This window comes from Amblyomma maculatum, chromosome 5 (genome assembly GCF_055883805.1).
Source record: "Amblyomma maculatum isolate TAMU_Amacu chromosome 5, ASM5588380v1, whole genome shotgun sequence".
In the NCBI taxonomy this organism is placed as follows: domain Eukaryota; kingdom Metazoa; phylum Arthropoda; class Arachnida; order Ixodida; family Ixodidae; genus Amblyomma; species Amblyomma maculatum.
This window is the reverse complement of record NC_139348.1, coordinates 105,155,881-105,216,828: the sequence shown is the minus strand read 5'-3', so window position 1 is coordinate 105,216,828 and position 60,948 is coordinate 105,155,881. Positions and strand designations below refer to the sequence as shown.

Sequence of the window (60,948 nt, the reverse complement as noted above, 5' to 3'; positions counted from 1 at the left end):
TATGATTAACTTTGACCCTTGACCTTGAAAGGTGATTGAATTTTATTAACGTCAGAGGCCGCGTGATAGGTGCGTGATGACGTCATTTAACACGTGACATTAGTTGAACCAAGCAAAACAGAGCTAGCGCTTATGAAACTTGGTTTAACTGCGTTTACCCAGTAATAATTTTTTCATCCAACCCGTTTTCCATCCTTACCACGAGGAAGCTAGTATCTCCACCGGGTGATAAAAATTAAGGAAACGTGGAAAATATACCACAGCAATCGATCTGCAATACAATTGAGAACTCAGAACCTTCGTATTGCAAGACAATCTAACCACAGGACCGAAAAGCGTTTGTCTAGTACAGCACATCCAGAAAAAACCAAAGGGGCGTGCCAAGCGTTGCGTTCACATATCACAGTAAAACTTCGATGCTTACAAATTACGAAGCAGGCTCAGCCGATCGCGAGGCTGTGGTTGAGCTCTGAAAACGTCCCGCACAAATTTCACAGTGTCAGAGACATTTCCGCGTAGAGCAATTTTCGTCAGCGTGAGCGACTTAAATTCATGTCCTCCAAAAGCTGTCGAGGCTTAGTGCCATCATTATGTCGTATGACATCCCACTATCATTTCTGACCGTTGATAGCGAATGCCATGAGGCGCAACTTACTGGTAAATCTTTTTGAAGGTTCTCTGAAGGACAATCCAATGTAAAATAGCGTCTCGACATTCTATAAAACGTGTTTAGTTGTTTCAGGCTAGTTTAAAAGAAGGCAGTTGGCTGACCCGGGGAACGAAGATATGTTTCTCATGGAGTCGTGTTTTACCTGAAAGGTTGTTGGTGCAGAGTTTAAAGGAAAATGAGTTTATGGAAGGTTTTAGTGGCCTTATCTTAAACCTTTTAAAGACATCTTGTCCTGAGTCATGGCTATGCGCCATCTGGTGCAGTGGAACCGGCAGTAAGATATGAAGTTATGTCCCCGTGTATTTTCGTTCGTTTCATACTACTGCTTACATATTCCGTCTTTATCTAGTCGCTTCATGGCTACACTGCATGTATTTTAGTGGCAGCGAGTGGCATGCAGATAATGCAAGTTTTCGAAAAATAGGTATCTGTTCCAAAGCGGCTTCGCAGTCCACGTTAGAGCTTCGCGAAGACTGGTTTGTAGTTCCAGGACTGTACCGAATTCCCAATCAGGGCAGGACTGGTGTTCTACTATTCTTTGACAATATATACCCTCCCCCCCCCCCCCACACACACACACACAAAAAAAAAAGAGAAAAGGAAGAGCTCTTTTTGTCTTTTTGTTTGTCTCACAGGGGGAACAATAATCAACGATAAATCCCCGCAAGTATTTTGCTGTCATTACTGTATGCTGTTGCACAACAGGGCTCACGAGCGCATGGCTGTCTATAATTTCGTGTACTTTCCCAACTACACCGAGCCCATGGTTTTCAGCAAATGATGTGTGCGTCAAGACAATGAAGTGGAAGGCACCGGAGGATCCAATGAGCTGAATTTTAACATAGGCTGCGTTTAGGGAGTTCATCCTGTATAAGAAACAATCACTCGAAGACGTTTGCCTGACAAGAATTACGGCAGGGCTTCAGCGTAAATGTTCCGATGTTCCGGCGCATCCATATTGTTCAGGACTTCCGGAGGTGAAACTCACGCTTAACAGCCTTTCTCTTCTTTGATGCTGGCGTGCGCAGCTGGTACAAATCATTCGTGCGGTACCCGGACAGCTACTGCTACACCCTGGACTACAGCCGGATCACCAACGATACTCACCCACTGAGGAGGTGCCGCTACCCTTGGGACTATGGTGAGTGAAGAGGGGATGACGAGATCAACGCGAAGCGACTATAGTACACAGGCGAGTCGAGAATCCGTATGAACTTTCATATGCGCGTGCACACCAGAGTTGTTTGAAAGAGGCCTTTTAAGGGGAAAGCCTTTACAGGCTCGTGAGTGTCCGTCCGTTCAGAAGTGGCACATTTGTTCGCGAGATTCCGCTGGATTTTGTTTAGAGTGAGAACTTTAGTTAGTGGTAGATATTGATCGATAACGATAGTTGCAGTTAGTGATAGTGACGGTTAGTGATGATAGTAACAATGATCGTGACAGTGACAGTTGATGATAATAGTAATAGTGACGTGATCACCTGGTGACGTCATCGGAATAACTGGACGTGACGTCATGATCGGATGTGACGCCATTTTTATTAGAACCCAAAGTGATGGACAGAGTGGAATATGCTTCTTGAGATGCAGGGCAAAAACAGCAGGACAGAAGTAAAGAAACGCGCAGAGCAAGTTTCATGTTGCGTATTTTCTTCGTTCCGCTCTGTTGTTTTTGCGCTATTTCTTAAGAATAAGCGGTTGTGAAGAATACATTAAAACAGTTTTAAAATTCCAGTATATATTCCGGGCTGCTGTTAATCGGCGTGACTGTTTGTTAACTTGCCCTTGCTAAATTCTTATGAAAAATCATGAAGTTTTATGCACGTATTTTCTGCAACTCCTTCACGCTTGCTTGCGTCACCGCAGAGATGAACTCGGTGATTGGCTGGGATCTGGCGAACGTGTTGGAGGTGGATCCGTTTGGCGCTGACGCATCCGTACACGAGCATGACACCAACTCGGCCGAGCAGGCACACTCGCTCTTCTTTGAGCCACAGTCGCGCTACATCATCCTCGTCGAACAGGTATGCCGTAATTATTATCCTTCAGTTATAGCCCCATCAGTCTGTCGCCGCACCACCTGAATCATACCCGCAGTCTGTGGTGGTTGTGAATGAAGATGGCTGCTCTTTATTTTTGCCTATTAGACATATCGATAGTGCCGACCATAGCACGATCAACGAAGCAGTGGAAAGCCCACGTTTTTCTGCTTTTTTTGTAGGCACAAAGCACTCGCTGCACACATCTTAACCAACCGTGTACGTACGTTGGTTGGTTGGTTGGTTTGTGGGGTTTAACGTCCCAAAGCGACTCAGGCTATGAGAGACGCCGTAGTGGAGGACTCCGGAAATTTCGACCACCTGGGGTTCTTTAACGTGCACTGACATCGTACGAGGGCATCCCATCTATGTATGCTTTACAGTCTTTGCGTCGACCGAACCAGCTTATATGGCCTTCAATGTCAACTGCCACTTTTCATTTTCTAAATTTGGCAGCAAAACACAGAAGTATGGTGCAACAATGTCGGGAGACACTTTTTTATTGTACGCTTTTCAGAACATTGGTGTAGGTGGGCTGCCTTAAATCAGGGCTATTTATCCCTACCAATCAGCAAATTTCGATCGAAAATAGTGGCGCCGCCAGTGATAAGGAAATCTGTCTTGTACACGTCACAAAAATTGAATAATGGGTTATAATTACGATCCCTAGCGAAAAAAGCCATGAGTCACGATAACCTCAAGCAGATTTCTCATAATAAATTCATACTAAACTCATATAAATCTCATATAATCTCATGCAGATATCATTCAACGTATGAGAAATATATGAGATTGTATGAGATTTGTATGAGTTTAGTATGAGAAATCTATATGAGGTTATTGTGACTCATACGGTTTTTGCGCTAGGAATACTTTATCAGAAATGTAATTGATCACAGTGTTCAATTACAGGTTCATATATTTTCTGCCTTGACAACAACTCGCTCGAACTGCAATAAAACAGTTTAAAAGGGAGCAGCGCAAACACAGGAAAGGGAGGAAGGAACAAAACAGCCGCTGACTTATAACTGAAGTTTATTCGAAAGTGCACACACGTTATGTAGTCTCGAGGCAAGCTGTCATCTGAGGTAACGTCAAGAGCGGTGTAAAAGGCCGGCGATAAAAGCTATAAAAGTGTTAACGATGCTTGTGGAAAGAAGGACATGAAAAACAAACAAAGAAAGGAAGATGCAGGTGAAGAAAGGATAATGGACATCCGGTTAGGTAATAAAAAGAACGTGCCTAACACTCTTTCTGAAAAGGTTAAAAAATGTTCCAATAAAGATAGCATTAAGTTTTCAGATAGGCAGTCTCTCTATGTAATAGGTTGATGTATAGACTGCTGGCACACGTCTCGCCATGGTTTTTAATCAGGTAAGCTTAATGTATCTCCCGTGCGCGCTTTACGTTATACCTTGCAAAAATATTTGTCTTTTCGAGGCCTCGTACACAAGAGCATTTTTTACTGTGAATGAGCAGGTTGGTGCATGTGCCGGTCTTGAGAGACTTCGAGTGTTCCATTAGACGCTAGGTGATGCGTCTTCCTGTTTGTCCAATGTAGGACGCACCAAACGACAGCGGTACTTCATATACAACGATGGTCACACAGGATTTGAAATATGGTGTTTGGTGCTTAACCTTACATGAGATTTTCGGGAGATCTTGGCTGACTCTTTTGCAGAGGTCTTCTAGTTTACTAGGCTCCAAGAAAGCTATGCGCATTGTGTGTTTTCCCGCATCTTCTTGGGTCAGTACCTTGCGTCGTGTACTGCATGTAACAGTGCATGCAATCTTCATTCGTCTCTTTGTCCTGTGTTTGCGCTGTTTCCTTTTAAGAAATTAATTGAGTTTAGTTATGGGGTTTAATGTCCCAAAGCGACTCAGGCTATTAGAGACGCCGTAGTGGAGGACATTGGAAATATCGGCTGACTAGGGTTCTTTAACGTGCCCTGACATCGCACAGCACACGGGCGCTTCGCTTTTTGCCTCCTTCGAAAAGCGGCCGCCGTGGCCAGCATTAGATACAGCATTTTTAAGGATTCTTTAGGCAACTAGCCCACAGTGACATCTCGTGCAATAAAATAATGCGGCTTCTTTAAAATCTTTTTGCACGCAGGTAATTTTCAAAGGGAGTTGTTGCTTAAAGTTGTCAGTAAATTTGCAACGGAACGTTTCCTTGTGATTTCATTCAGCCGCAACACAGAACACTCTCTACATGTAAGCTCTAGGGAAAGGGGGGAGGGGGCGACGTAGTTTATAAATGCTTCGATACCAGTTTATACGTCGTCTATGAAGCGCCGCGCTTCGTTGCTGGCGCAGTGGAAAGGCGCTTGCAATGTGGAACAATGGAAGCCGTTTTGATTATCGACACAACCCTGCTGGAGCTTTCGACGTCATCCTTTGCAAGAAGCCCATTCATCTTTAACTCGAAGAATTTCCACAGGTGCAGCAGAACCTATAGTAAGAACGAAGACTTCGAAGTGCCACTATCCAGCCTTGCGCACCATCATCAGGCTGAACAATTTAGCGTAATCACATCGCCGCAGATATCGGCAACGCCACAGCCTTGTAGACTTTTCTGCAAAGAAGTAAGTGATTGCCGCTAATGAATTACGGTAAAAACTGATTGCATGAGATATTACTGTTTGTAAAAAGCAATCAATTGATTACAAATTTACATAAAAATGTTTTAATCGTAGACTTTTCTGCAAAAAAGGAATTGATTGCCTCTAATGAATTATAGTAAAAACTGATTGCATGAGATATTACTGTTTGTAAAAAAGCAATCAATTGATTAATAATTTCTATAAAAATGTAATTAATCGCAAATAATCGATTACGAGCAACTATGACGGAGAGTCAACTATCTGTGGTGCGCGGCAAGCTCCTTTCTACACTGCACGAAAGGGGATAAGTAACCCCACACTTTTCAGGAGTTGTCAGAAGTCTCGTAGCCGGTTTGAACAAGGATTTCTGCTTTAGTGCAAAATGAGCTGCATGCAGCTATTACGCACATATATTAACTACACCTATTATAGTCCTGTGAAGCTTCGGACTAAGCCCCTCCCTGCGTGTAGCCAGTATTTCCTTTCATTTCATTTAATCACAATAAGACCCCGCAAGCTGCCTCTAAAGTAATAAGGGGTGGGGCAAAAACAAAATAAATTTTCTCCTCAAACTTGATACGTGGCAAAACTAGGTGGAACGTCAAGGACACAGGGTGGCAGCGATTTGGTGGGGGAGGTCGTTCCAGTCGACTGCTGTTCTAGGAAAGAATGACGTTGAAAAGTTTGGAAAAGGCAGGTGCGCAGATGTAGGTTTCTGATGGAGTGCAGAATAGTAAAACTTGTCATAAAGACATGCTTAAATGTGTCAAAAGCGCCCATTGCTAATTTTTATAAATCATTCATAGCCCGCTTGAGTCCACGCCCTGCTGGCACACTTGCTTGAGTATATTTCATAAATGCTGACAATGATACGTCTCTATTCTTTTCACGCCTCGCTCAAGAGTACATTACGGAGCCTGATATCCAAAGGGGTCCATGTGCACTAAGCAGTTAGCTCTACACTGTCATTCTAATTCTGCTTTCCCTCTGGTAAATAGAGTTGAGATGGGTGGTAAATGAATTTGTGGCAAAACCTGCAAAGACAGTGCAAAGACATTTACCAGCCTTCTTTCGTCCCGCTGTGGTAGCACAGTGGTTAAAATGCTCGACTGCTGTGCTCAAGGATGCGGGGTTGAATCCCGGCCACGGCGGCCACTTTTCGATGGAGGGGAAAAGCCAGGAGCCCATGTGCTGTGCGGTGCGAGTGTACGTTAATCCTAGGGGGTTGGAATTTTTAGGAGCTGTCCGCTACGGCGTGTCTCATAACCTGAGTCGCTTTCGGACGTTAAACCCCATAAACCAAACTAAACCAGCCCTCTTTCTCTTTCTTCTGTAGCGAGGTTTGCAACTAATCCTATCCATCAAGGTGAATAGTTCACAGTTAAAGCAGACTCGAATGGAGCTCCTGACAGACAAAGTGGAAGGTACGAGTTGCGGTTTTAGTTAAGGTTTTCATAATTGTAATATTCACTATCACCATCATCATCGTACCAACAGCATCTAGCCCCGCTGCGGTGGTGCACTGGTTAGGGCTCTCGTCTACTGTGTCCAAGGATGCGGCATCGAATCCCGGCCTCGGCGGCCGCTTTTCGATGGGGGCGAAAAGCAAGGCACGCGTGTGCTCTGTACGATGTCTATGCACGTTAAAGAACCCCGGGTGGTCGAAATTTCCGGAGTCCCCCACTACGGCGTCTCCCATAGCCTGAGTCGGTTTGCGACGTTAACTCTCAAAAACCTAACCAAATCAAACCAACAGCAACTTCAGCAGGACAAAGTCAACTTCCCAATCATCATTGTTCTGCTACAGCTGCAGCCATCTTAACCCCTGAAGATTCATAATATAACCCAGCCAGATCTGTGGCCCCTTCACACTTTCCTTCCAGTGAAATCTACTCCGTTACTTTAAGAAACCTTCGGTCTTCTGATATCAGTCTTCGTAAAAAGCACCGATCAGGAGGTTCAGAGCTTAGCAAAATTGTCTGACGTTTGCGTGTCCACTGTGTGCTGCTTTCAGACTAAAAAAAAAAAAAAAACAAAACAGCGGAACAAATTAGATCACTAGTACTAGATTACAGTAGCTGGGCGCCTTAACCACCGACCCTGTCCCTGGGACCCTCTCCATGAGAAAACATTTATTGCATGGGAACCCTTTCGAGGAACAGTAACAAACAGCTCATGCCTCAAATCACTATGCTGTGTAGTGCAAGGCCACTAAAATCCATTCATTCCATACCATAACTGATGTCAAAATTCATGCAGGCACACAAAAACATCGAGATGCGGTAGCCAATAAGGTGGTTCTCCTAGGGCAGCATACACTCCCAGCAGTTAAGCTCACTACTCTCAGAATAAAGTCTTCGTTGCTCATAGTGGTTGAGCATGACGGTCTATTCTTCGGCTTTTGCATAAACTAAATAGCCCCAACAACATAAGCAAATCATAAGGCACATCGCTGGTCTTCCGAACGGGCAAAAATGAATACTATATGGCGTAATTTCGACGTCTTTGCTTTGCGCCTGCTGCACTGTCCCAGAAAAAAACAGCACCCCGGTACTTAAAAAAACAATGATCAATGGTCTCTGGCGTGTTGCACAGGCAACGGCAATTCACCGGCCATGGCCCTAACATCTGCTTGGCTCAGTGAAGCGATGCCTTAACAGGGAGCGTCGAGGTGCGCAGGTTAAAAATTACGAGGGACTTCAGCGACTAAAGTAGTGAAAGGCGAAAGCCTGAGAAGTCTCATCTTGTCAAGCGTTCCTGCCATCTACAATCTCACACATGAACGCGCGCCAAGGAACGCCACGCGAAAGGAGTGATGGCGTACCATCCAAACGCTCACTTGTCGGAGAAAGCGTGTCAGATACTGTGCCTTTCCTCCAGATGTCTCATCTTGTCTAGCGTTCCTGCCATCTGCAATCCCACACTTGAACGCGCGCCAAAGAACGCCACGTGACAGCCGCCGCAAAAGCGGCTGATTATTTTCCTGAGCATTTTTCAGGCATTTTATATTAGGAAAGACCTACATGACCGCACTGTGTCGGCCTCATGTGCTCAAGGAAGCGCTAGCAGTGTCTTATTGTCTGCCTCAGCAAACGACGCTGGCCTTGCCCAAGCCGTACCAGACCAAGTGCGTAAACTACGAGCTGATGAAGAGGTCCGACAAGTACTACGGCATGATGACACAGAACGTAAGATGGCTGTATTTCTATCATTAGAAACCAGAGCCCAGCTTTGGTGTTTGTTACGCGCTAGGCCAGTACACTCTTTATTAAAACATATTGGTTCTTTTTTGCTCACTGAACTGCGCACAGCTTTGCTTTCAAAGAATGAGAATGGTGCAGTTTTCCTAACACTCGATGTATTTTAAAACGCTGTCTATGCAAGGCAAGCATCCCTGCACGGCCGATGGTTCAACCTTGATGAAATATCATTTTAACATTGCGAATTTTTTTCGCCTCTGCTTTTTTCTGTTATAAGCCAGATGCGGTCGCTCAATTGCCAAGCATGAAGTATGATTGTGAACTGAACTTATTTAAAGCCACACAGTGTAACGTAGCATGGTATAATTACCAACAGTCGTCATTAAAATTTGCATTTTTTATAGCAAAATAGAAATGTTTTGGATCGTGTTCTCATACGTGGGTGATTTAAAATGACACGTGCCCAACTGTATACTTTGACACAATCACTTGATGACATGATGCTCTCTCAGAGTGACTTGTTTTAGACGGGTGCCATTGCACTGTTGAATACCCCAGACCTTTACATACCAAATATTAAAAGAAAATTAAAAATACCTCTTTACACCCGTTGTACTGATCTTGCCCATTAATTATGGGCTGCCTCATGGGCAGCCTTCACTTCTTTCGGCTGCTTTCCTTAGATAATGTACAGGAAGAAACAAAAGGAACTGATGACTGCTTTGAAATCAGGTTCCATGGCTTCTTTTGAGGAAAAAGTGTCAAACTACTTGCATTTATTTTAACTGGGTGTTTTGTTATTGTTGTTCTAGTTGATAAAATGTCATTCGGCAGGAACAACTCATACCAATTAGTAATTATTTATTCGACTCATTGAGAGCGTAATTCATTTCCAGTGTCTGAACCGAGGCGTGCTTTCTTGTATAGTAATTTATGTCTGTTTGTCGAATACTGCACCGAATACTGCACCGAATGCTTCTATTAGGCTCAATTAGCATGGTTACACAGACAGGCCGTGCTGTTTAAGCTTTGGTGCTCTGCGCAGCTCTGTTACGAACAGTGTCGCATGAGGCTGTGGATGAAGAAATGTGGCTGCATCTCGAGTCGTTACGCCTATCGGGACCTCGAGGGATCCCCCATATGCGACCCGACCAAGACCAGTACGTATTCATGGCGGTGCACTTTTTTCCCTTGCATCTCGTCATCACCAGTTTTACTGCTCACGCGCGTGACAAGAACGGGACAACCCTGCCGATGGCTGGAGGTCTCGAACGACATAACAAACCTCACCATCAAAATGAACGGCGCCATGCTGTTTTGGTTCTTCGACACCGTAGCATAAAATGGTGCTTCATTAGAAGGCTAAGATGTATACATTCGATACCGAATATATCGAATTACAGCTTATATCGAACTCTCAGAATATCCCCTCGGAAAGCCCAAGCGAAAACATAGGAGTGGTGTCTGCCTTTATCACACTTCCGTTCCCTGGAACATAACATATCAAACTGAACGCCATGCCCCTGCAAGAGGCATGCGTTTCTCCCAGTTTCGCCACCGTGAAAACTTTTCGCGCACGGATCCTGGTCGGCTGCGCTGCCTTGGGCACCTGCTGACAGCGCTACCTCTGTAAAACCACTTGACGAGATGAATGTCACGTGCGACTAAAAGAGCTCGTCGGGCTGCGGGGTTGGTTTCGACGCAACATTGTTGTTATGCGGTGAAGCCAGTCTAGATGACCGAAGCCTTCCGGTAGCTTCAGCGCAGCTTCCTTCGCTACTGAAGGAAACGAATAAATCAACTCTACCATATTTTCACTATAGCATAAAATTTACAGTGTACGAGCAACAATATTAGGCTCTTGTGGTCAGGGGAGATTTTTCCCAACCCGTAATCGGCAGCAACTTTGATGTCAACCCCAACCACAACAAAACTTGTGACGCGCGGCGTATCACCTGAGGTACTAGCAGCGCGAGCCCCGACGCTCTGATCTGCCCCGATACCAAATATCTGACGGGCACGCCTTTGGAGCGGTTTATGTAATGGCGCCCTAGTGCGTCCCTCTTTTAGACGCCTGGCGCGAGGAGTCTCTCGGCTCGCTGGTGCGTGCACGTGCGCGTTGCGGTGGTGCGCTGCACGTCGCTGCTGTAACCGAACCGCGCCGCTAGCAAAGATACATCGTATTCATGCTTCTGGGTTACAGCAGAGCTGGTCTGATGACACCTTTTATATATCCAATTATCGATATACTGAATTATTTCGCGACCCTGTTCGAGTTCGATATATTCGGGATATAGTTTTAACTCGGAGGTTAATTCATTATCAAGCCAAAGTGCTTCTTTCATGAACAAAGAAGGCGTAAAAAGGGATTATCGAGCTCAAGTCGTGCCTTACTTAAACGCTGCAAGCATTCACTCGAGAAATATTTTTGTGGCCAGATGAACTGTCTCTTACAGCAGCACAACTCTGAAACTTGTTGACGACCAACTCCCATTGGTTACATTAGTCATTTTCATTCGGCATAAATGTTTTCTTCAGATTAAAAAGGCTAAGCTGCATTAGACTAGCTCGTGAAATATATTTGCGCCTGTTAGGGAGGTTAAATGTACTATACCCAGCAGATCCCTTGCAAGCAAACTACAAACCGGCCTTTGGGCTTTAAAACAGTTACACCCATCGCACCGGTGCAGCTGTGAACAGACGTCACTTTCAACATGAATCGTCACAATTTTGGTAACTGCTGTAACCAGTCAGTCAATTCAAAGTAGTTGAAAAGTACAGAACTGAAGATAGAACTTGCAAAGGAGCCTAGACATTGATCGTGGTTGCAAAATGGCTCTCAGCTGTACATCAGAAGGATTGTTGTAGAGATAAGTGTGAATAAACTAATCCAAAGTCCGAATACCATGCAAGAGTTTATACAAATCACTGTCAGATAGCCAGCACTGAGTTTAGATGCCGCCATTATCACTGGTGCTGTTCTTCGCAAACTCCGGGTGGTTGTTTCAGCTCTTCAGTGTCAAAGGCACTGCACTAAACTTTGTCGGCAGCCTTATGGCGCTGATTTAAAAGGTTTCGTTCTGCTTTGTTCTGTAGGACAATGTGCCGAAGTGGATGTGTCACAAAAGTTCACGAAGAAGTGCTTGAAAAAGTGTCGTCAGCCTTGCAAGTGAGTTCATTCTATGGACAGCCACGTGGAAAAGTTAGCGAATGAAGCCTATCTAAAAAAAATACTAACGTTCCTGAATTCGGCGTCGGCAAGCCTTGAAAAAATTTCCTGGTGGCGCTTTCTTGGACTGTTTTCAGGGAAATAACGTACGAGGTGCAAATCACTGCTCAGGGTCAGAAGGAAAACGTGGAAGACGAGGATGGAGAGGAAGCGGTGAGTGGAGAAACGCACTTTTAGACTTGCCAGCAGACTCTTCACAGTTAACTATAACTAAAAACATGTATGCGGAGGTTCAACATCAGCAAAAGTTCCTTTATTGTCACTAGGTCCATAGGGTATTTCGGCATGCTAATAGAATATTTGCGACCTTGTATATGAATATATCCCCGACCGTGCACTCCAGTGGAAAATAGATGTCCTTTATGCCGTTGGAACACTAAGAACAAAGTATGTTTTATTAGCCCTAACGTCAGAGTTTCGTGTTGCGCTACTCGTCGGCTAATATACTATCGATCTACTTCAAGATCGGCTACTGTATGAGTTCTCGTATGCTAATGGGAATGTCTCATTACTCGTAGCTACAAGTCGCAGTGTCCTTGGTTTAGGCTGTTCCGTGATTGTTTCAAGCGGCGAGAGCTTTATGTGCTTCATTAGTAGCAAAACGCGGCGTGGTCCGGCGTGTTGAAGTATGGTCACAGAAAGTAAGGACGAGGTGAAAAGGAGACCTAAAATATTTGTATTGATGCCAATTTTTTCGGGAACCTTCTGTATCCAAATGAAAACAATTGAGCTGGAAATAAAAATTCGGGCAAGGTTGAAATCAAACACAGGGCCTTCTAATTTAAGAATAAGCACATTATTCATAGGCCGCGAAAGTTCCTGTGTCCTAAGCAAATAAGATGGACATAGCGAATGCGCAATGCAGCAGGTATGGTTACTGATAGTGACGTCCCTAACTGGTAATCTCCCTTAATCCGTCTCAGCATGAAGGAGCACTGAACAAGGGTAAATGGGACGCCTCAGTTCGCAGGTCGAGCCGACGTTTCGAGAAGTGGACTTGTCTTCGTCTGGACGAAGACAAGTCCATGAAGACAAGTCCACTTGTCGAAACGTTGGCTCGACCTGCGAACTGAGGCGCACCCTATTTACCCTTGTTCAGTGCTCCTTAATACCGTGTAAACTATCTTATTCCTCTCGTTCTACCTTAATTCATCTCAGGCTTTCGCGAGTAGTGCGCGTAAGCAGTATTAAGTACCCTCACTAACCTTTTCTAGTTGTCAGGCAGATCGACAGCAATATCCAAGGTTCAGCAACCTCTATAATTAATCTATGGGTGCGCTACGAAACTGAGTAAAAGTTTAAAGACAACTGAGAAAATTCTACACACACACACTTGCCTTCATAAAAGTGAAGAGAATAGCGTTACGCTTTTTAACGATGGCGCATCGCCACTGTTCGCTCTTTGGGTAGAGGGGGGGGGGGGCACCGTAGTGGAGGGCTCCAGCTAATTTCGATCACCTGGGGTAAACCCGGTACACGGGCAACTTATTAGGTAGAGTTGACCAGGTATACACAGCGGCATGAGGACATTCATCAGCTAATTCCAGTACTAAATTTTTGTCTTTTCACTACATATACATTTATTGAAGACTTGTCTAAAATATGGTTAACATGCTTTCAGGACTACGAAGATACGACCCCCAAGCGCCCGGAAAGGTAGGTGATGTTCAATATGATGTTATGAGCCGTGAAAAAGCCGCCGTATTGTTCGCTTGGTTGCTGTGCGCACTTGGCGCAAACACTAGGAATCAAGTTGTGCGATATCTGTACGCCTAGTGGCGACAATGCGAAGAGAACGAGTGTCTTAACAACTGCGAGTCTTTGATTGAAGTGCGTATAATGCATATGGTTGCTATACGTTACGAAGAATATCTTCTAACCCTACTTCAGTGTCAGCTTTGACGTCACAGAATATGGGGCTAGAAAGAAAATGGCGGAAATTCGAATGCCTTAGGAAAAGACTGATTAAAAGTATAACCCTTGATGGCATCTATTCGCTATCATCACAAGTTGAAGGCACCAAAAACGTGCTGAAGTTCCCAACTTTATTGCTTAGTTAGGCATCATGGAACTCTGAAGAATCAAGTTGCGTTTAAAGATCCATTAGGAGAGGACCTTTGCTCTAAACTTACTCAAGTGCTTCCCATTTCTTACTCACAGTCAGTTGTTCACCATCAACCTGCTGTTTGCCAGTGAGAAACACACCATCCTTCAACATCTCAAGAAGTTTACGGTGAGCACTGGCGCCACGTGCGGTCACACTTGCTTGTGTACTGGCACACGTTATACCTTAATGCGACTTATAAATCAAGTGTTTACCTGACCGCTTAACCGCGAATTTCCTCTTTGTGCGAATGCGGCTAACTTACAACACACTTATCACTCTGCCACCTACCGTGCAAGCTATTTATTACTGGATTGATTTTTCGGCATTGTCTGGCGATAGGATGCTAAGCATGTGTTTGGCTTCAATGTCATGAACAGCTCCTTCGCGACTGTTACATGGCTTAATTGATTTATGGAACTTAGTGTCCCAAACATAAAGTTTCTTACTTTTACCTAGAGGGAAAGCTGTGCTGCCGTCTATGGGAGTTTACATGGAGTTTCCAGACGGCCAGCTCAGCCATCATGGGCGCTTCAAGCATCATGGGCCGGAGAGCTACCGAGTGCAGAAATACAACTTTTGGCCAAAGCTAATGCAAAGATAAACGTTGTTCTACCGTAAATAATGTCCTAAGATTGAATATTGTGACTATAAATTGCAAAAAGAGAGAGAAACAGCATGTTGGTGTGATATTTATCTAATATAAGCGATGGCTCTTTCTCCTATTGGCTTAGTTTTGAGCTGCACAAATACCAATATTTCGCACTTAATAGACAAACTTTGAAATAAAAAAAGCGTTATGAAAATATTTATGGTTGTGTTATTACTTAAGGAAGTTTTTAGTGGTATTTCGGGAAACAGAAACCATTTATTGGCGCCGTATGCTTTTGCGCCTTCGCTACTATGGCTTTCGCGGCCTATGTACGCACCTTCAGATGATGATGATGACGAAAAAGAAACATCGCAGTAACGCCACTCCACGTACCCGAGAAAAACCGAGAGTCCCGCAACAAGTAGCACACCGGCCCATGATTCTTAGCGCGCCCATGGTAGCTGAAGTGCAGCGCCCTCAGCTTTCCCTCTAGTTAGTGTAAGGAACTCTATGGTCCCAAAGCGAGGAAAGACCATGAGGGGCGCTTTAGTGGAAGGGTATGGTTAATTTCGATCACATGGGTTTTCTTACAGTGCATCGCACAGTACATGACCGCTATTTCTGTCTGTAGGTTGATCGGTCAGTCTTGCAGGCCTTTAATCTCCTGTTGTTTCTTTACAGTTCATCGAGGTGTTCGGTTACCTCGGCGGCTACGTGGGTATATGGCTGGGCATGTCCTTCTTTTCTCTCCTCGACTCACTCATCCTCTACATCCAGGACAGGCAGCTCAAGAAGCTTGAGGAAAACCGAGTCCGGCCCATAGAGTAAGGAAATTTCTTGTTCCCGCATAGTGTAAAATAGATGTTCTTGACCAGTAAGCCCTACAGTCAACTTCGGTATATGTTTGTTATTAGACACGTCACTTTGAAAGCTTCTTGGCTTCCGATGCTGAAGTATTGTCACGAGAAGCAGGCTCATGGTATGCCTAAAATACTTCCGGTGTCCTTTTTTTGCCTGTATGGCCTCCGAAGTGATTTGCGGCTCAACGCCTCGAGTAACTTCACAATCAACGTGATTTGTCAGAATAAACATTAAACGACAGACACAAAGAAAGATAAACCTTTTATAGTACAGCTAGAGGCAAGTGATGGACAGCAACTCGACAAGTAACTGATAACTTCGTTAAAAACGGCATTCATTGTGTTAATGACATCATGTGGCAGCAAGAAAAATACTTATAATGACGGTACATTTTGAGAAAAGACCTGAGCTTTAGAGGTTTCAGCAACTGTGGTGGACTCTGGCGGACAGACGCCCAGGATTCCTGGATGAATCATTTCCAAGCGGATGTTCGGCGTTGGTAAACTGTGCAAGGAAGTTGCATACTTCACACGAACAAAGAAAAATGCAAAAAACAAAGAAAAAAGTACAGCATGCAGCATTTATATATCGTGCCATATAGATAGCAAAACGCCACAGCTGCTTCTTCCACGGCCCTCAATTTCTCCTAAGCAATAGGCACCTAACAGATATGACTTGACTTTATGAACTCCTCCGAGCGCGAAACCAATGCCTCCTGCATTTAGGATAGTTTTTGCAGCGCGTAGCCGGACAAGGACAATGACGTAGGAACAGGTAAGATGCACAGGTCTTACGTCTTTGTCCTTGTCCGGCTACGCGCTGCAGAAACTATGGAAAACCAACTAGCCTGACAGCTTGTCCTCTGCATTTAAGAGCCGTCCATATCTCTAACTTTTAATTCAGGCCCGTTTAACGGAGGGAAGAAAATCTTGCTCATCTGCTAGAGGTGTTCGTCGCTGTGTGGCTAGTGATCTGGTGTGATTTCAACTTTTATTGCGTATGTGTAGGCAGGTACCAAATATATAGGAGATGGGAGAGCGTACATTTGCCGAAACTTACAGGCTTTGAATTCAGGCAGGCGTCGGACAGATATAAATCAGCACGATCGGTATAAGTAGGTGCTTTGCTCACAGGCAAATGGGGCTTACAATTTCGAGAAACTCTGCTTTTCGAGAGAGACGCTTTTTATATTAGAGCCCTGTGGATATGTATTAAATGCTACGCTTTCTTTCTCCTCCAGGGTTGCCAGCCTAGACGACGCCTCTACGAAGAGAGCATACTACTGAAAATTAGATGCGGCACTCTTTCGTCCGGGAGACCATATCTTCTCTGGAAGTCATCGGAGATTCACGTGACAGTTATCAGAGGCTTTGTTTGTAGAGCGGAGACGTACTAGCTAGATGTATACTGGTTTACTGGGCCACTCTTACGCATGCGAAGTGTCCACACTGTGCCCCATCCATGACACCGCAAGTCCGGTAAACCAGTATACGTGTACTTTATCACGCCTCCGGTATTCTAAATTTCTCTACTGAGATAATTTGTAGTAAGGGACGGGGCAAGGTGCGGTCACTGGGCTTGCGTGGGAGGCGCGCGGTAAGCTGGTATATATCCACGTTAGTACGTCTCTGGAGTGCTAAATCTCTCCATTATTAAAAGGCACCTTTAGCGCACCGTGTACCGTATTATCGTTATCGTTACCGAAGTACATGGAGCCAGCCCACCGGCAGCGCGTCAGCGTAATGGTCCCGATGCGGTAGGAATGCGCTTAGCTGGCAGACACCTGGGACCACCTCGAGCCCTCACAGTGAGCTTCCACGCGTGGGGACCACTCAGCGCGCGCGCACAAGCGGCGGACGGCTTCACGGCCTCCCACTAACGCTAACCGTAATACGTACAAGGTAGGGTCAAAGTGTCTGGTAAATAGCGCTTTCTGGAGATTTTCCCTTTAGTATCCAACATTCCTCGCCATTCGAGATTATCTACTTGCATAGTACATGAGCAAGCTACGTTGGTGAGATGGAGGACAACGATTATTTTTAACACTTTACTGCCTGTTCGTGCGCCCATCGCGGCTTCACCTTTGTTGCGGCTTGGTCTTCATATATATATATATATATATATATATATATATATATATATATATATATATATATATATATATATATATATATATATATATATAATAGAGCGAAGGGTACGCTTCATTTAAAGAAACATTTTATTAGACTCGACGTTTCGATGATCGGAGAGATCGGTCTCCGATCGAAACGTCGAGTCTAATAAAATGTTTCTTTAAATGAAGCGTACCCTTCGCTCTATTATTTTTTAAGCGGCCAAGTACGTTAAATGTTCTCGCATCCTATATATATATATATATATATATATATATATATATATATGTGAAGGAAAGAAGCCAACTGTCGGCGAGGCCAAGGAAAGCATTCGGGATTGTACTTTGTCTTTTTTAAATTTTTACTTTGGTAATCGAATAAACTAGTACAGTAATCTCTTTAGGGGAAAGATAAATAAACACAAAGTAGAAGGAGAAACAACGTGCCGATGTTGGGAACTGAACCCACGACCTCCGAATATCGCGTCCGGTGCTATTACAACAGTTATACAACAGTTACAACAGTATAAACAAGTATACAACAGTTGCATCTTACCTGTACTCACCTATAGGGCTGAAACGTGGAGGCTAACAAATAGAGTTCTACGTAAGTTGAGGACAACCCAGAGGGCTATGGAATGAAAAATGGTAGGGGTAACATTAAGAGATAGGAAGCGTGTAAAGTGGGTCAGAGAAATAACTCAAGTTACCGACATTCTAATGGAAATTAAGAAGAAGAAATGGGCATGGGCAGAACATGTAGTGCGAAGAGAGGAACAAACTGGATTCTAAGGGAAGGAAAGCGTAGCAGGGGGCGGCAGAAAGTTAGGTGGGCGGATGAGGTTAAGAAGTTCGCAGGGGTCAAGTGGATGCAGCTAGCACAGAACCGGGTTAATTGGAGAAATATGGGAGAGGCCTTCGCCCTGCAGTGGGTATAGTCAGGCTGATGATGAAACCTATTTGAAGTGGACACTGATGTTGTTGTGGCTGTAGGAAGAAGGAAAAGAAAATGCAGGGGCCTGCTAACGGCTCTGCAGCTGAGCCACTTCCGTTGCCTCGCGCGGACAGAAGAGAGAACTGATTGATTTTATAGGGAGGGATAGGCGCAGTAACTGTCTCACTTGTTTTCTTTGGACACCTCAACCGCGCCGTAAGAGAAGGGAGGTAGGTGGGAGTGAAAGTGGAAAGAGAGAAAGAGGAGCCGTAGTGGAGAACTACGGAGTAATTTCGACCTGGGGATCTTGAACGTGCGCTGACATCGCACAGCACACGGACGCGTCTTCGTTTCGCCTCCATCGAAACGCAGCCGCCGTGGTCGGGTTCGAAGCCGGGTGCTCCGGCACAGTAGTCGGGCGTCTTACCACTGCACCACTCCGGCGGGGCACACGGACGCCTCTTCGTTTCGCCTCCATCACAGAAGAGAGAAAGTAAAGGTGGAAGAGAAAGAAGAGGGAGAGAAAGACGCGTGCCGCAACAGCCGTCGTCTACTACCTAAGAGGTGGCGGGTGCAATGACAGCCTACAACAGATAAAAATTCGATGGCAGGCTAGCCTCCGCCGCAAGCAGCTGTGACCTATCTATCCCAGCCCCATCATGGCCAGGACCAGCCACCATCCGTCAACGAAGTAGACACTGAACCGCGCCGTAGGAGGAAAGAAGGTAGAATGAAAGTGGAAAGAGAGAAAGAAGAGCCGTAGTGGAGGGCTATGGAGTAATTTCTCCCCCTTGTGGATCTTTAACTTGCACTGATATCGCACAGCACAGGACACCCTTTGATTTCAAATTCAAAATCTGCAACAGCAGGAGCAGTCCAAATCTGTCACACCCACTAAATTCAATATCATGCCCGGTACGCAGAACGCTAAACAGGATAGCATGATCATGATTATTGAAATGGCAAGCCGTCCGATTGTTAAACGGAATGTACACGAAGATCTCTCCGAGGGCAAGCCAGTAGCCGAAAGAGGGACCCGAATTGAGGGGGCACTTGAATCGATGGCCGCCCGACTAAATAAATCACCTCCCAACTCCAGACGCTTGTGGGGGCAGTGCAAAAGAAAGCAGAGGAGTCTCAAGTGCTCTGAAACGAGCTGCTCGCCATCAACGTATGACAGCAGAACATCGAGCAGACCCTTGCTAGCAAAACATGGCTCGCAAGGCTAAGTAAGAGACATGGCAGAGGAACTGTCGCGGATTCCGAAGGAAATTGCCGGTGCTGCAGCAGTTTCTCACTACGGTAGAACATGTGCCTCTCGCATTAGCACTTCAGGAAACCGGATGCCCGGTTAAACTGATGGGATACCAAGTATTCCACAGCAATACGGGGGAGAGGGCGGCGGTGACAACTTTAGTTAAAAGAAGTATGGCAGCAGTGGAACACGACCTCGGATCGCGAGAGATAGAAAATGCTTTTGTGGAGATTATCTTGGGAACCAGTCCTAGAGCCAGTAACTTGAAAATAAATTTATATAATAATAATAATGACAACAATATTAACATTATATATAAAAAAATTAGAGCACAGCAGAGTCTGCAGTGCAGTAATGCCAAAATACGGATGTAGCTGTTGGTTGCTTCTGGTTGCTTCTAGTTGCTTAATTCACTTCTTGTTTACCCATTTTAGTCTTTGGTACTTTCAAATTGCGCGCCCATCCCTTCCTAAGCCCTTTTTCGGCTCTACTTCCGGTTGCGTGATGTCACATCCTCTACGTCACATTATTTCTCTTTGTTTATTCATTTTAGTCTTCGATGCTTTCAAACTGCGCGCCACTCTCTTCCTATGCCCTTTTCCGGCTCTACTACCGGTTGCGTGACGTCCCATCTTTGACGTGACCCTAATTGACTGCCTTAGTTAACTACTTTAGTCTTTCGCTGACACCCTTTCAGTCTTTACTGTTTCATTTTTTGCATTTAATTCATTACCTAATTACCTTATTGACCTAAATATTACTTCGGACACAAGATTACGTCACCCTCTATCGATCGACACCGCTAATTAGCCTCTACCACTTCTCAATCACTCACAACTGCTGCGGACACGAGTTTGCGGACGCGGTCTGCGGACAGAAATCTGTGAACAAAGCAAATAACGCTTTCGCGTTAATAAAAAACTATTGTAAATATTGAGGTGGACCTCAATATTTATAGCTCATCGAGGCAAAGTAAGGCCAGATTCAGGACCCTGCTCCGAAAAGCAGAGCAAGTCAGAGGGAAACATCCATTAGTAATTATGGGAGATTTCAATGCAAGGCACCCTGCATGGGGATATGGGCTCCTGTAAATTCACAATATTGTTCAACAAGAGTCGGGGCTTGTTTAATGGCCTCTCTGTCTGAGCAAAAGACGGCAGTATCATCTGGGCAATCTAGTATTTTAACCTGTGCCACTTGTAGCCTAGATTCTGTGATGCGATCCTTATAAGCGCTTGACAAGCAGAGTGGCTCAAGGTGAGCAGCAAATAAGAAGAGCGAAAGTGGGCAGCCCTACCTCACAGAAGAGCAAATGCTAAGACTATCAGCAACTTCACCATTGACAATAATACGTGTTGTGAAAATTGGTATACACCATTCTAACTGCTAATATTGCCCGTCCAGCGTTCGAGTGCTCTAAAAAGCGAAAGAGGACCTCATGCGAGACCCGATCGAAACCTTTTGCTAGATCGAGCTGCTTGATAGCCACGTGGTCATCAATTGCGTCACAGCATTCAAGCACACTTTTTTGCCAAGTGCACGTTAGTTGCAATACTCCGTTTTTTGGTGCCACAACTCTGATACATTCCTAACAATGTTGTTACAACTCTCCGAAGTCTCTTTGCTAATACCTTCATAAATATTTTATAATCTACGTTGGCAAGATTTATTGGGCGATAGGAACCCGCCAAGAAGCGTTTATTTGGGTCATCAGTTTTGGGTATAAACACAACATGCGCCACTGTGAATGACAGGGGAACCCGGTTCTGATCATAACATTCAAGGAACACTCCAAGAAGTATCGGCGCTATCAAAGCTTTGAAAGTTTTTTAGAAGGCGGCATCTAGGCGATCAGGTCCAGGTGCTCTACGTACAGCCAAGTCATCAATAACCTTTTCTATTTCCTGCACTGTAATCGGCTGTTAATGAAGTGTTTTTACTTCTTTTTCAACGTAGGCATAAGTGAAAGGAAGACGTCCTGAAAAGCATCTTCAACGTCTCTTGGGTGGCTCAGCAAGCATGGAGTTATACTCCATGACAGGCCTGCGAGAAACAGATTGTAATTCTCCTTGTCTATCGAGCCTGCCATCCCCATGGCAATTTAAGGGGCGCCACTGTGCCATGGTGGAAGATATAACAGGGGGAAGGACATAGCAGCTAGTGGACGCGTGACGACAACGGAGGAGGAGATAGTCGCACGCGATCAGCCGGAAAGTCTAAAGACAAGTGGCGCAACGAGCTCTCACCATCGCCGCCGAGTGGAGCCCCTGACCTCGATTCCGGCAACAAAGAAGTTGCTCTTTCACCCTCTGTCATCTGCAGGTGCACCTCGCCCTACCGGTACGCGTGCCGCGAAGGGAACTCCACGTGGGAGGAGCGGGCTACAGCCCCGTTATCATGACCGCCTGCATGGCGCGCCATGACCCTTGTGCGGGTAGGACTTTCGCCCAGAATAAAAGCTCTCTCCCCTGGGAGAGGGCCTTGTCGGGGGCGTTGGATGGAGGATGATAGGTTGATGGGTGTTGTGTCACCTTGAGATGCGGTACTTTAGGGTGTCAAGTTCTTTTCCTATCAGACAACGGCAAGGCGAGTAAAGAAATTTCCTCAAAGTATGCCTAAAATAACAGTTCTGTCAAACTAACACTGTAATACATAGCCCCAAAGGCTCTCGCCTTATCACTCTAAAGGAGCCTTAGGTGCCTTTTAGAATGTTTGTTTATATGAGTCCGAGTTTTACATCAGAGTCTCCCATGTGTCTTCATTTCAATGGCCCGTGATTTTTTTGTCAAATTGTGTGCACGTCCATATCATATGGAGCTTTGACTAGTTTCCTGGACAGGCAGAGGCCCCTGTATGAGGAGGAGAATCCAAACTCATGAGCAAAGCAGAGTTCCGCTCTGTTGGCTCCCTCGTAATTATACCTAAAAATCTGTTAGGCAAATACTTCTCTTGATAGTTACCCAATTGACTGCTTTTTAAAATGCACGACGCCGTCGAAGGCTCCGTTGACTGCGGCCATGCGTCTTCACATAAAACGCTTGAAAGAAGGAATGGGAGGAAAACATTTCTATTTGTAGTCAAAATTTCCCAGCAAGCAAGGTTTATTCTTAAGCAGTACGAAAACCTGCTAAAACACAACTACAGAAGGCTAGACAGCTACAAAGAGCCATAGGTGAAACAAATTTTAAGAGAAATTTGCCGGGTTTGTGAATTATGCCTTCTTGATGTACCTATATTGGGGGACTGCGCGCGAGCCTTCTCGGATATAGTCCCGTGCCACGCTTGCTTTTGGAATACACCTTGTTTCTCACTGCTGTGGCTTGATCGAGCTTCATCAGACAGATTGAGCACCAAATTTATTTTTCAGCTGTCTTTGAAAAAATGATGATATAACGTTGTCAGCGAAATGCTGGTTTGAACTACAATGAATGCTCTTCCTGTTGTCTTCGGCTAAACGTCATCCTCATCCTCGTTGCAGACGTCCCTGCTGTGTTCTGGGACGACGACTCCGCAAACGTCGGAGTAGTAGTCGCTGCACACCTGAGGCACCGCGTCCTTCAGTTCCCGCCTCAGCCAGAGGAGGCAGTCTGAAAGTGCGAAGACAAGGTCATTGCATTCAATACACGACTAGCGAGGAAAAAAAAAGAGCGAAAAGAGAAAGGATTCGTAGCTAGGAGTTTGCAAATTATGACTCCTCTTCTGTTTTGTCTAAACTGTTTTGATGTCATGGCAGCGCCACGATTGTAATCTACTCATAATGGTGCGCCGAAATGAATGAAGAAGTCATCACGTATTCCAATTCCGTGTTCTATTACTTATCTGGTTAGCATTAAAGTCAGCCTCAAAAATATTGGGTGCGAGCGTCTCACACTGAAGCGGACGGCGCTAGCGTTGACCTAGGGAAGCAAGTGGGATCACGTGACTCCTTTTACTGCTTCTGTAGCCGACACTTGATTGAATTTGCGCATTTTAAACGCTAATAGTCACGTTTTTTTTTGCAGATCTGCTTGATGACGAGTGCAAGCATTTCACTTTTGATTTTGCGTCACTGCTGAGGTTGCTGAAGTCTACGGCCCATTATTGCTCTGTATCCGGACGTATGCGCCAGAACATCGGCGCGAGCTCCCATTGCTACCCGAGAAATACGCTCACGGAATCTTCCTTATTCAAATTTGAATGGATAAGCGAGTGGTCATTCTCACATATGCAGCAGATATTTCAGCGAGAAAGATTTCGTCCATGGAGTCCGCGATGAACAGTTCGGTGAATAGCGGAAGATGTAACGGCGCGCGCGTTTTAATTTGCGCTTATCACTTGTGAAGCTAACGAACACGTATTGCTGGCAAGATGGAAAAGATGCTGCCTTCACTGTGCAGTACGCTAAGTTCTCATTCCTCTGAATGAATTCATCGGCACAGAAGTTTCACAGAAGTGAACGATAGATTCTACAGCCACGGCAAGCGCTACGCATGATGAGTAGTCTCAGACAGCGTCTGCAGTCCTGATGTATTTTAAAATGTCAGAGTGCATGAATAAATGGGAATAGAGCATTACATGTTGTGGTATGCTGAGGTAAGCATTAGCAAAGCTACTCTGCGTATGAGCGCCCGAACCATGATTGCCAAAGACGGTAGTCAGTGCGCAAGAATTCGCTGCGTTGGAAGCCTTTTTTCGCGCTAGCTATAAAAATTAAACCACGTCTTCCCCACAATCTAACTTGTTTGTTCTAATATGTTCAAGGAAGCAGGTGAACGGCACCGCTTCCGCCGGTGCTATTTGAAGGCGGTCAGCCTCGGTCAGGCGCCTGGCAGCTCTGCTGCTTCCTGATCATCATCATCATCAGCCTGACTATACCCACTGCAGGGCGAAGGCCTCTCTCATATTTCTCCAATTAACCCGGTTCGGTGCTAGCTGCATCCACTTGACCCCTGCGAACTTCTTAACCTCATCTGCCCACCTAACTTTCTGCCGCCCCCTGCCACGCTTTCCTTCCCTTGGAATCCAGTTTGTTACCCCAAGCGACCATCGGTTATCCTCTCTTCGCACTAGGTGTCCTGCTCATGCCCTTTTCGTCTTCTTGATTTGCACTAGATTGTCCGCAACTTGAGTTATTTCTCTGACCCAATCCGCACGCTTTCTATCTCTTAATGTTACCCCTACCATTTTTCGTTCCATAGCCCTCTGCATTGTCCTCAACTTAAGTAGAACTCTCTTGGTTAGCCTCCACGTTCCAGCCCCATAGGTGAGTGCAGGTAAGATGCAACTGTTGTATACTTTCCTCTTGAGCGATACCGGAGCTTCCTCAAGCAAATAAGTTTTAATATTCAGATTCACTGGTAACTTCCTCCTGACCGGTTGTGTGGACGCTTCAGATTCTCCTTGAATCGCAAAAACAACGCTGTCCAGTCCGCGTACTCGTCCAAGTAAGCTTATCGGCCGGGCCCACTCTTCGGCAGTTAGCTGACTCGATGAAGTGCTGTTGAGTACGCTTTCGCAGGATAGCGGATACGCGGAGGCAGGATACGCTTTCGCTTTATCCAGTCTACCTCGTTCCTTTTGTGACATGTTTTTTGCGCAAAAAAAAAAAAAAACAGAAGGAAGTGCGGTCCTGCTGAATAAATTGGCCTAATACCCCAAATTAAGCTTAAGCACGTCCAAATCGAAGTGCAAATAATAAATATGTGAATGCAGCACTAGCGCTCAACTAAACTGCATAAGAAACGATTGCACAGGAGCAGTTCAACGCGCGTTATCCCACTTAGTGCGTCATGCGGGGCTGCCGAGAGGTGGCGCCACAGTATGCCTTCGCGCCCAATATCCCCAGTAGAAAGTACCCGGAACGAGTATTTTTCTTCAAACCCGTTTAGCGAGCTATCTTGTACACCTGGCAGTCCAAAGATTGTGGAGACTTAAGACACGAGGCGTGAGTCTGAGATATTCATGCCGTTCAGGACGCAAAACAAAATCCACTGCAGTAATGGGAACAAACCCATTGGGCCGTATATTATTTACCGTGACTGTATATTTGATTGCATTAAGTCTGCAGAAATCGCATCTGTCATAAATTTCAGACATCATTCTCCTAATGCCTATCCATGTCAGCCTCTACTGCCATCGTTAAGACCCATTCTGACGAAGTGATATGCCCAATGCGCTAGTTTAGAACACTAATTTTCCAGTCAGTCTGTAATCAATTCCTGCGCTATCTTCCTCTTTCAATGCTCCTAATTGCTCCCAGTTTATTACTCGCAAACAATGAGGTGATATTTTTCCATTTCAGCAACTGTCACTCTGTTATGATTGCTCAATCATTTTAAGAGACATTGATTTCTCCGTTCTCCATATAGACTTACGATGGTCGGTGTCTTCCACGTCCATCACGATGCAGTTGTCGTCAGCGTAGTACATTATGGCCTCCTTGGGTGTCGGATCTGCAGGAAATAAACTCAGAATTCACTCGTGTACATACTACTCGATGAAGTACGCGCTTATTTTTACGCAACGATTCCAAACTTACTAAGGGCATCAGGCATGCCGCTGTGAGGAACTACACCATATTCCATTTCCTCGTTCCCTTAAACATGCTTTCATGATTCCTTTCTCTGAGAGGCAGAACGGAAACAGGTAAACCGACTGTGACAGAAACGCACAGACTCAGGTATGTATGCATGTACCGTCTTTGCCAAAAGTAACCAGGTTGCATGTTTTTTTTGCTTCTCGCTTGAATTCTAAAGCTAACATGGCTTCCCAGAGGATCACAACTTGTTAATAAGTGAGGGCAGGAACTCGTCCTTACTTTGCACGTATTTACAGCTTCAGAAGTGGTACGAATTCTCTGCTGCCCGACCTAGAAGCGAAACTCGCCGCCTGGTTACTTTTGGCAAAGACGGTATGTATGTATGTATGTATGTATGTATGTATGTATGTATGTATGTATGTATGTATGTATGTATGTATGTATGTATGTATGTATGTATGTATGTATGTATGTATGTATGTATGTATGTATGTATGTATGTATGTATGCATGTATGTATGTATGTATGCATGTATGTATGTATGTATGTATGCATGCATGTATGTATGTATGTATGTATGTATGTATGTATGTATGTATGTATGTATGTATGTATGTATGTATGTATGTATGTATGTATGTATGTATGTATGTATGTATGTATGCATGTATGTATGTATGCATGTATGTATGTATGTATGTATGTATGTATGTATGTATGTATGTATGTATGTATGTATGTATGTATGTATGTATGTATGTATGTATGTATGTATGTATGTATGTATGCATGCATGTATGTATGTATGTATGTATGTATGTATGTATGTATGTATGTATGTATGTATGTATGTATGTATGTATGTATGTATGTATGTATGTATGTATGTATGTATGTATGTATGTATGTATGTATGTATGTATGCATGTATGTGTGTATGTATGTATGTACGTACGTATGTATGTATGTATGTACGTACGTACGTACGTACGTATGTATGTATGTATGTATGTATGTATGTATGTATGTATGTATGTATGTATGTATGTATGTATGTATGTATGTATGTATGTATGTATGTATGTATGTATGTATGTATGTATGTATGTTTAAGAGCTCAAAGGTGCAATATGGGGCTCTAGGAAAGAGAACTGTATACACGCCTCTCCATCCCCCTCCTCTGTTGTGTACAAGCATGTCAAGCATGTCAATCATGTTTGTTGTTTGATGCCTTATATTTGCTTCCAAGCGGCAGGACTGAAACTAACTACTCACCGTCTCCCACGGTCATGTCCAATGTTCCTGGTTTCTCGCCAGGCCTGACACGGAAGGTTATTTCTTTCCTGCAGAAAATAATGAAATTTGGCGCTGTATTACCACGCCCAGCGTCTATGCCGTTTATTCACATCCATATTAAGTGCATCATTTTCCCGCTCAATAATGTGCGTAATCACAACAATCTTCCACAAGGAATGGAGCTGAGTGAACATTTTACAATAATTCGGGGTCATATATGATTATACAGCACCCAGCAAAATGCTACTTTTATCGTGATGTTTGAGCACCGGACTGATTTTGAAAGAAATCACTGTAAACGTTGATTTTACTGTATTTCTCTTTGAACACGGGACCCATGAATGGAAACCATTCTGATTATGTCGTATGGAGACAAGAGTGCGGAGCACCTTTAGTCAGGTCGCTGCAGTAGCGAGAAAATGGGACGACATCTATCAATTTCTCTATCACAGGGGGGTCGCATGACCACGGGAAGCACTATTCCGATAGTGCGCACGTTTTGGCTATTTTTAAAAATGCTGCAGCTCCACGGGTAAAAAGCGCCAGCAGGTGGGGCCGACTTGAAAACTGGCACTGACGCCATGCTGAAAACACAGTTTCATCGATACAGTTATTGATGACAAAAAGATACAACAAAAGTGACTCGATTCGTAAACATCAAACATACTTGGGTAAACTGTCCATCTCGTGGAGGGTCCAGACGTATGTTGCCGTCAGTGCCTCCGGATCGACCTCAGTTCTCTTTGCTGAGAGGCACTGCACTATGGCGTTGTTGTCAGAGTCGGCTATGGCCACGGCGGATTTGTAGTTCAGTATCACCTGCGGTGCAGATTCACGTTAACCCTATATGTTTAGTGAGCAGTGTAATGCGAATACTTTTTGACTCATGAAAACATGAATCAATAAATGTCTGGGATGCATTGATACGAGTAAGGGTGAAAATGAAATATGGCGCTCATTGTGGCACGGTTGAAGATATTGGTGCGGAAGCAATACTATGCTAGTTGGTGAGCCTTTTCGTGGAGCCCTCGATGAGCCAAGGTGCGCATGCACGAAGAGTGAGTGACGTCACGCGGAGCACAGCTGGAGAGCAGCTTCGGAGCCACCGCTGACTCCTCCGCTGTGCGGGTGACTCAGGAGAGCCGCTGCGCCAGCTGCGTATGCGCCGGGAGGGAGGAGGAGGAAAAAACATTTATTTAAACCCAATAACTAGGAACTGGTGATTAGGTGGTCGTGTCCATTTCAGGCGACCTACTCAGTCCAGGATGCCAGCAGCTGCTGCTATCCCGCGCGCCCGCTCGATCAGTCGTTGCTGATCTTGCAGGTTGTCCTGCTGCAACTGAAGGAGGAAGTAATGGACCATCCCAGCAAGTTGCAAACGAGGGCGATACTTGCGCTCGACTTAAAAGGCGCTTTCAATAACGTTGCACATGACCTCATCCTTGACAACTTGGCATCGTCCCATTGTGGGAATAGGATGTACAACTACGTCAGAGCACTTCTGACGGACCGCACGGCCACCATAGGACTAGGCGAACTACGCTCCGACAATATCGCTCTTACAGGCGCAGGGACGCCATAGGGCTCAGTCTTCTCTCCGACTCTTTTCAATATGCCGATGGCAAAAGTGCCACCTCTGCTAGATAACATCCCCCGGGTTCGTCATGCTCTCTACGCGGATGACGTCGCAATCTGGGTCACGGGGGGCTCTGACGACGATGCGCAAGACGCGCTTCAGGAAGCCATCGACGTGGTCCAGACGTACGCCGCCGCTGGCGGGCTAACCTGCGCAGCGAAGTCCGAACTCTTGGTTAAAGCAAGAACAGCATGGAAAGAGAAAACAGCCTCCAGAGATCGATCTTTTCCTTAAAGGTGCGCCAATACCACAAGTGGAGAGGCTTCGGGTGCTGGGGCTACGCCAGGAGGGAGTGACGTCGCACGGTGCACAGCTGGCCTGCCGGGGCCACCGCTAACTCTTCCGCGGCGCCCGGCGCACGCCGGCCGCTCGCCGAAACGGCACCGTTGCCAACGCTGCTGTAGCTGTGCGCATTTATTTATTTATTTTTGTACAAATATACTGTCTTTCTGTGTGAGGGTCTACGCATTCTCGGCTGTATTGCACATGTTACCCAGCAGTTCATCTGGGCGCCGGCACTGTCCAAGAAGTTTTATTCGAAGATCATGCGCTGCCGGACGTTATAACTCGAGCGCAAAATTTCGAAAATAATTAGTCAAAGTTTAGGTGGTGTCTTTCAGCAATATTTTTAAAAATGCGTTTGGAGTGAGCAACCTTATTATAATGCGTTTTGAGTCGTATTATTTCAGCTCGCACCGGCATAACTGGGAGGAGTGACACTTCTCGCCGCAGCCCAATGGCTGTTTGTCTTGAAATTGGGCGATAACGGTACCTCGGAGAGACAAATTGTTGCGAACATTGAGGGTATGCAACACACACGTCTGGGAAGGGGATATTATTAACATGCAATCAACAAAATGCTCAAAATTTAGCGGGCGGCATGTTCTGTCAGGTATGATGAATTTCCTAACATATGTCCTAATCATCTATTGTTCATCTGTCTAAATCAAGAACGGCAAAATTCTAAAAACAAACAAACAGCACAGTTGCATGCAGTGGCACGACACAAAGTGACATGCGGAAGATACCGGGTAAATCAGCTGAGTGAACTTTAATCGAGTGGTAGAAAAAGAAGCATGTCATGGTTACCTATATATCGGCAGGTCTGGATGAAAATGGGATCTATAAACGTTGGTTACGCGGAACGTCTCGCAAAACTCAGTATTGGAATCATGTGATGACGCCACGTACGAGAAATTTATGATTAAAAATGCTTTCGTTTTTACCTTAACGATGTTTAAACAATAGCTTCAAGCACTGTGTAATTTCTTTACAAGTTCGGCGCACGTTTTCTCTCTCGATTACGCGACTGCTGAGTTCGACACATAGCCAAAACAATCCATTTGAGGGACGTCAGGCTTCATCTGTTAGTCATCTTTTTTTTTTTTTTTTTTTTTTTTTGCTGCCGCTTCGCGCCCTTCAGTGTTAATACTCATTTGATCAGGTAAAGCTGCTGGTTGGCACATACACCAGACCGGGCAACAATCTTCCGTGTGATTTTGAGAACGCCCGCCAGTTCGATACGCCGCCGACTCGGTGGATGAGACGCGTTCGCTCTCATCCATTTTGTCAGTTCAACAGTACAGCTGCGACCTCAGTTGAACTGAACTGTCGTTGAGATCTCAACTACAGTTGGACATTGCCGTGCAACAACCTTAACTGTCGTTCAGTTCAGTTGACCACTAACTGAGCTGCTGTTGAAAGAAAACTCTCGTGTAACGAAGTTGTTATAAGAGTAGCCGTCTCAGTCGGGATCCTACAGTTCCCAAAGCGCTGCTTCTAATCTCGCCCTTACATCTAAAAGGTGCTGCCCAGGCAACCGCGGCCAAATTGGTCACGTTATATGGTCTCGTCACGGGACACAACTTGCCGGCCAGTAAGGCCCGCCCATGTCATCTACCAAGGGCAAGCTCGTGATTCTTCGTTCACAAAGCTGACAAAGGCGACGTCGACAACCTGAATTTTAGGAGAACGGTGTCTTTAAACGTTGTCGCTTTAAAACGAAAATCATTAGAGCACAAACTAGGACATAGTGTCTCTTTTCTTGCCAACTAGACGTTAAGTAAACTTCTCTGTTTAGAAATAAGGAGCTTAGTTATCTAAGGTCTCGTGTCAGGCGAACAAACCAACAAAATGCATGAAACGAACTTCGATACGACTGAAGCGATAGAAAATGCTTCGTACTGACAGAAAGCAAGCAAGCCATAAACTATTTTCTTCTTGAAGGAAGCAAGCACAATGAACTGTATATCCCCGTTTCATCGTATCTCTCTGAGTCATTCATTATTTCTGTATAATAAATGGGCCATTGATACAATCACACTAGTCACCAATCATTTGCTGCGCTCTCGCCTTGTTTGTACTCTACGTGTCAGTTGTCCAAACATGCTTGTTGTCGTTTTAAGGCGATTGCTGTGAAGAAAATGCTCGCACTTTAGAAAATGCGGCGTCGGCGTTGTGCGTCTCGGTGCTGTGGGTGAAAATGATGGGCATGGCTCTGGAAGGTGATGGCTGGAAGCTGATACTGCCGGGCACTTATTGGCTGTAGAGTAATACGACGTCACGTGACCACTTGACGTGGCCAATTTGATCAAATCTGCCAACTACGTCTTCTCGTTTCACATTAGACGATGAAAGAAATTGACCTCTATACGACCCTTGCATTCCGAGTCAGGAATACGCTGCCCTAGTCCACGCATTCACATTCATACAGCTTGTTAAACTGGATATTTGTATCTATGTCGGGTGGCCTTTTGCCTTTTGTGGTAGCTTATTACTATACTTTAAGGAGTACCTAGAGATTATATAGACACCAATATATAGAGAATAGACACACATTTTCTGCAAGGATATACGCGACTGAAAGCGGCTTGGTTAGCGATGTTGCGCCATAGCGAGAGGCCGAGCTTAAACGTTCCTTGTCCCAGTTTGTTTAAATTATAAAAGTTTTTGATGTTTTTTGGCACGTCCATCAAGAATGATTTAAATTTACACTGTTGGTCACCACATCAGAATCTTGAGCGGGTCATTGACTGCCCACAAGGTACAAACACAAAATGCATACCTGAAACGTGTCTATTTCATGCCGTTGGAGCTTCTGCGGTCCGTTCGGCCGTCCCAACTTGCCCAGGACCCCAGTGGTCGCACAAAGCGCGACCAGTAAGAGTGTGAAGAAACCACGCATCGTGCAGATGTTCTCGAAAACAAACCTGTGAGTTTTTCATAGGTTCGGCGCTGTTTTATACTGGCTGGCTTTATTCTTGGGGGGCGGGAAGAAAAGAAGGAAGACTGTTAACTACCACAGAAGAGACAGAGGCCATAGGGCGCGCGATGGCAGGCACGCCGAAAACAAGCCATTCGTTTTACTAAATTGCGGAGGAACGCTTTCTTCTAAATGCCACCCACTATAGCTCGATAACTTTTTGACCTCGCACTGGGAGATAAGCTCGAACTGTATAGGTCGTCAACCTTCTGTCCTGAAAGCCCAAATAGTAGAGATAGGACCTTGGAAACCCAGCGGGGAAAACATTTTCTCCGATTTTGTGCTTATCTGAGAAGATAACAGGCACCCCAAAAATGCCAGTAAGTCAGTTATTACCGCATCTCCTGCACGAGCAGATGCGAGAGCGAAAGAAACACCTTGTATTGCGGCCAGTACAGTTGTCCAACGGCGCAGATCCATGGCTGGAATGGGAATAATTGGGGTTCGCAAGCCTTGGACTCAACAGAACTAAGCCTTGTGCAGGTGCTGCAAAAAAACAAAAAAAAAACCTGCTTCGTTGCAGACAACAACACGTAGTTCTAAAGTAAAGCGCTGCAAATGTCTGGCGCAGCTGAAGGAAATGAGATCAACGTGGTGCCACAATTAGGTCAAGAGGCTGGGTTTCGCGAGCGGTGACAGGAGACTATATCATTTAGACTGCGGTTTGCTGTGAGTGTAGAGCATATGAGGATAAATTTTGGAGGTCAAGAATTCACCTGAGAATTGCATTTTATGGGAAAAGATGCTGTGGAATGTAAGAACGACCAGACATATATATGGCCCCCAGCTTATCATGCGGTCCATAAGAAAAAGAACGATGACGTTGTGCGGCAAACATCCAGAGTAGGACAACGGAGATGGTTACGTGCTAATAATAAAAGTGGTCCTTCTGTTCACAGTGTCATCGACACTTGGACACAGCTTTATGTAGTGTCAGGTGGTCACGGCATCCGAGGTTTACGGCTGTTCTGGCACAAATTCGTCGCACGTCGTTTAATGGCGGCACTTCAGTATGACCTGGCGATGTATCTTTCGACCTTATTATTTAGCTCGACTTATATGAAAAAGTTGCCTCCTAAACTCAAATACGATACCTTGTACGGAAATTCATAAATAACACTCGATATGTTAAGCCTAAAAAGATATGTCCGTGCTGTCTTAACTTTTGCCCCTTCAAATAAGGCCCTGTACTAAACATCATCATGAAGGAACAAGCGAATATGTATGCACGCCTTTAATATTTTTGCGAGAATGTATAATCGCCATTTTATTTCACACTGCCTTTTGCTATTTTGGCCAATGACGCCTTATTTACGTATTTATTTATTCATATGACCTCGAAGCAAATCGTAATAGAAGGGGGTGCAAATGCAACACAAATGAATAAACACAAAGCAGCTAAAATAGTTTAATAAAAGAAAAGTTTCGAACATGCGAGTAGCAGAATATTACATGTAGTAAGCAGCAACAGCTGAGGGAAACCGTAAATGTCAGGAACTTTTTTTGTTAGGTTGCATCATGTCGGACGTGTCTGCTCTGCTCTATGGTGAGGCGAATGCTGCCCTGTTCCATATATTTAGTCTCACATAATTTCAAACACCTGGTCAGGGGTGAGCTCGTGCTCATGGGAGAGAAGGTTTTGCACCTATTACACTGGGGATCCATCACCGCATCTCGCGTTAGAAGGCGGATACGCAAACTACCAGGCTAATTTCACTGCTAAAGATGTACGGTGCGACTCCCCTACTTTCAAAAACCTGTGTCTGGTGATGGGAAATTGACAACACAAGCGTGGGGCCACCAGCGAACCCCCGGCTCCCTCTGTACAGCACCACCGGATAGAGAGGACTCCCCATCCACTGTTGCCGCCAACCTCTAGGATACAGTGGATATGGGATACAGTACTTAAGCTTCGGCTTAATCATGGTGTAAGATATACCTTGGCCTTTATAGATATGACCCGACGGTGTTCATGACTGCCGCTTGCGTCTTGCTTTGCGGATCCTCGTTCGCTCTACTCGTACTCTCTCCGATCCCTTAGTTTGTGTTTGTTTTATCACGCATACTCAATCACACACGTTCGTACACTACAGCTTTGCGTGGAAAGGAGGTGGCTATAGATATGAATATCCGCTTTAACCAAGTCGTATTAACGTTCCTGTGGGCGTAGGGGTGTCGTGTTTGGTTCGGGATTCAAGGTTGCGCGAAAACCCTTAGTTTCAAAGGGGCGAAAAAGAGAGAACATCACCTCACTTGCAAGATATTTTAAACAACGGAAGTGGCGTAACAAACCACGCGGAAAAGACTCAGAATGAAGTCACTTGGGATCTTGACTTTTGACAAAGACTAAACACGGGTGCTTTCTGGTTTACACATGGTTGTTATCATTGGTGCTACTTAGATAACTTCGTGTGCAGCTTTTTGAACCCAACAAGGTTACCGAAACTAATTACCATTCGCAGTATTTAATCGAACGCTGCAAGTGGCATCCCTTAAATGAAAACTTTATGATTGAAGTTAGGCGCGGTCTTTGACTGAGGATTGTATAAGCATAATGTGTTGTGCGTGACTAAGAAGGATTGCCAGAGTTTTTTGTAACTCCGTACGTGGCTCGGACTATGACTGATACATACTGAGGGCTAGTGGTGATTTTGGACCAACTGTTGCGTTTTAATGTAAGCTGATATCGCTTAGCGCGCAAGTGCTTTCTTTATTTAGTTCCTTCTCCGTATAATGATTGTCTCAGCCGAAATAGAACCACTGACATTGAGATTCGTAGCTGTATGCCAACAATATGAGACACGGTGGTGAGAGTGACTTCTTTCATAAAGGTGATGAAAGATTACTTTGCTGCAGAAGCTCATCCACGTCACAGACGTTTTTCTCAATAGACCGATTTTGTTCAAAGCCTTATTGGGTTCCAGCTGCACTTCAGCACAAGCTAGTTGATGAAAAAGATACCTCTTCCCTGCCGTGAGAAACGCTGGCAGTTGTCAAACTCAGCGGACGTTCGTTGCGACTAAACAAGTGAGAAATGGAGGAAAAAAAGACGGTGCAATATATGCAGCTGTGCTTCAAACCGAATATCTGTTACGAGTGCCTTTCCTGGGATAAAAATTAAGCAGTGTCATTTTGTTTGAGCACGAACTCAAATTTTCCTCGAAAAACGAGTTTACCAGCAGAATAGAAAATTTTAATGTCTTTTCCTCTTTTTTTTTATGAACAAAACGTGCCATATCATGGTTATGATGCGACCATTTCCTATACCGCGCAGTGTTTCAACGTGTTTTCAAACGAGCGCCACAGGCTAGGCGAAGTGCTTATACGAGTCACGAGGACTTGGGCGCGCACTTTACTCGCACTAAAAGGGGTATACGAGAGCCCTCAAGTAGTCATTTATTTTTACTTTTGGTGTCTCTGCTCATAGTTTTTTTTTTATCTCGTTCTTGAGACACCTCCGTCCTCTTTGTTCACGCTTTGGGCGTTCCGCCGAGCACCAGCTGTGATCAGATTTTCCCGCTTTTTGTTATCAAGCCATGCTTATGCCATGTTTTCACATAACGAACCGGTATCCCATAGATTTTGTTGCCTCTTTAAAGCCTTAAAAGAAAATAAAAATAAGCTGTGTTTAGCTTGTGGTTAAACCTGCAGTTACGCGAAATCAATCTGCATGGCTACGCTTAGTTTCGGCGTCAATGTAAAGATATGACGTTTGCGCATAATATAGTTTATGCTATGGTTTCAGCTTTATTTATGCCATAAGGGAATCACGTAACGTATGAACACCCCTTTCTTATCGTCGCTGATCATTTTCCTTCGGGTGTAGAAGACTTCTAGGGGCACGGGGGTATGAAATCGTCTCCACGTTGAACTCCAGGGCACACCATCGTCACATCGTTCGAACGAACTTTTTGTCCTAGCAACTAGCTGTTGTCGTTCGCCTCTACCAACTACCGAGTTACTTGCCTTCTTATTCTTCTTTTACTTCATCTTCTTGGTCTTTTTTCATTTTGTTTCATTACTGAAAGATTCCACGTGAAGATAAAGCACACATAAGTGAAAAAACTTTATTGAGTACACATACAGAGATAGGCAAAAAGACGCCACGTGTCCTAACATCCCCGGACGTCCCAGCTCGTTTGAGCCTACGGCTAAAATAAATCATTTTTAAGGCAGATGAAAAAATCCAGTCCTGTATTGCTGCCAGAAACCTTGTGCACTACAGTAGCTTCATGTGTCGGAAAAAAATGTTTGATTAATTAAGGTGATTTGCCTAATTTACTACATATTGACTGGATACAATAAATAGAATTAGCAAAATTGGAGAGCCCCTTTAGAAACCTTCATTCCATTTGCGATGAGGAAAGCCTGAGATGTATCATTTTTCATAGCTACAAAGAAAGCTCGCAAAATGCTCAAACAAAAAGGAAACATCGAGCGCATTTGCGCACCGCAATCGTGCTCCTTTCAATCATGGTTTGAGGCAACGAAATTATCCGCGGCACGGAATCACAGGATTCGTTTCTGCGGTTGACGGTTACAGTGAGCGCGCCACACTGCTGGAACCAACTCTTCGGCCTATCGGTGCAAGGGGGCCATCGTGTCATAGCAGCAGTGTGTCTCGTTGAACCCGCTTGAGAGCAGCACGCTAGTGATGCGCGAATGCTCTAGCCACGCGTTGCTGTATTTCTCAGACTCTTTCTAGAGCTAAAACATGCTGAGGTTTTCCTTATGCCAAACGATGGAATGTGTTTTAAGTTTGCTAATCGAATGGCGTCTTGCCCTATCAAGTCCTGGAGCATCAATGGACAAGAAGTGGAAGCTGTGACAAGATTTTCTGTTCTTGGGCTTCAAGATTTCCTCGGAACGAGACTGCAGCCATGAAATTAGGAGACGCCTAGCTACTTCTGGGAAAGAGAGCAATGGTTAGCCTTGATCGCCTAGTAAAGAGCAGAGACATTAGTCTGCCAACCAAGATCCGTATAACTCGTGCTATGGTCTTTCCAGTTGTGATGTATGGATGCGAGAGTTGGACTGTGAAAAAGGCTGACCGCCGAAGAATTGACGCGTTTGAATTGGGGTGCTGGCGAAGACTCTCGAGAGTTCCTTGGACTGCCAGAAGATCAAATGAGTCGATATTGTCGACCATAAACTCTGACTGCTCATTGGAGGGTCAAATTCTAAAGTTAAAGCTCAGCTACGTTGGTCATCTGATGAGAAGAGCGGAGTCGCTGAAGAAAGATTTGATATTGGGAAAGGTTGAGGGTCGCCGGAGAAGGGGTAGGCAGCGAACGCGATGGTTAGATGGCATCCTCGAGGCACTGCAGATGAAGTTATGTGATGTTAGGAAGATAGTGAGAGACCGGAAAGCGTGGCGTGACATGGTCCATAGGGTCACGAAGAGTCGGACATGACTGAACGACTGAACTGAACTGAACTGAATCGAATTTTTGTCTGAAGTTAACGTTAACTAATTCTGGTGAATTACAATGAGTAATTTATTACTTACATTGCAAAATAAACGAACTACTTTTACGCATGGTGGCTGGCAGCAATACAGAACTGCTGCTTTTCATCTTATTTTTATGCCTCGCCACAAGTTAGCGGAGACGACTCGCATATGCGCTGACGCATTGGACATGCAGCCAGTGTTTTCAGAGGTATTGGTAAGCAAATGTGGCTCATTGGCGCTGCTGCAGCGGAAACGATAGGCTGTCACAGCGATGGTCATGAGCTGTATTCAAAGGAAGTTTCTATTGGAGTTGATTGGTGCGTATGGATGGAAATAACAAAACAGCCCTAACAAAAGGGCCGGAAAGGTACGCCGGAGCAGACGGAATGGGACATTTACATCGGAGCGCTTGTATCTGCGTGGTTATCGTTCATCCCGTTTAGTAGTCCTGTTAGTCATTTGGATCATGAGCTGCCCCTCCCCTCAGATCAATTGGTGCAGAATGGCAGTCATATCTAGAAATGCTATATATACAAGGTAATACGTTTTATTGGTGGTGTACATCGGTGGTGGATCATCAAGTCTGTACCTGCAGTGCTTTCATGAATAAGTAATTTATTGAACTTCTGAGCCCAAAACGAAAACATAAAATCCCAAGAATAAACAGTAGGAAAGCCTCCTCAGTGTCTGTTTTTTTCTGGATCCAAGCGTTTTAAGTGTAAGGCCTATCTGCTACGCTCTGTTTGCACATAGGCGGGTTCTTTCTATAACGGAGGTGAGAACTCTTGCTAGCGGTCACCAATCACTCTCTCCATCCATTGCTCGGTGGTATGAGCAAACTGAATTGGTCACAAGCAGATATGTACTTAAAGGGCTCAGTAAGCCATGAAGTTACAAATAGGTAAAAAGTTTTGCAAAAGGCTGCATACTTGAAAAGAGCGCGAATCAGCGGCGACGTATTTGCACACCATTTGGTCTGAAAAGTTTTTGTGGTTTGCTAAACAAACTTGAAAGAACGCGCAGATTTGATCATTTTAAGGAGGTTATTGACGTCCAGCGGTGACAACGCTCTTTTGCTATTAGCAGGCAAGTTTCCAAGCTTTATTGCTCTGGACATATGGTGCACGCAGACAAGTTCTTGAATAACCATAGTAGCGCAGCTAAGAAAGATGGGGAAGTTGGTACAGATGCATGGTAGACAAGCCTGGTGAACAGGCAAGCTGTGGTCTGAACGTTTATTATCGGGCGGCAGCAGCGTTAAACAGGCTTTTCCCTTTTGTCGCCACATTGGTGTAGGTGGTTGAAATGAGATATACCTGTCGGCTATTAAATTTCTGCTTTCGTGATTTGCCGCGGAACTTGCCATTGACGCAGTGCCGATAACATCGGGCGCGATTTTGCTCTGTTAAGGTAAAAGATAAAGTGCATGGTTATGTCAAAGGTGATGTAACGGTCGAGTTTATGCTCATGGTAATCATGTATAGGTCTAGTGCCATGACTATGCTCGGCTGACAGTTGAAGACTTGTTAAGCATCTGCTTCACAAACAAGCTAGGGGAGTCTTGGGTAGAGGCAGACAACAGGCTGCTGGTGAAGCTTTGAAAGCCTATTAAATTAAAAATGCGGGATCGAAGTCTATCAGTGACACTCCTGTTTTTCTCTACGAGGCTGCGAATAAATTTCTTCTCCGCCTGCTCTGGTGTGATTGGTTCTTTTATTTTTTTGTTGCCTTAATTGTTCGTTTGTATGCATGCGCACTAGCAGGGATGGCTATATACGTCTACCACTTTCACTTTATAAAATATTTTAGAGTAAATCTCAGCGGTTTTTTTTTTTCTTTTGTGTTGTCTTGGTGGCGTTGTACTCGCGGACGGCTTTCTCAGGCTCTAAGAGGAAGCGAAGCGCCAACCGGAAATAAATATTAACTTGTCTCCGTGCCGTCGCCTGTATTGTTCGGAGCAGGCGTGAAGAAGGGGTGAAGGAGGGAGTTGAATGAAGTAGCCCACTCTCTATGGGATAAGGGCAAAAACCTGTCACCTACCTTTCCTGCCTAGCTTTCACTGTAGGGCCAAAAAATGTCTGCGAGTGTATTATACCTATTATTAGCCCTGATAACCATCTACCTCAGCAGTTAACTCTCTTATAGTAGGCTTCAGTTGCGCAGAGCATGGACTTTCATTTGCACAACTGGCTAATGCTGCCTCATGCTAAGTTCTGATTAGATGTCAACAACCATACGATTTTTCCAGGAGACGGCGTTTGTAGATAACATGAAAGCCAGAAATTGGCAACTTCTTGTTCACTGAGGAGATTCTTTGTTATCCACCAGTACAATCTTACAAATAATTTCACCAGTGCACATGACTACGCACTCCACGCTTCATCGAAAATGTCACACGGTGTCCTTGAAACTCCACGTCCAGCGCGACGCAGTTCTGATCTGCGTAGTGAAAAATGCCTTCCCTTACAGTGGGATCTGCAATAATACAGAGCAGAATTATGAAAATCAACAACGGCTAGGCCCATTATGCGAACAAAAAGTTTAACAGTGACGCCTCTTCGTTTCGCCTCCATCAAAACGGAGCCGCCAGAGGTCAGGTTCGAACCTGGGTACTACGGCACAGCGGTCGGGTGTCTGAACCACTATGCCACCGCGGCTTTTTTTTTCTTTATTACCAATTTTTTAAGCACTCTGAATACACAACAACAAAGCGGCGGAGCGCGTTCATATGTGCAGTTGCTGTTGTTGTTGCTGTAGGAAGAAGGAAACGAAAACGCACGGGCATGGTACTGGCTCTGTAGCTGAGCCACCTCCGCTGCCTGATTGATTGATTGATTTATAGGAAGGGAAAGTTGCGGTAATTGTCTCACTTTTCTGTGGACACCTCAACCGCTCCGTAAGGGAAGGGAGGAAGGTGGGAGGAGAGAAAGAGGAGCCGTAGTGGAGGGCTACGGAGTAATTTCGACCACCTGGGGATCTTTAACGTGCGCTGACATCGCACAGCACACGGACGCCTCTTCGTTTCGCCTCCATCGAAACGCAGCCGCCGAGGTCGGGTTTGAACCCGGGTACTTCTGCACAGTAGTCGGGCGTCTTACCACTGCACCACCCCGGCGGGGCACCTCCGCTGCCTCGTGTAGTGTAGACAGAAGAGAACATAGAGAAGAAAGAAAAGGAAGAGGGAGAGAAAGACGCGCGCCGCAACAGCAGCTGTCGTCCACCACTGAAACGGTGGCGGGTGCAATGACGGCCTACAACAGATAAAAATTCTGTGGCAGGCTAGCCCCCGCCGAAAGCGGCGGTGACCCACCTGTTCCAGCCCCATCAGGGGAGTCTAAAAGAAAATTCAGGTCGTCCAATGACATCGGCTATGAAGGAGCACTGAACAATGGTTTGAGGGAGGGGCAGGCCCGGCAGGGAGCCAGCGAGCCGGCCACGGCGAGCGGGGACCCAGGCCGCGCGGCCGGTGCCCAGAGGACGACGTAGGCCCCGTGCGGAGCGCGCGCGCGAGAGCGCGCGTTCTACTGCAGGCCCCGAATAAACGTTTTACCAATCCAATCCAGTGAGGGAGGGGGAGCCTTATTTCGCAAGTCCAGCCCATGTTTCAAGTCCACTTGTCGAAATGTTGGCTCGACTTGTGAACTGAGCCTCCCCCCTCCCTCACCAGTATTATTCCTTACGCAATGCTTTTTCATACCGCGTAGCCACCTTCTTTCTCTCGTTCTACCCGGAGTGACAGAGGCTGAATGATAATAGCGGGTATCGATCAAGCTGTATCCCGAGAGACTGCGTAAATGAGAGCAGAAACATAATTAACTTCAGTTCGACGGGCCCAGGGTGACTAGCTAAAAATTGGCTCAACGAGAGTTGTGCCAGGGACCCGAAGACCACGATGTGCCGAGAGGCAAATGAGCCAATCTCGTGTTTTGGTCAGACTCCTATACATTGGTGGTTCTAGCAAACAGTAAAAAGACGAAGATGGCAGGCTTGCTATAACAGCGTAGACTGAGTTGCATATGTTTAGTGCCGCGGTTTCATTTATTCGCCACCTTTCTGTATTTATTGACTTGATGCCCCGCCGGGGTGGTGCAGTGGTAAGACGCCCGACTACTGTGCCGGAGTTCCGGGTTCGAGCCCGACCACGGCGGCTGCGTTTCGATGGAGGTATGGTGGCTAATGGAGGCGAAACGAAGTGGCGTCCGTGTGCTGTGCGATGTCAGCGCACGTTAATGATAATGATAATAATAATCGTTGGTTCACAGGAAGGGAAAGGCGCAGTATCTATCTCACTTGTTTCTGTGGACACCTGAACCGCGCCGTAAGGGCAGGGAGGAAGGTGGGAGTTAAAGTGGAAAGAGAGAAAGAGGAGCCGTAGTGGAGGGCTACGGAGTAATTTCGACCACCTGGGGACCTTTAACGTGCGCTGACCTCGCACAGCACTCGGACGCCTCTTCGTTTCGCCTCCATCGAAACACAGCCGTCGAGGTCGGGTTCAAACCCGGGAACTCCGGCACAGTAGGGCGTCTTGCCACTGCACCACCCCTGCAGGGCAAATTCCTAAGCCCTTTTTCGGCTCTACTCCCAGTTGCAAGACGTCACATCCTCTATGTCACATTAATTCACTTCTTGTTCGCCTCCATCGAAACGCAGCCGCCGTGGTCGGGTTCGACTACTGTGCCGGAGTTCCCGGGTTCGAACCCGACCACGGCGGCTGCGTTTCGATGGAGGCGAAACGAAGTGGCGTCCGTGTGCTGTGCGATGTCAGCGCACGTTAAAGATCCCCAGGTGGTCGAAATTACTCCGTAGCCCTCCACTACGGCTCCCCTTTCTCTCTTTCCACTTTCACTCCCACCTTCCTCCCTTCCCTTACGGCGCGGTTCAGGTGTCCACAGAGGAAGTGTGACAGATACTGCGCCTTTCCCTTTCTGTGAACCAATTATTAGTATTATTACATTTTGGTGCTTTGAAATTGCGCGCCAATCCTTTCATATGCACTTTTTTGGGCTCTACTTCAGGTTGCGTGACGTCACATCCACTAAGGCACCCCTTTCTCTCCTTCCGCTTTCACTCCCACCTTCCTGTCTCCCTCTACGGCTCGGTTCAGGTGTCCACAAAAGAAGTGTGGCAGATACAACGCTCTTCATTTCCTGTGAACCAGTTATTCTAATTAATACCCTAATTAACTTATTGACCTAAATATTTTTTCGGACAGAACATTACGCCATCATCTATCGATTGACACCACTCATCAACCTCTACCATTCTCTGTTACTCACAACTGCCGCGGACACAATTTTGCGGACACGTTCTGCAGAGACAAATCTGTGAACATAGCGAAGTAATGCTTTTGCATTAATATGTGACAGTTTTCTAGCCGAGGTGAGACCTATGAGAAAGGAACTAGCTGACGTAGTAAAGCCGGGCCGAAAAGTTCCTCGTACTCAAGCGAATATTCGGCCTCTGGAAATAGCCACACGAATGTTGCAGTCTGGGCCACGGGGTCGATCTCCTTTCGGTTCGCTCCAACGTATTTCAGCATGTCTTCGCTTTTTCTGTCCCATACGGCCACGGAGAATAGGAAATACTCCATTGCCTGCAAAGTGTTAAATATTCATTCCTTGAAAATGCTGTCGAACAAGAGCCTAAGCATGTAATCTCTATGCACTTTTTCGCTACCTTTAGCCGAGTGTTAGACATCTTTAAGCTTTGTGCAAAGGTTGTCATAGGGAGTACATAGTGAGGAGAAGGTACATTCCCACATCTGGGATTCTACGTATCGCGAAGACACGAAGTGGAATGTCCCTGCTGCTCTTTCTTCTCGGTACTCAAATTTCGCTACGTAGGGAAACAGATAACGACATTTCTTAATAAAGAGGATATGAGTTTACAAAGTGCAGTAGACCTCCAAGATTTCTTGAATGTCGCCACCTTTAGAGATGGGTGGACGATAGTTACCATTTCCAACACTGACGCTGATAATCGAGTAGTACTGCGGTGACGAAGAAAACAAATAAATGGGCGCATATTTGTCACGAATGCTTTGTGACCAATTCCCTTTCTTTTGTCCCTATAACCTGCATTTCGATAACTAGGCTTATCGGTGAAATGCTTGGTTTGGTTTGGTGTGTGGGGTTAAACTTCCGAAAGCAACTCAGGCTATGAGAGACGCCGTAGTGGAGGTCTCCGGAAATTTCGACCCCCTGGGGTTCTTTAACGTGCACTGACATCGCACACCCCTTCATGGATCACTGCCTTGTCGTGGCGGAGGGGCTTGCGAAACTCGATGAAGTCGTGAGATCTGCTGTGTAGGGCCACCCAAGGTAGGCAGGTCATGGCAGAGAGTTCTGACAAAATGTGATTCACTGGAGAAGGTAATCGAAACCCACTCCAGTATTTCCTGCCAAGAAAACCCTATGGCCAGTCACAATACCATTAAAGATATGACGCCAGAAGATGAGCCCCACAGGTTGGAAGGCGTCCCACATGTTACTGGGGATGAACAAAGGGCGATTCCTAGTAGCTCCAGGACGAATGAAGCGGCTGGGCTAAAGCCAAAAGGACGCTCAGTTGTGGATGTGTCGGGAAGCGAGCGGAGAGTCCGATGTTGCAAGGAGATATATCACATAGCAATATGGAATGTAAGATCTATGACGCAAGGTAAACTGGATGTCGTCAAGCGAGAAATGGACAGATTCAACATTGATATCTTGGGTATCAGCGAGCTCAAGTGGACCGGAATGGGAGAATTTAACTCCGGCGACCATTATGTCTTTTATTGTGGGCACGAATCCAAGAGAAGGAATGGGGTCGCTCTCATAGTAAACAGAAGAATGGGCAAAGCAGTGCTGGGGTACAACCCCAAAAAACGACCGAATGATTTCACTTCGGATCCAAGGTCACCCTTTCAACATAACAGTTATCCAAGTCTATCCACCGACCACTACTGCTGAAGAAACTGACGTTGAGAGATTTTATGCGGACCTACAATGCCTTTTAGACCGCACCCCATCATCAGACGTCGTTTTTCTCATAGGAGACTGGAATGCTAAGGTCGGGAGCGAAGAAATATCAGGTTCGGTCTTGGCGAGCCAAATCAAAGTGGGCAGAGGCTAGTAGAGTTTTTTCAAGAAAACAACCCGACCATAGCGAATACTCATTTTCAACAGCACAAGAGGCGCCTGTACACATGGACTTCACCGGACGGTCTGTACAGGAATGAGATCAATTATATTCTTTCCCGGCAGAGATGGAGAAGCGCTATACAAGCAGTAAAAACAAGGCCTGGGGCCGATTGTGGCACCGATCATCAGCTTCTTGTTTCCAAAATTAAGCTTCGATTGAGGAAAACGCAGAAAACTAGAAGGCCTTTCAGGTATGATCTGGATCAAATTCCATTAGAATATGCTGTGGAAGTGAGGATTCAATTTCAAGAATTAGATCTAGAAGACAGAGAGCCCATAGAGATGTGGACTGATGTTCGTGATATAATACAAAAAGTTGCTACTAAGGTAGTTCCAAAGCAAAAGAAATGCAAGAAAGCAAACTGGTTATCTGAAGAGGCTTTACAAATAGCTGAGGAAAGGAGGATGGCAAAAGCTATGGGGGACAGAGAAAGATACAAGGTTCTCAATGCGCATTTTCAGAAAATAGCAAGGAGAGATAAGAATGCCTTCCTGAACATACAGTGCCAAGCAGTTGAGGACAACAGCCAATTAAGGAACACAAGAGCTCTGTATAAGACTATCAAAGATATCAAAGGAAGCTTCTGTGCTAAGCTAGGCGTGATAAAGGACAAACGAGGCAAGGACCTCACTGAAGCCTCAGAGATTAAGAAGAGGTGGCAGGAATACACAGAAGAACTGTACAAGAAAGACCCGAATGTGCAAACCCAACATAAGATGGTTGTGATTACTGATCTCGAGCCGGGCATCCTGAAGAGTGAAGTTGAACGGGCCTTGCTAAGAACAAAGCTAGCGGAATTGATGGCATTCCAGCTGAGTTGCTTCAAAACCTCAACCATGACGCTGTTAACATTCTGCATACATTACGTCAGAAGACTTGGACAACCCTGCAGTGGCCACAGGATTGGAGGAGGTCAGTTTACATCCCCATTCCAAAGAAAGGCAGTGCCAAAGATTGTTCCAACTACCGCACGATCGCGCTTATTTCGCATGCTAGCAAGGAGATGTTGAAACTCCTCCAAGGAAGGCTGCAGCAGTATGTGGAACGGGAGCTTCCGGACGTGCAAGCTGGGTTTCGCAAGGGCAGAGGAACTAGAGACCAAATTGCCAACCTTCGCTGGATCATGGAAAAAGCAAGAGAGTTCCAGAAACCCATCTACTTCTGCTTTATTGATTATGGGAAAGCGTTTGACTGCGTAGATCACAGCAGATTGTGGCAAGCTCTCCAAGAGATGGGAGTTCCAATTCACCTCATCTGTCTCCTCAGGAGCCTGTATGAAGGGCAAGAGGCCACAGTCAGAACTGGGCATGGTCTTACTGATTGGTTTCCGATTGAGAAAGGGGTGAGGCAAGGCTGCATACTGTCGCCCTGCCTATTTAACCTATATGCAGAGTGCATCATGAGGAAGGCCGGTCTGGACGAGTCTTCAGCTGGAGTGAAGATTGCTGGAAAACGTATCAACAACCTTAGATATGCGGATGGTACCACATTAATGGCAGAAAGGGAAGTGGAACTCAAGAGACTTCTGATGCGCGTACAAGAAGAGAGTGAGAAGTTTGGGCTTAAACTGAACATTAAAAAGACAAAGATCATGGCGTCTTGCCCTGTCAAGTCCTGGAGCATCAATGGACAAGAAGTGGGTACTGTGACAGATTTTCTCTCCAAGACTACCTCGGAGGGAGACTGCAGCCATGAAATTAGGAGACGCCTGCTTCTGGGAAAGAGAGCAATGGTTAGCCTTGACCGCCTAGTAAAGAGCAGAGACATTAGTCTGCCAACCAAGATCCGTATAACTCGTGCTATGGTCTTTCCAGTTGTGATGTATGGATGCGAGAGTTGGACTGTGAAAAAGGCTGACCGCTAAAGAATTGACGCGTTTGAATTGTGGTGCTGGCGAAGACTCTTGAGAGTTCCTTGGACTGCCAGAAGATCAAATCAGTCGATATTGTCGACCATAAACCCTGACTGCTCATTGGAGGGTCAAATTCTAAAGTTAAAGCTCAACTACTTTGGTCATCTGATGAGAAGAGAGGAGTCGCTGGAGAAAGATTTGATGTTGGGAAAGGTTGAGGGTCGCAGGAGAAAGGGTAGGCAGCGAACGCGATGGTTAGATGGCATCCTCGAGGCACTGCAGATGAAGGTATGTGATGTTAGGAAGATAGTGAGAGACCGGAAAGCATGGCGTGATATGGTCCATAGGGTCACTAAGAGTCGGGCACGACTGAACGACTAAACTAAACTGACATCGCACAGCACACGGGCACCTTGCTTTTCGCCTCCATCGAAAAGCTACCGCCGAGGCCAGGATTCGATCCCGCCTCCTTGGGAACAGTAGTCGAGAGCCGTAATCACTGCGCCACCCCGGCGGGGTCGGTGACATGTTTTGTAGCGAGTGCGTGATTTTTCAAGCAACTGTCTGCTGATAATAATCGCGAGTTTTACTTTGCACCAGCGTGAACTATAGCCAACGGCCGAAGGCAAAGCAATGCGCTTCAGCTATTGCGGGCCGTCTTTTAAAACTTCGACTTAGGATGTACCTGCGTGCTTCGTTGCAGTGTAAATTAAGGAATGTAATAAAATAATATCGGAATGGCAGCAATTACCAATATGATTACCGAGTGAATTAGGAGGAGCATTACTGAAATGATGTGCTGAAATTCAGTTCAGTTCAGTCCTTCAGTCGTGTCCGACTCTTCGTAATCCTATGGACCATGTCACGCCACGCTTTCCGGTCTCTCACTATCTTCCTAACATCACATAACTTCATCTGCAACGCCTCGAGGATGCCATCTGAACATCCTGAAATTATACGACAATAAATACTGCAGCGTGTACGGGCTGGCGAAATACAGAAACGTATACTGTACCGTGAAGCTATCCACTATGTCACATCAGCCAAAGCATGCTGCAAATGTCGCAGCGTTAATTGCAACGACAGAATTTTGACACAGTTGAAATTGGAAAGGCGAGCTCTTTCCATTTTGCTGCGCGATTGATAGGGTGAGTTTGTTCACTTGTGTTGGCCGAATTGAGCACTATGCTATGTAGGCAATAAAAAGTGCGATTTATTTCCGCGTAGAGAAAACACACTCATTCGCAAGTCTGCACAGGCGCGCACGCTATACGGACAGGCTGTCCCATTAGAGGCCACTGACAAGTGTATGCGCAGTCGCGATCGTCGTGCCCAATTTCACTTGTGGGTGATTAAAAATTTCTCTCTAATGGAAAAATTCAATTAGGGCGGTCCAGTTTCGAGCATACTTGTAGGAGATGATTTAGATGCAAGCGAGTTGTTTTGTGCTTCTGTGTGCCACCATGGTCATTTCAAGCGCAACAAATCTAGTAGAAGCTCTAGTATTGTCGTGACTTTTAAATAAATAAAGAGTAAAAAAAAAAGAGCATACATTGTGCTGCTGACTGCCCGCAAGTGACATTGAGCACAATCCGAATTCTTTTCAAACTGTATAACACCCCAGAGCGCCTTGTAAAATACTTCTTGATAATACAGTGACAGCTTCTTTATCAAGAATCTAGACGCTTCCATCGAGTTACCACGGCGCAACGCTGTATAGATGTTTATACGTTTCCGCGCTGTGTCATACTTGCGGGCGTAGCAATGCTTTCCCATCTGGGCGATTAGATTACATTGGTGCGTTCCATCCAGCAGGACTCCTTATCGTTTTCTTTCATTTTGATGACATTTAAGCGGCGTTTACATGGACCCAAGAGGAGCGGATTGAGCTGAGTTATCGGGTCGAAAATCGTATAACGGGGTTATGTAAACCCCGTCGGGTCGAGGCGAGAAGACGACGTCTCGAGTCCAGTCAACTTCCGCGTAGGGGATGGGTTTACTGGACTTGACCCCACTGCAGAAAGCATGTAAACGCTGTCGGGTTGAGGCGGGACACAGAGAGAGAGGAGAACAGTACGGAAAACGCTAGAGATGTGCGGGAGAAAAACCGGAATCGGGCGCCGCCTGCTACTTCTTCGCCTCGACATGAGGTACCACCGTAATCGCCGCTCGTCCAGAGCCGGTTCTGCGCTCGTCGTTTCGGGTTCATGTAAGCCCGGTAAGGCCAAGTCCACTCAACTCCCCAACTCAACCCTCCGCTGTCGGGTCCATGTAAACAGGGCTTTAATGATAAGTCGTACATAGAGGAAGGGGAGCGGGGCCTCACGATCGTAGAAGCGCAATTGATGTTTAAGTCAAAGCCTAAATTTTTTTTCGGCATGCAACGTCCATTGGACATAAGCTGTGTAGTGGGGAGGTGGCCAGGAAGTCTATAATGGGCTTGAAAAGAAAGGTGGCAGAAAAACGCAGAGCAATACATATGCGTTACCGAAAATACACAGGAAAAGGACATTTTCATTCATGGAGACAAATCAGGAGCTGTTTTGAAAATAATTTTATGGCTGAAAATGACGTCGCTGAGCGGCGAGTACTACGGGCGGACTAAATTTTAAGCGGTTTATTTGCCAGTGACTGTGATACGGTCTGCAAGTATTCAGAAGCACTGGACCATTTTCACAACTGTGCTTGTGTCACTGACGTACGCGATCAAGATTTGGACTCGAATGCCGAGATGAACATTCTAGATGTGGGGGGGCGCACACACGTGGTATTACAAAGACTACAAATAGCAGCCCCAAAAATAAGCCTGCTATGCGGACTGGAAGGTTTACCACGCTGAAGCTATTGCTGAAGAAACGTGGTTGTTTTGTACAGGAGCGCTGAGACACACTTTCTATATTCATAATATTTGGTGAAACCAACGGCACTGAATTGTCGAAGGCCTCTATTGTTTCACTTTTTTTTTAATGCTGCAATACTCAGCACATTTAAGGCTAAAATATACACTCGTAGATGACAGCTGTGGCGATCGCCTGCAAAGCACCAGTTTGTGAGTGTAATGCTGGCAATAGGAGACTGATTTCAGCGTAATTGGTGAATCAGGAACTATTAGTTAAGAGTATATCTTGTGCTGAAATCGAAACCGTAATTGAGGCCAAATGTGCTAGAGCTACTTGGCACATTAGAAACGTGAAAAAAACCTCAGCCCCCATAGCCTTGGCTGCATAGCCATAGAAAGTTGTTTCCGTGTATAGGCCGGTTTGAAAATTCGGCAACCTCTGAAATGACGCTCCGTTCATGGGTAGCATCAGGTTTGATAAAACTTCTAGGCGGGGGGCGGTGGCGGCTCTCTGTCTAAAAAAATTGTTAATACTTATTGCAACTGCACCTACTTTCATAGTGATGTCCCCTGTTTCTCTTAGATAGGTATCCTAGTTAAGATCGACAAACAGAAAAAAAAACAGCACAGAAGGCTGCACAATGGCACAAACGAGAGTATGATAGCCTTGGTGATAGGGAGGCGTTGCTGGCCCCGCGGAAAGGAAACAAAATACACATATAAACAGCAAAAATATTTTCTATAGCATCGCCGCGCTGCCTTTTGACGTAGGCGTGCGAGAACTTGATGAAACACCGTTGTCGTATCATCAAGCCTAATTGTTCGAGACCTACTGCACAGTTGTAAATCACGGAAGGAATTCGAGTTGTGCAAAATGTCACTCACAGGGGATTAGTAATATTGCAAGGCATGCCACATTTATTTTTGTCCCTTTACAATGTTGCAGGATCACGGCTATTCTGCAGCCACAACGAATAAGGTGCGCTTCAATTGACCTGACCGCGAAACATGCGTGAAAAGTGGCACAAAAGAACAAATCACTTGCTATGACTTGAAAAACAAAATGATGACACAATGTGAACATATTCGCACCGCATGGATCCCACCTGCTCTTTGAATCTGCGGAGTTATCGCATATAAAGACAGGTTCGGTACGAAGCGAAAAGGGACGCTTATTTATATGACGGTGCAGGAAAAATGTAAATTAAGAGATATCAAGCGGACATACAAAATAGACAGTGCTGTGGTGGGCATGCCATACTACGCCTGGTTAGTGCGTTGTGTTTATTTCGACCGCGTTTGCTTGTTTTCAGAGTACGAAGAGAAGATGAATGGCCATGAAGGTCATGCTAGATACAATTGCACTTGATGAAATTCCGAGCCAAATGCTATATTGCGAATATGTTGACTTGACCATTGGAACAATAGAAGGCCTGCACGATGAATTCAAAGCCTATATCTTCTAAGCGAAGCCGAAACGTGGAGACTGAAAGAAAACTCAATGGAATTAACTTACCGGACCCTATCCCTCTCTACTTGCAGCTAATTTCTTCTATCGGCAAAGAAATATCTGCCCAAGAGATATCGGTGAATATCATGTATGTTAACCGCAACTCAATGTCAGTGTTGTAATATACACTACTGTGGCTTCCACTCACTTCATCTCTTTTCTCCATTGTAATATAAAAGCTGACGTTACCGGTAAAGCAGTAAGCAAATATATAAAGTAAGAATATATCACCAAAGAAGAGCGGGCAGTTAAAAAGAATAAAGTTTCTTTTAAATCACATCAGTACCAGCTAACACGGATGAAAGGGCTTGTTGATCATTCCTCATCATAAACCAGCGCATCAAAGACGCAGGGGATGTTTCTTTCCTTTTTCGTGTCTTTGGTGCGCTACTTTATCAGGACCAATACCAGCCTACCATGGCAGAAAAAACGTATTTAATCTTTTTCGAAGAAAACAACCTACTCAAAGCCTCCGCCAAGGCGTGGGGTTCCGGCCAAGTACCTTGATACCAACTGCATACTATCAAGGCTGTTAAGTCTATCGCTGTACGCCATAAACCCTGCGTACCGGCCTATTATTTCTGCATTCTTTGACTTGTTTCTGTTGTGATAAGGATCGAAGATTGCATGCGATCGCCTCCCACGAACCAAATAGAAATATGGCGTCCTTGGAGGCTTTAATGATCAGCCAGAACGAAGTTATCAAAAAAAAAAAAGCATGCATCTGGCCCTGGAGCCGCTGAATCCCGAGGGATTCCAGCCTGCTGAAAGGGGAGGAAATTCTTGATGGGTTCAAATAAAGTTATTCATCAGTTGCCAACAACTACACTACTACGGCAGCTGCTTTCTCACAGTAGTTGACTGATAGCTCATGCCATAAAGTGAGCTTTCCTGTAATTAATTTAACGATAGCAGAAGTAGCCAGGTAGACAACACTCGAAAGAACATTTCTTAGCAAAAGCCTGGCAGGTATTTTTGGCGGTATTGATGCTTTGAATCACCAATAAAGCACTGGGAGCATTTTTCTGAGCAAAATGTTCCTCTATTCTTACGTTGCAAATGTTACGTGTTCTGTGCCTCTTTTGTCAATTATTTATATTAACCAGAGCTCTGTTAGCGACATGCTGCGCGGCTATATTTTGAGCGTGCGATGCGTAACGTTTGGTGGTCCTAATGACGCAGACAAAACTGTGTCCTCAATCCGATCTCTCGGCGCGTTATCTTTGAAACGCGTCCTCCATCAATGTAGCGCAATGGGACACAGTCACCAACCACGCATCAAGCCTGCCTCTCAAAGTGCCTCCCACCAGAAGCCGTGGCTGATGTGTAGAGTCAGAATGCAGCCTTCATGCCGACCATATTTTATTTCAGCAGAACGCAAACGACCATTTCCTACGAGGTGCCCGTTAACAGATTCCAGGCTCAGAATTCTAAATGAATTGATTGTCCAATTTCTCTTTCGAATTACCTTGAAACTTTCCTATCACTGTTGGCTATGCACCATCCGTATAATGCGGCGATTTGCGTCTGCACGAGAACGTCACCTACGGCAGCGCCGTTGCACGTGCAAGTGCACGCGGTGTACTCGACCGCAAAGGCATTGAGAAAGGTTCATCGCGTGTCACGAGGTGCGCAATAATGACGTGTGCCTAAGGGTGAGGTATTTAGGCAAGCAGAAGCAGAGGAGACGTGGCATTCGAGCCTGGAAGCGGCAGCGGGCGGACGGCGGTTCTGTGGGCCTCCATTCCTCCATCACTCCCCTGCGCTAGGTGGTAGAAGCACTAGCACTGTCTTCATCACCTACCAAGCGGCGCGTCCATCTCATCTCAGCAGCGTCTGACATGGCCTCTGAACGGTAAACGCTAACCACCCTGTCTTCTTTAGTCACATTGTGGCTTTTTCATAGTGATCATAGTTGTTTTCATCAATCTTTCATTATGTTAATTCTAAAGCCGTATTTCACAGCCATACCTTGCTTTATCATGACACATTGTCCTTTGTAGTGTAGCCATGACACATGGGCGTCTGTGGGTTGAGGCCCAGCACTGGCATAAATGGTGACAGGAATTCGTGATGAGACGCACATCGGCCCAACTCAGCTCATGGCAGGCACATATTTGTATCCTGCATTCAGCATTTTGTGTACTTTGCATTACATACTGCACATTGCTTATTTTTGCGGTGGCGCAGTGGTTACGATGCCCGACTGCTGTACCACCCCGAGTTCGAAACCCGACCGGCTGCGTTTCGATGGAGGTGAAAAGGAGTGGCGTTCGTGTGCAGTGCGATGGCTGTGCACGTTAAGAACTCCAGGTGTTCGAAATTTCCGGAGTCCTCCACTACAGCGTCTTTCACAGTCCGAGTTGATTAGGGGCGTTACATTAGTTAAATTCTAGAAACCCTACTCTTTCTCACTTCTCAAGCATGCATGTGACAGACAATACAATTTCTGCAATCAGCCAAGACGTCCGTGTGCTGTGCGATGTCAGTGCACGTTAAAGAACCCTAGGTTGTCGAATTTCCACTACGGCGTCGCTCATTGCCCGAGTTGCTTTGGGACGTTAAACCCAACAAACCAATAAACCAACCATCTACTTTCATCTCCCCGACCTCACGCGAAATGAAATCGGCAATGCGTTCTTTGCAGCGTTGGTTTTACTCTGCTTGCCTACCCTTTCATTTCTTGTCACATAAAGTGGGTGCACATGTGGGACAGTTTCATTTAATCGGCCTGACGAGCGCCGTATACGCCCCATTTGCGCCGAAACCGGTCGTTGGCGCTGAGCGCCTTTATGTATTGTAGAATAGAATAGTGTAAACGTAGTAATAAGAATTGACGTTGTGGTTATCGACGCTTTGTAGTTTACTGGATTTAGGCTGACTTTTGAGATTACACTGTATTTCGTGGTCAAAGATGGATTCAGGTGGGTTCAAAATGGACCGTATTAGCTTGAAGTAGGGTGAACAGCATTGGATCTGTGCACATTTGTTTGGTTTTGGTTTTGTGGGAGACGCCGTAGTGGAGGACTCCAGAAATTTCGACCACCTGGGGTTCTTGGGGCTAAGTATAATTGTGTATATTCGACCAGCTGAGGCCTTCACAGCATTTAAAAATTTAGTGGGACACTTACGCTCCGTCATTATGTGTTAGACGTGTTTCGCACGCGCTAAGTAGTTTTCTCAGTTTTTATCTTCATTTTTACATATTTTATGGCCGTCCGAGTTATGGCGTCAGCGGTAAGCTCGAAATCCGCTTCTTGAAACTTGGTCATAGTGTGCGTTCAGCGGAACGCGCTGTTTGCGTTCGACTCCCTCGGACTCCACCATGAATTAAGCAATAGCGTTCACACACGCGTAGGACATTTTGCACTTTTTCTTTAATTCATTGTGCATTTTCGCGTTACAACGGACAACGAAGCCGACACCGGATGCTCTGCGACACGGGGCCTTTGCGCTCTCGCCTAATAGTTAATTTAAACGGATTCGCCGATGCCTCTCCAAAGTTGTTGTCTCTGAGCTTGAAGCTTGAAAGCTGCTAAGGACCCTTCACGTCACGTGGCTCAGCCAGTGGAAGCAGAGAAGCAGCAAACCTGCGGCCAGTGAGAGCGCAGCAGAGTGTTGCGTGCACCCATATTCCTGAGCCGCTGATTGGTTACCGGTTTGCGACTAGTGGTCGCGTGGCTGGAGAATCGAGCAGTGCCCGAACGGCCTGCGACTGTCGCTTTTTGACCGATGCGACCATTTGCGACAGTCGCCTTTCGACCAAAAGGGTCGCGCGACTTCGGCGAGTCGCAAGTGTAAACGGGCCTTAAAAGTTCGAACATGAGTGCTGTGCGATATCAGTGCATCTTAAAGATCCTCAGGTGATCCAAATTACTCCACGGCTCTCCACTACGGTACCTCTATCTCTCTTACCACTTTCACGTCTGCGTTCCTCCCTTCTCTTAAGGCGCGGTTCGAGTGCCCACGAGTGCCAGTTCACCTGTACTACGGCATACGGATAAGTTCCGCATTCTTTTCTTTCTGTGTTTGTTGGATTTTAAATGACATCGTTTAGGTGCCTGCAACGATTTATTAAAAGAAGACATTTCATTTGTCACTGGACACCTAATAATAAATATGTGGTTCACAGGAAAGGAAAGCCGCTGTATCTGTCACATTTCCTGAACCGCACCGTAGGGGAAGGGAGGAAGGTGGGAGAGAAAGTGGAAAGAGAGAAAGAGGAGCCGTAGTGGAGGGCTACGGAGTAATTTCGACCAACTGGGGATCTTTATGACATCGCACAGTATATGGACGCCACTTCCTTTCGTCTTCATCGAAACGCAGCCGCCGCGGTCGGGATTGAACCCGGGAACTCCGGCACAGTAGTCGGGCGTCTTACCACTGCACCATCGTGGCTGGACACCTTAAACTCTCTTTCAGGACACCAAGAAGGTTATATTGAAGATTTATACAACCTCCTTGGTGGTGGTGGTGAAAACATATATTAGGCTGTACAAGGAACAGGAGGAATGCTTTGATCAGCCCGTAAGTAACCGCTCCTTACAAGTACTAGGTGGAGGTGCCTGGTACGGAACCCCATTGGCGATGGCTGCCGCCCGGGCACGCCCGATTGAGTTCTTAGGCCTGTACGTCGTAGCAGCCGAGGAGGGTCGCTCCCAGTCTTCCCGGGTTGGATTTGGGATGGGGGAATTGCCTGGTTGGAGAGGGCAGGCCCATACCATGTGATAGGCGTCCGAAGACACCGCTGCACAGTGCCGCAGCTGCCGCTGAAGGAAGGGTCAAAATGCTTTAGGGCTACTAGGCACATTATTGTACTGGTGAGAAGGCGAAGGAGCCGCTCATTCACCTTCTTGAGGCCTTTACATGGGCGGGGGTAAAGAAGATGACTATCTTGTTCTGATATCTTTGAACTTATAGATCGGAATAAAATTGGGTTTCTGATCTGGTGGGGAGGAGAAAGCAGCTCGGTGAGAGAGCGCACTGGCGGCTGCGTCCGCTGCCTCGTTACCTGCCAACCTTTGATGGGCAGGGGCCATATAAGGTAATGGTGTGCAGGGTCCGTATCCCGTATGCAATTTATGTAGATTCGATAGGCTAGAATGGGAGCCTAGAATCATAGCAAAACACCTTAATCAAAAGTTTTTCCCGTCCTTCAATTTGGCCAATTCAACCTTAATAATACATTGGCTTTAAGGGCCACGCTAAGCAGGCCAATATTAGCCTCCAGCTTGCGACCTTTGAGTCTCTACCAGCAGCGGTTGCCCTCTATAGGCCAGGCCAGAGCGCCACACTTGCAAAATACACGACGTTCCAGGGAGATCATGCGTCTTGTCTTCTCGAACACAAAGCATGCACTTCTAACTTAGTGGAGGACCTCGACCTCCAACTCGTGTATTTCTCTGTAATTGTGATTATCCTGCCACTCCCCCACAAGGACCCGCCTTTGAATTTTCAACCTGTACTGCCCTCCCAAACTTAAACGAGTGATTTTCGCGAACCTCTTCAACTGCGCGCTAAGAGTAACGGGTCGCGATCCCCTCCTGATTGGGGCTACTTAAAACCCACCCATTCAGCTGTGGGCGTATCGCAAGGGTAATTCGCGCGGACATAAGATGGCTAAGCTTGCGTCCACGTTGGGCCTGACCCTCCACACAGACCCCCTCTACCCAACACGGCTAGGAAGCTCCATGACACGGGATACGTGTCCGACTAGACGTTCACTCTCGACATAAGACACGCAGACTGGCTCAACACCGAGGAAACCCTCGGTAGCGACCACTGCAGCTCATTACACTAGACACACGCCCCCTATAGCATCCCATAACTCACGCCCGTATCCCAAATTGGGCGAAGTTTAGTAAGACGAAGTGCACGACAAATGGAAACAAACAGTGCGACTGCCTGAATGTTCATCAATTTTCACGGTGGAATGTTGTGCAGTCTCTGTAGCGAATGAAAAAATTATGAAAGAAAACATAAAAAATAGTGTTATTTACTCTGACTCTTTAAGTGTAATTACAGCCCTACACCACAAAAATGCAATGGAGCCCTTAATTGAAGATATCATCCACAGTGTCGTAAAAGCCAATACAAAAGGACAGATTATAAAAATGTTCTGGGTCCCCAGCCACGTGGGGATCAGGAGGATTGAAAAAGCGGACGAATGTGCATCACTCGCACATAACACTGAAATAAATCACGTGAACACACCCCGTAAAGACTGCAAAAAATTTATAATGACTAAACTAAGAGCTAAATGGCAGGCTTTATGGGATAACGAAACGAACAAGCTACACTTTGTAAAGCCTATAGTTCAAGAATGGAAGTCATCGAGTCATAAAGAGCACTTTTTTGAAGTGATCCTGTGTCGCCTCCGCGTTGGACATACACATCTCACACACAACTTCATATTCTTCGGACAAGAAAAATCTACATGTGAGAGATACAATGAACAACTGACAGTAAACTACATTTTAATATCATGCACGAAATTTCAGGAAGTCAGGAGGAAACATTTTATGTGTTTCTATAATAAACACATTCCATTTCATCCAAGTCTATTGCTAGGAGTGAATGGCATTGTCGAAATTTCTATTTTAGATTTTTTAAAAGAAGTAAAGGTAATAAACAAACTCTTGAGTTATTTTTAACAAGGACTGCTTTACCCTGAGTTTGGCGCATGATGGCCTTAGTTGCCTATGTGCGATAAAACCCAACACAACACAACAGATGTTTGGGCACAATTTTGACTGACTTGATAACACATAAATGTTCGAGCAGGGTTACCCAGCGTGGTTTAAACAGCTGCTGACACATCTTAGCTCGCACGAAACTAAGATCCAGCTCTTAGAGGCGGTCGCGGAAGTAGACAGCCACCTTCTACGCCTCTGGGAACCTCATTGCAACCTCGTCCGCTGTTGGCGACGCCATAAACACATTACAAAGCTTAAAGCTCGAATGGCCGAGCTCGCCCAGAAAGCGGCCGAGTACACGGTCCAACTCGCTGATTCCAACTGGGTGGATAGATGCAACACGTCCGCGTGACAAATGTCCAGCCGCAACACATGGCTCCTCTTTCGAGCCCTCATCAACCGAACCCAAAAACGAACCGAAACACACACATCTGCAGCGCGCCATTTACACAGAGAGAACATGGACCTCGATGAACCTTTCGAGCTCCATGGTCTGCGGGTGGCTCTCGCCAAAATGAAACGAGGCACTGCCCCGGGAAGGGATAAGGTTACTGTCAAGCGTTTGACTAACCTGCCCGACACGGCATAGCAGTCCCTCTTCGACTATATCAACGCGATATGGCGCAGGGACACCCGCTGCCGATCGATTGGAAAACGGCTCTCGTAACCTTTATTCCTAAAGCAGGCAAACCAGTTGACACAGATAACCTCCGTCCCATCTCTCTCCTCTCCTGTGTGGGCAAAGTAATGGAGACAATGGTGCGGGACCGGTTATCTGCATATTTTGAACACAAACATGCCTTTGTGGATACCGGATTTCGCGCACACAGGTCGGCGCAGGCTGTCCTCCTACAACTCCACTGGGAAGTTCGTGACACCCTCGAATACCGCCATAGTGACCGGGTAGTACTCGCTTTAGATCTTAAAGAGGCTTTCGACAATGTAACATACGAGATAATACTCACAATACTAAGCCAGATTGAATGTGGCCTCAACACATTCCGATATATACATCAATTTCCAGCGGATCCACACTCCTACATTCGCATCCAAGATAGCATGGCCCGTACCTACACGGCACGTGGGAAACCCCCTAAGGCCCGGTACTTTCTCCGCTTCTCTTCAATCTGGCTATGATGCACCTGCCGGCCACGCTGGATGGTGTCGCCGGTGTGCAGCATGCTCTGTACGCTGATGGCATTACTCTTTGGGTCACCCAGGGCAACACAGGGGACATTGAACCCAGCCTACAAACAGCAGCGACGTTAGTAGACTGCTACGCCTGCCGCGGCGGTCTTCAGTGTTCCCCTCAAAACTCCAAATTAGTACTCATCCACCCCCCACAAAAGTGCACAGTTGAAATCTCTTTCACTTGACAGTGATCCTATACGTGATGCTGACGAGATACGGGTACTCGGTCTGTACATTCACAAACACAGACGGCCATTCACCACAATGGACAAACTCCTTAAGGTGGGGGACCAGGTGGGCTGCATGGTCCGCCGGGTTTCTAACAAATGCGGGTGGTTATGATTTAATTGTGCCTTGCGGCTGGTAAACGCTTTCGTGACGCATTCGTGACGCTTTCGCTTTCTATTCGATTCCTTATCTCCACCTTCTTGGAGAACAGTTGTACTGAAGCAGAAATTAAATATCTGAGCGCAAGGTAGGATTTTCGTTAGCATTGCTATCTATTACGTACTCGTCACATTAGCGCTGCGTGTCTGTAATTCTTCCCAACGTTGGAGCCGCCATGAGAACACAACCGCGCTAGCAAGGCATTAGGCACGAAACGTGCGTCTCCAGCGTCGTCATATATGTGGGGACAATAGGCCTTCGTTTATCGCCGTCTGACTAGGCGTATTTTTGCAGCAGAAGGGGGAGGGGGGGGGTTTAGAATCTGGTCAGCGACGAGTATAAAAAAATTACGGGCTATAATTACGGCGGTTTAGGCATGGCTTGAACCCAATGATAGCGCTAATGCTGAGATTGCACCGATAGCCTGTTTAACACCCGCTTTTGAATCCGCGTTGTTTTCATACTTTTTATTTAAATCATATTTTTGAGGAAGGAAGGAGCCTTATGCTTTTGAGTGGAATCCATGGAATAGGGGACACCTACACCTAACCATTTCAAGATTTACATTTTTTCGTGTATATTATTGTACATTGCATGTATAAGAAAGGAAAGACGCAGTGTGTTTTGACTTTCAAGGTTGTTCAAGGTGACATCGCAACAACCCAGGGCTGCTTCTTTTCTTTTTTTTTAATTGGTTCAGGAAAGGCGCAGTATCTGCCACACTTGTTCTGTGGACGCCTGTCCACCGTAAGGGTAGGGAAGGAAGGTGTGAGTGGAAGTGGAAAGAGCGGTGCAACCGCTCAAGGCCGTGGGGCTGCCTGCGTGACGTAGGCCGGACGGGGCCGCCGTCCGGCGCAAGTGAAGGAGCGCTTCAGCACAGTCCGCATAATAGAGCGCTCAGCCGATTTTTTTTTTCTTCGGCTACGCGTGCAGTAATCTGCCTAAACCCAGGCATTAAAACACAGCAGAGAGCCATGTGTTTTCTATACACATCGGCGTTTTACTCATTTATTGGTCAGAGTTTGCAGCTTCCGCTTCTTACTCTTGTTGTCTGCAGTCTTCGCCAGTACACTGCCTCTTGTTGTTTTATATCCCGATGAGGCGGCGGATAGCGGATCCGTACCCCCTTTTAGTAGTTCAGAATGTCTGAGTACGTAGGGCCGACTCGCTCGCGTAGATCGTCCGATTGGGAGGAAGCTCGGATCGTGTACCCTCGAGCTACCTCATCGGCGCGTTCGTTCCCCGCTATGTCGGTGTGTCCTGGCACCCAGTAGATGTTGTGTTTGACTTTTGATGGGGTCGCGCTCTGGAGGTGCCTGAGCGCGGCACGACCCATGCGACCGTTCATGTAGTTACGGCACGCTTCTCTCGAATCTGTAAGAATGGTAAGGAACGTGTTGCTTCGATGCCCGGCTACCACCGCTAGAGCAACGGCCAGCTCCTCTCCTTCGGTTACCGTGCAATCCCTGACTGAGGCGCTAGCTAGTTCCTTTAGGTTGGAATCAATAGCTACCGCCACTGCGCTG

At 45.9% G+C, this 60,948-nt stretch overlaps 2 protein-coding genes and 1 long non-coding RNA gene across 3 annotated transcripts; 2 read left to right on the top strand and 1 right to left on the bottom strand.

Moving 5' to 3' along the window:
• The first annotated feature begins 909 nt into the window (after nt 1-909).
• On the top strand, nt 910-13,403 carry LOC146189113 (uncharacterized). Its single transcript, XM_084605178.1, has 8 exons — nt 910-944; nt 1,699-1,811; nt 2,536-2,693; nt 8,404-8,502; nt 9,560-9,674; nt 11,611-11,683; nt 11,821-11,896; nt 13,365-13,403. The coding sequence occupies exons 1-8, from the start codon at nt 910-912 to the stop codon at nt 13,401-13,403; spliced, it is 708 nt and encodes a 235-aa protein (XP_084461304.1).
• Nucleotides 13,404-13,726: 323 nt separating this feature from the next.
• On the top strand, nt 13,727-15,267 carry LOC146189112 (uncharacterized). Its single transcript, XR_014707723.1, has 3 exons — nt 13,727-13,770; nt 13,904-13,976; nt 15,121-15,267. It is a non-coding gene; the product is annotated as an uncharacterized LOC146189112 (long non-coding RNA).
• Nucleotides 15,268-23,052: 7,785 nt separating this feature from the next.
• Nucleotides 23,053-32,236, bottom strand: LOC146189111 (uncharacterized). The gene is made up of 5 exons (XM_084605177.1): nt 32,117-32,236; nt 28,084-28,235; nt 27,396-27,463; nt 25,956-26,033; nt 23,053-23,189 (listed from the first exon to the last, which is right to left on the bottom strand). Exons 1-5 carry the CDS (start codon nt 32,234-32,236, stop codon nt 23,053-23,055), a joined length of 555 nt encoding a protein of 184 aa, XP_084461303.1.
• Nucleotides 32,237-60,948: the final 28,712 nt, after the last annotated feature.

Bases quoted from the DNA above. Each gene is read 5' to 3' on its own strand.
- LOC146189113 (XM_084605178.1), top strand. From the start codon at position 910: ATGGCTATGCGCCATCTGGTGCAGTGGAACCGGCA. The intron at 8,503-9,559 runs GTAAGATGGCTG...TGCTCTGCGCAG, and splicing joins ACGGCATGATGACACAGAAC to CTCTGTTACGAACAGTGTCG. The intron at 11,897-13,364 runs GTGAGTGGAGAA...ACATGCTTTCAG, and splicing joins ACGAGGATGGAGAGGAAGCG to GACTACGAAGATACGACCCC.
- LOC146189111 (XM_084605177.1), bottom strand. From the start codon at position 32,236: ATGCGTGGTTTCTTCACACTCTTACTGGTCGCGCTTTGTGCGACCACT. The intron at 27,464-28,083 runs GTATGTTTGATG...TATTTTCTGCAG, and splicing joins GAGATGGACAGTTTACCCAA to GAAAGAAATAACCTTCCGTG. The intron at 23,190-25,955 runs GTAAGTCTATAT...TCGCACTTTCAG, and splicing joins CGTGGAAGACACCGACCATC to ACTGCCTCCTCTGGCTGAGG.